The following is a 72089-nucleotide window of genomic DNA, read 5'->3' on the forward strand; positions in this document are numbered from 1 at the left end:
TCAACATCATGCTTGCTTGTAAGTAACCCATAAACCTTTCTTGTTACTGATGTCATTCATTATTTCTCTTGGAGTCATTTTCAGACTATCGTTCATTTGTTAGTGAATAACACTTAAAATCCGTTTGAAATATATTTTTTCACTACATGGTTGCTCAATGATCCACCACATGTATGTTCGCTTTCATACTTCTTCACTTGAAAGAATACTGCTCTACATACTTTTATGTAATGGATCTTTCAAGGTTAATCAACCATAGATTTGGGTTCTTTCTCGTGCATACAATAGTAACTTTGTTATTACAATTATTAATAAATTTTGATTTATAGTTATTCCTAATCACATGGTTTATAGTTTATAGTTATTCTTAATCACATGATCTTTCAATATCCTCTGCAGTGATCCTCTGATAATATACAACACTAATTATTCATGAAAGCTCGTCATTGCCTGCATGGCGAATATCTATATCCCTAATCGGCTCAGACAATTGCATGTTTAAGTTCAATATTTAAGATAATTGGATGTTTGCCAAATGATTGAGCTCAATAGATGGTGTTTAAGATAGATACACATCCTTTACAAGATTCTCATCATTATATTCATGAAATTTTTCTTATTTAACTTCGCAAGAAACAACTTCTTCTTTAGCTTTGTGAGTAACTAAGTAAACATTGTTATTAAATAACATCAATTTTACATTATCATCATCATCAAACACATCCATGTATATATGTTGGCTATCTATATTTGGACAACAACTATTACGGAGGATTATTGACTCTTTTGCATATTTGTTTTTACGAGACATCAAAGTTGTAAATTCCTTATAGCTATTATTTTTAGAGACCACTATAGACCTCCAAGTAGGGTGATCAATGCTATGGTAGTATAGTTTAACCCTTTCAAAGGTCATCATTATCTGCTTACACTAACCACACAATATATCATTCATTTAATAAAAATAGTATGTGAGAAAATACCATCAATATATATTTTATAAATTCAATTAATATAACTACCTACAACAATCACTTTGAAAACCAACTACCCATAATAACTATTAAACCCCTATTCAATGTGTGTGCACAATAAACCCTAACCTCATTACACCAACATAAAACACCGAATATTAACTAAAAGTCAAACAAATAAATATAAATAATTTACAATACAAATATATATATATATAACCCTTAAATATAGTAAACCCTAAATAATAAATTCAATGACAAATATTAAATAAAACACAGAGAAACATACAAAAAAATATTCATAATAACTAAACATAAATACATATGAAGTTATTAAATGCACATATCTATAAATAAAGAAAAAAAATTGAAATAAAATAAAATAATATGCATATATATTGTTCATATAGAACTCACCTTTCGACCTAACTGGGAAAGTTGATACGAAGGATACCGTAACATCATCAAAATGCATAATTTTTTTTTTTACGAGAAGCACCACAAAGGGGCAAGAAAATGCTGAAGGTTCTAGAGGAAGAAGGGTTACACTTCTTTTAAAAAACAAATGAGAAAAATAAACAAAATCAACAAAATAACTTTATATTTGATTCAACAAGCATGCAAATATAAGAAAATTTGCATGCTAAAAATTTACTCAGACTGCCCCATATTTGTGGATCTCTTTGAAGATCAATTACTTAAAGGAAATTTGCACGGTTCTATGTGAACTTCATACTATATATACAAATTTAGTAAAATATTTATGAAGTTATGACAAGTTTCAGTTATAGAAAGTTCACGAATTTAGTTATGTGAACATCATACTATATATGTGAATTTAGTAAAATATTTACAAAGTTACAACAAGTTTCAATTATAGGAATTTCATAAATTTAATTATACAAACTTTGTACTATATATGTTAATTTAATAAAATATTTGTGAAGTTACGATGTGTTTTAGTTATAAGAAGTTAACAGATTTGGTTATGTGAACTTTGTACTATATATGCAAATTTAGTGAAATATTTGTGAAGTTTAAAAAGGTTTCGGTTACAGTAAATTTGCATATTTGATTATATGTATTTTGTGAGGTACGAAAAAAAATGTGAATCTACCTTTTAGTGAGAATTTACAATAAGTAGAGAGTGTACCGATATATTGCACAAGAGGTTTGCTCATGCGAAGGGTAAAATGGTTCTAAAAAGGTCAGACATTTGTGAATTTGGACATGAGATAGATTTCAAAAATTATGAGGCATTTAAGAAAACATGTCATTTTTGTCATACAATACAATCATTTTTCATTTTTAAATCATGCAAATTTGAGCTTGAAGTCTTCGTATGCAACAACTCTAGCAATTAATCTATCATTTCTCAACTCCAAATTGTCAACAACAATGTAAATTGGAATAAACTTGTTGTTGGTTCCATTTGGTGCACGTTAGCGGTTAAGACTTTTTTTTTAGTAATAAAAACACCTATAGAGGATTTGCTTTCACCATCCAAGAAAGTCTTGAAATGCCACCCTTTAATTAAGCTCAAGGTTGAGGGTCCAGCCTTGTCTTAGGCCAACGTTCTAACTTCATGATAAAGGTAAGACCTTAGAAAAACGACCATTTATGCATAGAAAAGCCTACCAAAACATCTTGGTCAAACTCCTTTGTTGATAGTAAATAGCAGGAAAATGGTTTGACAAAGGACACTTTTTGGGTCACTTTTTTTGCAAGGTGGCCTACCTTTTTTTTCTTTCGGTCCGGTCAGGACCCTCTAAAAAACATACTCTCAAGTATGTTTTTCTTATTTGTTAAGAAACAAACTTTCTTTCAAAATGACTTGATGTAAAAAATGTAAATATTTTATTATCATTTTTTTTGACAGAAAAAGCCAGGGTTAGGTAGACCCCTACTAGTTATACAATCATACCATTTGGGGTTCGAACTTGCAACTTCCCAATACAAGGTGACATGCACTAACTGCTCCTGCTAGACAAATGGAGCCCCCATTCAAAGTTTAGTATAACATCAACTATTGATTTTTTTCTTTTACTTCTTTAAACTACAAATCTGATCATAAAAATTCTTAATCAAACACATGTTCTCTACTTATAAACGCATCTAATAGTTTAGATAAGCAAAAACTACTTAAAAGTATGAATTTTGGAGGGTCCTAAGGGGGCTAACAAAAGAAGGGGTAATCCATCCCGAGTTGGACTTATTGGTTCAACATGCTCATCGACACAATACAATTTGGTTAGAGGTGTCCATGAGTTGGGTTTGACAGAAACCGAACCAAAATAAATCAGATCAGATCTTTGTTTGGTGATAAAGAAGGATTCCAAATTTGAAACTAGATCGCACTCAAAGGTCCGATTGGTATATAAAGCCGATTATGGTTAGTGAAATTTCATACCCGACCTAAGTCTGACCTGAATTCTGATCAAAATCCTAATTTTTTCAATGTAAAAAATATTGTTATGGGGTATAGACCGAGTCTGGTTCATGTAATCTTAGTAGAACCCACATTATGATTTTCCTTATAGTGGGTCTAACTGAACCGGGTACCAGCACTTCTAAGAGAGATCCAAGCTTGAACCTATCTGGGTCTGAACCAGATCCGACATGTTGACACCCTAGCAGCAATATTCTAAGATTTCACGTGCTCACTTACCTTCATACTCGAGATGAATACACTATGAATATGATCAGATATGATTTCACGTGCTAGCTTATCTTCTTACTCGAAATGAGCACTATGAACATGATCAGCTTGACTCTTATCAATCTGGTGTCTGAAAAAAACAGTGTCCAACTTGGTCAAATGCCAGGTACAAACATTTTTTAAATTTTTTTTTTTTTGTTTTTCATGAAACTAACCTCACAAATGTGATCTAAATGTATTTCTTAGTGGGAATCGACTCTTGGATCGTTAGATTGCCATACATGGGTAGGTTTTTCTGATGCTTTAAAAAATCAATGGCCTACAATGTGCGGTACTTTCGCGAGTCATAAAATAGTATTTTTCATAAAAAAAACATGATTTAAAACTCGGTTCTCACTATTTTGAACATGTTAAATCCATTCATAAGGTCAGGATCAAAACAACCTGCACCATGGTGATCAAAAGCCATTTGTAGGTAATGATACATATATATATAAAAACCTGGATCAGACCCTTTTCTGCTGCTGATCCCGTGTGGATCAGCAGCTAATTTTTTTTTCCACCAAAAAGATGTTTTAGCATCATTCCACACTTTTAGCAGCAGTTGCAGCCGCCACTAAAGGTCTAAAACACAAAAAAAAGGTAATCGGATGTGCTGGGCACCTTCGACCCCCTGTTCATCGATTGGGCGTTCAGACATTTGGGATTTCCAATATATATCAGTTAAGGATCACAATTTGAAGATGAGGATGGTTTAGGAATGGCACCCCAATATCCAAAAGGGATCCAATCCTTTGACATAATATGGGTTTTCCATCCTATGTCGATCCCAGCGTCCAGTTGAAGCATATGGATGGCTAGGATTAGTTTACATTCATGTGAAAATGTGGACCAATCTTAACCGTTGATTGGATTGCTAAGAATAAATTAGGATGGAATCCATCCGTACTCCCCAAATCGTATGAGACAGCTTTAAACAACAACAACAACAACTACGCCTTCATCCCAAAACAATTGGGGTCAGCGATATGAACCAAAAAAGAAATTCATTTTGGGTCTTCCACATGAATCCTTTTCCTCCGATCATTTCTATCCAATGCCATGTCCTCTGTAAGGTTCAAAGCATTCATATCCTTTTCTATCATCTTCATCCAAGTCTTTCTAGGCTTACCCCAACCTCTTTTAACTAATATATTTTCCCATTTTTCCAACCTTCTAACCGGAGCATCATTAGGCCTTCACCAAGTATGTCCAAACAACCGTAAACGATTCATGAGACAGCTTTAATGCATAAAAAAAATAGCAAATAAAACATCCTAAACATGTTCCAAATGTTATTGCCCAAATAAGCAGCTTGATTTGCCCTCCGTGCCTATGTCACGGTGACATCCTACCTAGTACGGAGACACAATATAATGACACGACATTGTCCTATGCATACATTATTTGAACATAATTTAGTAATTTTAACTAATTTTTTTATACTTTTATAAAAATATATTATTATACATCAAATATAAAAATAATTCATTATTAAATAAAAATTAAGAAAATTGTGTCATTTAAAAAAAATCACCAACTCGTGTCATCAAATCGTGTCCTTGTCAAATAGGGCCCCACCCAGGAGACCCACCAGACCATTATCCTGGAAGGAACCCCCTCAGACTGGACCAACGAATCCTGCGATCAACGCGTCCCACGATACGGATATACTGCAATGATGATCGTCAACCATGGATCTTCTCCTAGGTGTACGGTCCACAATTATTCAACACATATATTCCCAGGCTTTTCCACGGTTGATAAGGGCATTTCGGTCATTTCGTTAGAGACAAGGACAATAATTGACAACGAAGGGAAGCGAAGGCGAAATATTATCAGTATGGCCGATACGAATCGTATCGGCATAAATTCGATACGGTTTACTCCTGAATCGGTTATTTTTAATAAATATAAAAACTAAAATTTAATTTTTTATATTATTTTAATGTTATTTTAATAGTTTTAACATGTATCACGTTATGATCGACATGTAAATTTTTTTATTATTTTTGGGCCGATACAGAACGATTCAGTTGATTATACATCTGAATTGGTGGCCAAACGATTCAAGGCCGATACTGACAACATCGCCGAGGAATTGAGGGGGAATCGGCCATCCAAAGTAGGTCAGCGGTAAGCTGCCGGGGGAGACCGGAGATAGCCGGTTGATTATCATCCCGCGGGGATCGGACGGTTGGTAGGCCACCGCTTGGGTCTTCCCCCCTGTTTTTAACCTTTTGCCCTTTTTTAACCAGGGTGGCGCTCTCTCTTTCCTTCCTCTCTCTCTCTCTCTGGAGCTCTGGAGCTCTAGCTCTGGCCATTACTGCGAGGTATTCTCTCTCTGTGAGTTTTGGGGTACGATCGTGGTAATTAGAAATTAATCTTTTTCTTTTTATAGGTTTTTGCATGGCAAAATAATGATTTAGTCCGTCTATTAGTGATGGAGAGGTGATTTTAGTTAGAGATCGATTCTTTTTTTTAAGATTATTGGAGAATTCTGCTTTTTGTATTTTGTTATTTGGTTTCCTGTGTATATTTTTACTTTTGACTATACTTGAGGGCTTGAACGATAAGATTGGAATTTGTGATGAATTTATGTTTGGTTTTATGTGGACTGGTAGTCATGATTAGTTCTTGATTTTTCTTTTTCTAGTTTTTTTTGGCGTATTTATGGGAGGACACCTGTTTGAATATGGGGAGATTGATAATCTGTGAATAGTTTCTATTATTTTGTTTGAATTTCTTGGTTTTTTTTAGTGGGATATTTGGGTTTTTAGATTGCCAGATGGTGCAGGCATTGGTTCATTAGTTAAAGTTTTGTGCATGTTTGTGCGTATCGATTTATCTGATTTTACTACAGATGCATGAAATTTTCCTGAAGATTGGTGTCAAAATGATAAATCTTGTGTAGAAATGGGCGTCGATCATCGATAGTTTGGTTTATAATCTGTGAATAGTTTTTATGATTTTGTTTGAATTTCTTGGTTTTTTAGTGGGAAATTTGGGTTTTCCGATTACCAGATGGTGCAGGCATTGGTTCATTAATTAAGGTTTTGTGCATGTTTGTGGGTATCGATTTATCTTGATTTTACTAAAGATTCATAAACTTTTCCTGAAGATTGGTGTCAAAATGATGGAAATCTAGATATTGGCGTCGATTATCAATAGTTTGGTTTCTGTCGTTTTTCATGTGCTTTATAGCTAGTTAATGGTGAAATAGGCTGTGACAAATGCGTTGCTCTGATATATGCTACTTTTTCTCCTTCTTGATTCCTTGTTAAAGCTGTGGGGAAGCCTGTGATCTATGACTTTGGGAGTGTATGGTCTCCGGCTTTGATCAGTGTAGATTGCATCCTCTGTTTCTCTTCTGTGAGTATCCAAATTTATGGACCCCCTCGAGGATTTGTCGGTTTTTCTCAACGGGTTTAGAGTAGATGAGCCTTTCCAAGATGTCCACCTAATTCTACCTGATCCACCTCCCCCGAGTTTCCCTGCTTCTCCTTGCCCTGATGTAGGTTCTGTTCCTGCCAATGGCGATTGTCCAGCAGACTGTGAATTGATGTCTGATGTGCTTCTGAACTATATAAGAGAGATGCTAATGGACGGGGACATGGAGGAGAAGAGTTGCATGTATCAAGAGGGTTCCGCCCTTCAAGCGGCTGAGAAACCCTTCTATGATATACTCGGCGAGAAGTATCCTTCATTACCTGATCGTCACCCACTTTACCATGGTAACACTTCTGAGAACCCAGAAGACGGCAGTGGTTACACAGGGGATAACAGTCATAACCAGCATGGGGGTAGCCATATCAATGGTAACAGCAACAGCGTGAGTGATTCTAATTGGATGCCTGATCATTTTGAATATCCCAACCAAATTGAGTTAGTCTCCCCTGATTCAACTTTGTCTATCAATTACTCGACCCAGTCATCCAACTCCCCTGGGGGTAGCAGAGTTGATCTTGTTGAAGGATACAGGGAGACATTGATAGAAAATTTTGGACTTCCTGATATCTTTGATGTGTCACATGTGTGGCAGTTTAGAAGAGGAATGGAGGAAGCAAGCAAGTTCCTTCCGAATGGTAACATATCATTCAACCTGCAAACAAACAGATTACCTCCAGACTTAAAGCAGGAAGTGAGGGAATTTCTTCCCAATGGCAACTTTGCAATTGCCATACAAAGCAATGTCTTGTCTCAAGAATCAAAACCTGGAAGAAAGTTTGTTCCTAATGGTACGTTGTTTGTTGACCCTGACACCGGTGGATCCCAGCAAGAGTTGAAGGAGGAGGTGACTAGCCGTCTTTCAAATGGTACTTTGGTTTTTAACTTAGAAAATGATGCATTGCCTAGAGATTTGATGCGGGAAGCAAGTAATGTTCTACCAAATGGTAACCTGGCCCTTGACCTAGAAAGCAAAGCATTGGTGCAAAATCTAAAGCTGTGTGATGATAACACAAATATCAAAGTAGAGAAAAGGGATGAAAGAGAATTCTCAGTTGTGAAATCCATGGAAGATAATGAACAGAATGGCTTGAGGAGACACAGGAATCCTCACAGGGAAGACACAGAGTTGGAAGCTGAAAGGAGTAACAAACACTCGGCTATCAGCTCTTCTTCAGAAACTGTTCGGTCGGAAATGTTTGACCAGGTCTTGCTATGTAGAAAAGGGAAGTGCCTTGAATCAGTAACTAATCTTCGAGAAGCTATGCAGAATAGCATGGGAAAAAATGCTCAAAATGGGCATTCAAAAGGACATAATGGCACAAAGTCTCGTGGTAAAAAGCAGGGTAAAAGGGAAGTTGTGGACTTGAGGGCTCTCCTCATTCACTGTGCTCAAGCTGTAGCTACAGATGATCATCGAAGTGCAACTGAACTCCTAAAGCAAATACGTCAGCACTCTTCACCTTATGGTGATGGTACACAGCGATTAGCACATTGCTTTGCAGAGAGCTTAGAAGCACGTTTATCTGGTACAGGGAGCCGGATCTATTATGCCCTCAAAACAAAAGGAAAGTCAGCTGCAAGCATCTTGAAAGCATACCAATTATATACAGCTGCTTGCCCTTTCAAGAGGCTCTCCCATTTCTTTTCAAACCAGACTACTTTGAATGTGGCTGAGAATGCAACCAGACTGCATATCATTGATTTTGGTATCCTGTATGGGTTTCAATGGCCAAGTTTCATCCAGCGTCTGTCAGGAAGACCTGGTGGTCCTCCAAGACTCCGTATTACAGGAATTGAGTTTCCCCAACCTGGGTTCAAACCTGCTGAAAGGATTGAGGAGACTGGACATCGGTTGTCAGAATATGCTCGCATGTTTAATGTCCCATTCAAGTACAAGGCAATAGCATCCAAGTGGGAGAATATTGAGATTGAGGACCTTGAATTGGATGAAGATGAAGTTCTGGTTGTTAACTGCTTGTATAGAATGCGGAATCTGTTCGATGAGACAGTAGTTGTAGATTGTCCAAGGAACATTGTGCTGAACAAGATCAGGAAGATGAACCCAAAAGTTTTTATTCTTGGCATAGTCAATGGAGCATATAGTGCTCCTTTCTTTATAACACGCTTTCGGGAGGCTCTGTTCCACTTCTCTGCATTATTTGATATGCTTGAGACAAACGCTCCTCGTGATCATCCAGAAAGGATACTGATAGAGAGAGAATTATTTGGTCGAGAGGTCTTGAATATTGTTGCGTGTGAGAGCTCAGACAGGATTGAGAGGCCAGAGGCCTACAAGCAGTGGCAGGTTCGAAATCGGCGAGCTGGATTCGTGCAACTTCCTTTGAACCAGGACATAATGAAGAAATCAAGAGACAAAATAAGGGATATATACCATAAAGATTTTGTGGTCGATGAAGACTGTCAGTGGATGCTGCAAGGCTGGAAGGGGAGGATACTTCAGGCTCTTTCAACTTGGGTGCCTGCAAATCGTAACTAGTGAGCCATTTTACGGACAATTGCTGCCTGCATTTGCTCCTGCACTCCTTTCATGCCTGGATTTTATATCCATATGATGGATCTGAATGCAAGAATTTTCGCATTGGGAACCTGCATATGAAATGAAAGAGATCCTTGGCTGTTGAAGTTACAGGCCTCTGCCGAAGGATAAGATGTAGACAAGTTTTGCAAATTCAGCTCTCCAGTTTCAGGATAGCGATCTGAAAGATGGCATGCAGATGCAAGGGGGCATCAGTGCCACCAGTTTCAAGAAAGCATGGCTGCTAAGGGAGGTACTTATGGTTTTGTTGGTTATTTATGTGTTTAGATAATTAGTTTTGCTATAGATGCATAATGTTATCTAATCTAGTCTATCCTTGCCTATGAGTCTATGACCATATTTAATTACTATAGTGCCGTAAAGGATGACGAATTTTGAGAAGAGTAACCTTGTAAATGAGGCCTATGAAGTCTTACATATCTTGTTATTGATAGTTGCAGATCTTCAATTTCTTTAGTGCTTGTTGGTGTTTCTGTATATTACATTCCTATATGAACTTCCAGTGGATAAAATCATAGTTATTTTATACAGGGATATGGCTGGTCAAAGGGAAAACCTGAGACGCCAAATATATGAGGCCCATGACCTTTTGAAGAGGCAGAGTCAATAGTGAAGCGATAGGATAACCTTAGAATGTCTGAACTTTCAGTTTGCACTTTACCTGTCGTCTTAAGAAAGTTTCTATGGTTCATGGTTTTAGTAGTTGCATTATTGGACTGCTTACGGCTCCACGTAAATGTCAAATTCACACACGGGGAACATATATATAGTTGATTGTAACTACAATCTAGTTGGAATCTCATCATCCAAGTTGTTTTGACTCTATGTAACCTGGTGGATGTGTTCAACATGGTCAATTTAGTTGGAATCCACCCTTGAATCTGTGTGAGAGAGATACCAACGGGGTCTCTGCTTATTTGGTAGGAGCAGCTAGTGCACGTCTCCTTGTGTTGGGACGTTGCAGGTTCAAAACCCAATGGTATAGTTTTATAACTGCTAGAGGTCTGCCTAACGTTTCAGAGAGAGAGAGGCGAAATGTTGTGGCCATCGTTGCAGGGTTAATTCTTGCCCATCCCTGAGGGGGGCTAGGACTACCTTATCTAGCGGTAGGAAGTGATGGTGCTTGACGTGAAGGGCATCTGTGATTTGTCCATTAAGTGGTCCTGCACCACCCTAAGATTTAAGCACCAAAACTAGATCACTTTATGAATACAAAGTGCTTGCTTTGGCCTGAGATTTGTTTTTGCAAGCATTGGACTCTAGCAGTACAAGACTACGATTTTTGGTGACATGGGTATTAACCATCTTTGTTGCATTACCGTTATACAGTAGGTTATTTACCAGGAAATAATGACAGACAGAGAAGGTTCCATTGTTTGAGGGCAAGATCTATGGTATTCAGAGAGAGCATTTCGAGGGGCCAATTTTTATTGGCCTTAATGTAAACTCTATGGTTGTGGTTTTTTTTAGAGTTTTTTGCAAATTGGTCCCCACGTTATATGGTAATGCAAAATAGTGGCTCATTTGCAAAATAGTCCCAGCCTTATGCCATTTTGTGAATCAGTCCTCACCTTTCTCACCGATATTACAAACTGGTCCTTTTGTCAACAGCCGTTAGTTTGACCATGGTTAACTGGTCACCGGAATGCCCTTCATCAAATAGTTAGTGTATTCACTTTTTGCAAATTAGTTCCTACATTATTCACATTTTGCAAATTGGTCCTCGTGTAAAGGCAAAACTGTTAATTTGTCTGCTCTTTAACAGTTACCATAAGGAAAGCTTTTTTTTTCTTGAAAGGTCAAGAAAGCTAACAGCTGTTAACCTGACTGATTTGCAAAGGTTAATAAAAAGGTAGGGACCAATTTGCAAAATTGCATAAGGCAGGAACTATTTTGCCACAAAACCTTTTCTTTTTAAATCCCATGTATGAAGTAGGGAAATGAAAACCAACAAAAATGGGCTGGTGCTAAATAAAACATGATAATGGATTTCAGATGTTTCTTTCAAAATTCTGACCCCATAGTTGTGTTCAACATGATTGGCGTACTCGAAATCGATACTGGGATCATGCATTTTGGATGAAAAAATGGTATTTACAGCCTCAAAATTTTATGGAAATTATAAGCCATTGATTTTTGGAAGCTTGTGAAAACCTATCGATGCATCAGAATCAAATGCTCCAGTAAGTGATTCCTATCATCATGTTTCATTTAGCACCATGCCCATTTTGAATGGTCATAATTCTAATGATGTTCCATATGAATTCAACAATTGGCCGCTCTTCTGTTGGATTTAATTGACAAGCCATACACACCGGCAACAAGTGACCATCTAATAGTCAGTAAAATATCTTTTCTGCTTTCTTCAATCTTGACCCTGTTACCTGAATCTTGCCTACCTCTGCTCATTACCTCCCAATTAGGTTTAACCAGAAATACCAACAATAGGAACTGTCTTGACCCAAACACTCATTGTTATACTGGACAATTAATGATTTCTAAACCAACATTCCTTTCATAGAGGGCCATGTTGCTGATGTCCCTAATCACGTTTTTTATCTTTTTCCATGAGGAAAAAAAAACATATTATGACATTATTAAAACATTGCCCATAGGGATGTCAATAGATCAGATATAATCGGACATCCAACCCAAATTCTAATAGGATTCTGTAGCCAAATTTGTATCCAATCAATAATCAGATCCAGATTCAGTGTCTAGTTTGCATCTGAGCCCTAATCCAATCATGTGTAAATATTGGATTTTAAACTAGTCAGATCTGGATTCAGTTTTGTCTGATCCCATCCTACTCCAGATCCTCTGAATCTGATTATGGGCTAAATCCGACCTGTTATGTGAGTTGAACCCACTTAGCTCAGAGGTTAGAGCATCCAATTTGTAATGCAATTGTCGTCGGTTCAAATGCCACCAAGTTGAGGACATCACAAGTCTGAAAGCAACTGGTGTATTCTTTGCATCGAGGCTGAAGCTGGGTGTAGTCACTGGTGGGCAAGAGAGTCCTGAGGTTTTATGCCAATGAACTCAGTGAGCGACGTGGTTTTTCACCATTATCCAAAACAACATTCCTAAAGCATTCAGGTGTGTGAAGTCTGCCCAAAAAGGACGTTGGTTTTAAATATTTAACTTTTTATTATTTGAGATCTGGTAACAAGCACCTTGAACCACTATCACATCCTAACATGCTTGGGCCAGAGCAGTCTCTTTGCTCCTTTTTTACTTGTATAAAAAAGCAGGAATGATTAATGTAGCCCTTAGGCTAAAAAGACAAAATATACCCTGAGGCAATATACAATGCCACCATGCAACAGCATCTAAAAATTCTACGAATCATAGTTTGACTAGATTTGGAGAAACATACTTTATAAGGTGTTAGGCATCGGCAGTTAGCAAATTACATAGAAAACTTATATTCAGTCAAGAAGTTTTTTCCCGTGGATGGGGAAACCACCCTCGGGATCAGAGACCTAGTTGCCTTGAATAAGCTTGCTGTATCTCCGGTCATTTTCCCAACGGTGTAAACCAGTGGCACACCCCTTGCTCCCAAGGAGTCGCCCGGCTCCGGCTGAGCAAGGGATAAGCAAGGGCTTATCCCTTGCTCTCGTTAATGCAAAGGGTTTGACACTTATGGGAATGAAGACCTGACCACCCGTCTAGTGGCCAAGGCCCCTTCCACTGAACCAAAACCCTTGGGGTTATTCAGTCAAGAAGCTACATAAGCAACTTACATAAAATGCAGTAGCTCCAATCAAGACATGTTTCTTCTCAAACCATAAGATTGTTCTTGCAAACAAAAGTAGAGACAACCAATCTCTATCACATAACAATAACTGAATTCAAGAAAGACTAATGTTGGGCCAGGAAATGAAGAAGCTCCAGTATGTGTTGGACCTGAATAGCACTTAAATACTTAATCTGCATTCTGCTCCTTGTGGATCCTCATTTTTTGTTCCCTTTATCACCATGTTACGGAAGGGAAGAAATTTATCAGTAACTCAAGCAAACAAATTGCGGCTATACTTCAGTTTTCATTTTCATAGGGACTGCACTCTGATTTCTTGTTGGAACTTGTCACAATGGAACAGAAGAAAGAGAACCAGCAAATGCCTACAGATAACTGCTCTAGGCTCAACTCAGCCTATGATTATCTTCGAGCAGCTTACAGCCGGAGAACAATGGCCCAACTATTTTAGTGTAAGTTATGGATTTGTAACAGACCATAGCTCTCATGTCTCTGACCAGAAAGCATAACACAAGGAACAGGATGTGATTGGGAACATGAACCACTCCAAGTGCATAAACCCAAAGCTATGAACATGAACCGCTTCAAGTGCAATAAACCCAAAACTATCCCTCCATGATAACATCAAAATGGAAATACTTCTAGATGAATGATCCCTTTCAGCCTTTAAAATAGCAATGAGTGTTCTTGAAGATAATTTAAGTATACCAAGACTGCAGTTAATGCATAATGATTGCATCTCCCTGTTGCTTCCCACCCTCTCTTAACATCCTCTAGCATAAACTCATCAGGAAAGAAATACAAGCAAGCACAAAAAAGCTACAAAAAATCATATAAATAAAATTAGACAATGAAATTGATGTAGGTTGGTCTGGACACATAGGTGCAGAAGGTTGTCCCAAAAAAATGGAGGAATTCTGACTGGATTTCCTCAAACAACCTACTCTGTTACTTCACATTTGAGAGTAAAGTGCACTTCACCTGTTGGCCACCATTTCCCAAAGCCGAATTTGTGACTATAAACAGGCATATTGCAATTTAACCTGTTGTTCCTCCCACTCTTACAAACACCATGGATCCAAAAGCAGCGTAACTGAAAGGAAACTCATGAACTTTTGAGAAATGGTCAAATAACTACGTAAAATACTTTCAAGATATGCATATAACAATACATTATGACATAAATAATGTACTAAAAACGCAAACATTTACGCCAGATGATGCCAGGTTTGTGTTGCTTAGAAACCAATACCAACCCTGGCATTTTCATTTTTACTCAACTGGCGTGCTGCTCTCACCAAACCATCTTGGTGGATCGAACCCTGATCCGCCTACAGAAGAATGTAAATAATTGGTGTTACAAATGGTAGATCAAGTGCTTTCATTGTTCAACAATGATTTTGAAGTGCTTGACTAAAATTTACCTTTAAGCATATGTTAGAAAGGGGGAAGCACTTTCATACCCGTCATAGAGCAAGTATGGTTTACCTTCTCTTTGACAGTAAACTTAAGGACTGTAAACCATTATGTTTACAGAGCAACAGCATACAGCGAGAACATGTGACCTTCTGTGAGCGTGTGTATGTGAGTAACATCAATGGCCTTTCATGGATGTTAACAAGTTAGCCATTTCTTTTTCCCCCCTCAAGTTTAAAAATGCCCTGTTAGCGTCTTTACATTAACCATCACTACCAAGGGTAAATTAAGAGTGGTTTTAATAGCTAAGACACTTTGTCGGTTGTTCTTTAGAGAAACAAGGCATCTTTTGTTGTGTAACTTGTGTTATATCTATAAATTTAAAAAGTACCTTTGGTGCATCCATTAAAGCATAACAGTATAGTACTTTCAAGTTTGAGGGGCAAAAAAGAACTGAGCTGGTTAACATCCATGAAAGGCCATGGGAGTTAATAGCACCATAGATGTATGCACATGTTCGTGTGTGGCTGTATTAGTGTATGCATCTACATGTGAATTAAGTGACTTATAGAAACAGAATATAACATGTTGAACACTAAGGCATGTGGTCATGGTATAGTGTAGGTTGTGGAAAATGAGATCAGGGAACTTTTCTTGATGAAAGATATTGCAGAATTCCATGGTGAGATTGCTCTTATGATGGAAAACAGCTTGATGCAGTTGACTCTTGGGAGAGAGCACTCTTGGACAAAAAACCAGCCAATGGCAAGATATTCTGATATATCTTCATGCATGAGAAAAAATGGTGACCAAGAAGGATGATGATGGTGAAACGGTGTGCATACTGATGATGATAATGACGGTGGTGGTGCAAGGTGATAATTCTCATCACTTGCAAATGATGGTATTAGCAGGAGATGAAGCTTATGATGATAATGCAAAATGACAATAATGGTGTTTATATCCTATCAGTGGTGATGAGGTGCTGCAAACTGGAAATAATGATATTCATGATGAGCTTAATTTGTTACAAGATATCCTTTACATATAAGTACATAACATTTAAATTAATATTTTGCAAACACTAACATGAAATTATGACTATAATGGATGCCTCTCCACCCCTGAACTTAGCATGTTACCAATATAGAACTGTTAGGTCTAAGCCAGTTTAACTGGGACTAGGGGAGATTTCCCATCACACAGACATGTCATTTACCAAGAGCATCCATTGCCTTATAGGTCACTGAACCAAGACTCTTAACACAGGAAGCTAGTGATAGATCCTTAACTATGTCACATGGATGCGGGTGCGCCACTTTCAAAAAACTTGAGTGTGGGGGTGCGGCAAAAATATAAAAAATTATATATATATATATATATATATATATATATATATATATATATATATATATATATATATATATATAAATATAAAGTTCAAAAGTTGGACATAAATGACCCTGGGTGCATTGACTGCACCCAGGGTCAGGTTGACCGCATTGGATGCGGGTGCAGGTGCGGCACCTAGTTGGAGAGTCCCTGTGACATAGATCCTTAATTGATGCGGCTACACCTCACTCAACTCACCCTACAGGCGAGCACATCTTCACATCCATTGTTAAATTCACCAGTCTGTATATTCCATGTTATCATGGCCTTATCCACAGCATGTGTCGCGCTTACATCCACAACTGCAATGGATGTCCTCAACAAGTTACATGCAAGAACAGTTGTTTATTTTATCTTTTAGCATTTGATACATGTGCCTTACTATGTCTTCACATTCTTATTGGTACTTCTTCAGATCATCAATTATGATGACAGCAACAATACAGTCACATATATTGAATAAAATAGAAATGCATAGCGGATGTTTTTTTGTGTACAAAAACACACCAACTAACAAGGGGATTTCCAATCACAACAGCCCCAAAGAATTCCATGTGAGGCTCTGACATTTTATTACAGTTTTCAATCTTCGCAATCTATATTCACAAGATAACAAAGAGTAAAATTTTGGAGAATGAATAGTAATTTTAATGCAAAAAATATACAAGATCAAACAGGAGCAAAATTTGGAGCATAAAACAATCTAACGGCCAAATCACACAACCAAGAAAAGCACCTTTTGAAATATTGAAGAAACAAACTAAACAGAAAGAAATGATAAGATATACCAAGAGGATTACAGCGGCAAAGGCGCCAGGCAGTCAATATTGTCCCCTTAATAACGCCATATTTCTTGTAAGCTTCCATTGAATACTCACTGCATGTTGGGACATATCTGCAGCTAGCGGGCAACAATGGTGAAATCTCCCCTATACCAACATAAATAACTAATGAGAAAAACCAAAAGTGAATAATAACTCAAATGAACAAAAAGAGGAAACCTACTCACTCTTATAAAACTTCAGAAGAGACAATGCAGCTTTCACCCCCAAATCTTCTTCTTGTCCATCTAATCATCAGAAAAGCATCTCTGAATAACCCACATAACAGGCATGCACACCCAGAAACCTACCAACACATGCAGACATTATATATATATATATATATAGAGAGAGAGAGAGAGAATAATGTTAACCGGAGTGTGAACTAGGCATTTTCGACACTTTTTTTTCAAATCCAACCATGCAAACATATTCGACAGGGTCCATTTGCTAGGAATCGATTGTTGGATCATGAATTTTCGATGAAAAATGTGACTTTTGGATGCTTGAATATTTACAAAAATTCTGAGTTGTTGATTTTGAAGCCTTAAAAGATCCTTCTTATGCATCATAATCGGATGATCTAAGAGTCGGTTTCTATAAAACCAAGCATCTAGATCACATCCGTATGGTGAAATTTTAAGAAAAAAATAAAACCATGAAAATCTCAATTCATTCTCCAGTTCACATATTTTCAGTTAACATATTCTAGTGGCCCTATATATATATATATATATATATATATATATATATATATATATATATATATATATATATATATATATTGAAGACATGGAACTATTGAGCTGGAAATCATAGATTCAAACTTTGTTGACTCAATCTGCCCACACCACATAGATGTGTTCAGCATTGTTTGTTTGCAAAGGATCAAACCTTAGAGTGGATTGTGTTATTTCGATCTAAAATATGATTGCCGTGAACTTCAGCGCATGTGGGGTCATTGATTTTTGAAGCCCTTAAAAAACCTTCTTACATGTTACAATCACATGATTCAAAATTCATTTTCTACTAAACAAACCTTATAGATCACATACATAAGGTCCAATCTACAAAAAAAAATTAAAAAATATGAAAAGAAAGTCATTTATACTCGACAGTTCTATGCCTTCAATAGCACCAAATATTTACCTATATATATATCATAGCCAAGGAATCTCAAGTTCAAATCCAACAAGCAATTGTCACCAAGCTTACATAGCAAAGAAAAATAATGACAAAAAGTTATGCCATTGCCCATATAAGATGCCATTAACTCCTTTCATTCTCTAAAAGACTATTTTAGCATCAAAATCCCATGAACTGAAATATCTCTAATAATAAGGATCTATGTCACATGTGTAAGTTTTCCTTCTTGTTCCTGTTTTGAGAAAGAGAGAGAGAGGGAGAGAGAGATCTATTTCGGCTGTCACGATTTCTGTAAAAGAAATCGTGACCTAAATGTATATTTAAGGTTACATTATACTATGGATCCGGGTCTGGTATATCCAGACCCGATAACAAAATACATTAACAAAATACATGATCTTCGGGTCGGATCCTGCAGATCCTGCACCTTTTTCACCCCCCCTCAAGTTGATCATGGTTTTGGACCATGAACAACTTGCTTTTAAGCATCCAAAAGCGATCCTTGGTTAACCCTTTGGTAAATATGTCTGCAACCTGTCTTTCAGTACTGACAAACTCAGGCTCAATCTCTTTTTCTTCAACCTTCTGTCTCACAAAGTGTTGGTCGATCTCAATGTGCTTGGCACGACTGTGATGTACTGGATTGAATGACATATCGATAGCACTTTGATTGTCACAGAGCAAGGTAGTGTGGGAGATCTTTTCTCCTACTTCAGTTAGAAGATGCCTAATCCATGTGACTTCGGCAGTGGCAGCAGCCATGGATCTATATTCAGCCTCAGTGCTTGATCTAGCGATAGCTTTTTGTTTTCTACTGCTCCAAGAGACTAAATTTCTTCCAATGAAGGCACAATATCCTGATGTAGATCTCCTTTCGTCGGGATCTCCTGCCCAATCTGCATCACAATATACAGTAATTTCGTGCTCGTTTTGGCTATAGGACTGTGGTAAGTATATAAATCCATCCCCAATAGTCCCTTTCAGATATCTAAGGATCCTCTTGACCGCTTCCATATGTCCAGTGCGTGGCGCATGCATAAATTGAGACACTTGATTGACTGAATAAACAATATCAGGTCTAGTGAATGTGAGGTATTGTAACATTCCTATTATGCTGCGATACCTGGTGGGGTCATCACACAGATCTCCATCATGAGCGCTAAGTTTTTGATGAAGTACACTCGGAGTTCCTAGAGGTTTGCAGTCTTTCATGCCTGCCTTGCTGAGAACATCTACAATGTACTTGTGTTGAGTGAGTGTCAATCCATGAGCCTGTTTATCAACTTCTACACCTAGGAAATAGCGTAGAATTCCAAGGTCTTTCATTTTGAACCTTTGACCTAATAAGTCTTTTATTTCTTGGATGTGTTCCGCAAAGTTTCCTGTGATGATAATATCATCGACATAAATTAATAATAAAGTGGTCACAGACTGGCTTTTAAAGATAAATAATGAGTGGTTCAGCATGGAATGTGAAAATCCATGTTTCTGAATCTCTGATGAGAAGCTATCAAACCAAGAGCGAGATGCTTGCTTCAGGCCGTAGATGGCTCTTTTTAGCCTGCATACATGGGTTTTACAATTTTGTTTTTGATATTCAGGGGGTTGTTCCATGTATACCTCCTCCTTCAAATCCCCATGTAAGAATGCATTTTTTACATCAAGTTGACTCAACTTCCATCCATGTTCAACAGCCAGGGAAATGATAATTCGAATCGTTCACATTCTTACAACCGGACTAAAAGTTTCATCATAGTCTTGCCCTGCTTCTTGAGTGAATCCTTTTGCTACAAGCCTTGCTTTATATCGTTCAATGGTTCCATCTGGCTTGTACTTTATTTTGTAGACTCATTTGCATCTGACAACATTTTTGTCAGGTGGTCTGGGAACAACTTCCCATGTTCCACATTCATGCAAGGCTTGCATTTCATCATTCATGGCTTCTACCCATTTCATAGAAGTTGTTGCCTGGTAATACAAGATGGGCTCTTCGTCCTTATTGATGGCAGTTAAAAACAGTTGAAAATCCAAGGAGAAGTTGTTATAACTAACCCACTTGTCAATAGGATGTCGTATGCGGTTTGATTTTCTGACTGCAAGGGTATGAGAAGGAGTAGAATTAGCGACTGAGGCATGATTTGAATGGCTTGATGTTGTCGGTCTCTGCCTGGAATAGACAATGCCTTTGTATCTGCCTGGTACTTCCTCTGCATTCTGTGACCTCGACGCCCCAGTGTTCTCAAATACCTCTTCTTGTTACACGCAATCTGAGGAACATGTTTCATTGAAGCCAGCAAAAAGTTCTGAGCTTAGCGAAGGATAGTAAATTTCTGGTGACATATTCGTTGTGTCAGCTCCGTGATCAAAATTTTGTTCATCAAATACAACATTTCTTGAGGTTCTGATACGTTTGTTGGTGGGATCATAACACCTATATCCTTTGTAGTCATCTGCATATCCCACAAATCTGCACTTTTGGGCCTTGTCTTGAAACTTGTTTCTCAGGGACTGATTAATGTGCACATAGCAAACACATCCAAAAACACGCAGATCATAATAACTAGGATAAGTTCCAAAAAGACAGTGATAAGGAGACTTATTTTCCAGAATAACCATAGGCAGTCTATTTATCACATGCACGGCAGAATGGAAAGCTTTTGTCCATAGGTTGATGGGAAGATTGCTGTCATGAAGCATACTCATGGCACTTTCAACGATATGCCTGTGTTTTCGTTCAGCAATTCCATTTTGTTGAGGGGTATGAGGACATGACACCCTTCTTCCTATTCTGTTATTTTGAAGAAAAGAGATAAAATCACGGGATGAGAATTTCCTACCTCCATCACATTGGAAAAATTGAATGGACTTAGAAAATTGATTTTTGACAAGGGAAAGAAAATTTTGAAACAAAGAGAAGACTTCCGACTTATTTTTTATGAAATATATCCAAGTGTATCGAGTATAGCTATCAACAAAGATTAGATAGTATTTGCTCCCAGATCCAGAGGCAACTGGGGCGGGTCCCCATACATCAGAACAGATTATCTCAAAAGGTTTTGAAGCTCTCTTATTAATGGAATGAAAAGGCAATACATGACTCTTGCATGAAAGACAACTGGAACATTTGTGACTATTCTCATCCCTATATAGACTTTCTTTTGGAATGAGATTATTAGATACAAGTTTCTCAATGAAATGACCTCCACAATGACCTAATCGACTATGCCATAAGAATGGCTTATTACATTCAGCAATACTAAAAACATTAGCAGAAGATGATGAACACGACTTTAATGAAGGCTTTGAATTCAGGTGGACAGGACGAACAACATGACAAAGAGCTTCTTCAAAGACATACATATTGCCTCGTCTCTTTCCTTCAGCGAATGTTTCCCTCGTGCGTAGGTCTTTGACCTGCACAGAGAAGGGAGTGAATTCAACTGAAGCATTATTATCATCAATAAGTTTGGAAACAGAGACAATATTTTTCTTAATATCAGGAGCATGAAGAACGTCAGAAAGAGTGAGAGTGGAATGTGACATGGGAATGACAGTTTTTCCAACATGAGAAATAGGATGGTGGGATCCATCTCCAGTGACAATCTTACTTTTTCCAAAATAGGGAATGAGATTAGAAATCTTACCTGCATCACCTGTTACATGAGTCGCTGCCCCTGAGTCGACAAACCAGGTGCCTTCATCACTCTGCTTCAATTTCAACTCTGACAAGGCAGATATCAGCAGATCTTTAATCTCTCAACTACTTGAGAACTTTTTTTTGTTTTCTGTCTGTGGACCCTTTCCTTTATTCTCTGGATTATGCCAACAATTCGCCTTGATATGCCCCTTTTTGTTACAAAGGAAGCAGGTAAGAATGGATCTTGACCCCTGAGCATGAGTTAACATATTTGGAGTGGGAAGCAGACCACGCCCTCCGTGTCCACTTCGCCCTTGTCCTCCTCGTCCTCGTCCTCTACCATAAGACACCCCTGTGGCAAAAACTTCCTGAGAATTTGTGTGGACGTGAGATTCCTCAAAGAACCCTTTCAGAGTCATCTCATACTGAATTAATTTTGCTCGCAACTCATCAAAGGTAGGAAGGACAGGGAGACACAATAGGGAAGTGACGATCATGTTGTAGTCGGATCCCAATCCACTCAGAGTCTGTTATACCATATCGTTGTCGCTCACCGCGCATCCTATAACTGCAAGTTGGTCTGTGATAGTCTTCATCTTGTTCAGATATTCCATGATGGTCATGGAATCTTTTCTCAACATCTGAAATTCCCTCTTGAGAAAAACCATTCTCGCCTGCGAAACATGTGAATATGTTTGAACCAATTTTTCTCAAAGTTGCAAAGCAGTACAGTTGTCGGGAATTGCAACAAGAACCTCTTGGGACAAGGTGGAAGTGATGTATGCAACCACTGACTGATCTTTCCTTTCTCAGTTGAGGTACTCAACATTCTTGACATACACAATTGAACTTACTCCTTTGTCGTCTTTTTCTTCTCTCGTAACAAATTCGATTGGGGCGGGAGAGGTTCCATCAAGGTGACCTAAGAGACCTTGACTCCTTATAAAAGGAATGATTTGTCTCTTCCAAATCAAGAAATTTGAGGTATTCAACTTTTCAGAAACGAGTTGATTGAGAAAGCTTGAAGAAAGATTCGATTGAGAAGAATAAGGATCCATTGAGAAATAAAATTCAACAAGAGTGTTCACGAAGTGCTCAGTCCCTTTTTTTTTTTTAAATAAACAAGAGACCGCAGGCTGTCAGATTCAGAAAAATATTGAGGCTAAACATTGAACTTTTCTTTACACTCTTGGAAAAATTTTGAGATTGACGTGATGAAAAGAAAATTTCACACGTTAAATATGTTTTCAGGTAAATGTAGAAGATGAAAGTCAGGGAAGAGGAACGTACAGCAAAAACTGGTATATCTGGATATGCAAAACAGATACAAAAGAGAAGATCGGACAAAGAGAACAAATCAAGTGATACCAAACAAAGGCGGATCTGAAATAGGTATCGATTTGGTGTTTCACGTGAATCGATTTCAGTGATTCACGTGAAAAAAGGAATCTACCCTTTTTGCACAGTCTGAATTCACGTAAAGAGGGTTTACGTGAATCTCAGATTACCACAAAGAGATCAAGCCCACGTGAGATGTGGGTCAGGTGTACAGAAAATTTCAGGAAGAAGGAGAAGAAATGAGCCACGTGAATCTCAAGCCCACGTGAGATGTGGGTCGAGTGCACAGAAAATTTCAGAGAACAGAAATAAAAATGAAAAGAAGGAGAAAGGAAGAAAAGTAGAAGGGGAGGAACGAAAAACCTCAAATCTCCGATCGTCGCACCTGTCGGAAACCTTCTTCAGCCCTCAGATGGATCTCTGCTCTGATACCATGTAAGTTTTCCTTCTTGTTCCTGTTTTGAGAAAGAGAAGAGAGAGAGAGAGAGATCTATTTCGGTTGTCACAATTTCTGTAAAAGAAATCGTGACCTAAATGTATATTTAAGGTTACATTATACTATGGATCCGGGTCTGGTATATCCAGACCCGATAACAAAATACATTAACAAAATACATGATCTTCGGGTCGGATCCTGCAGATCCTGCACCTTTTTCAACATGGACTCTTCTAAAGGGTCGCCGCACCCGCGTCGGTGCGGCACCCGGGTCGCGGTGATGCTATTTTAAAAATCAGGTGCCTTGGGTGCGGTCAACTGCACCCAGGGTTATGTGTCCAGAAATGGACTCGGTCAACTATGACCAGTTCATTTAGGTAAAAAAATTGTGTTTTAAGAGGGGGGGGTAGGGCACATTTGCACAAAACACAACCCCCCACCCACCCACCCCATTCTCGACCCTTCCTCCTGTTAAAATGTAAAACTGTACATATATGTATATATAATAATATTATATTATTATATATATATATATAAATACATTTTAATTTCTTTCTTTTCTGTATTTTTTTCCTTTATTTTTATTTTTTGTCTTTATGTCATCTAGTTCAGTTTGAACTAGAATGACTGTTGCTAGTCAAGTCCTGTCCAGACTTGACTAGCAATAGAGCTGTTGGACTGACACAGTCCAACAGCTCTTAATAGAGCTGTTGGACTGACACATTCCAACAGCTCTAAATAGAGCTGTTGGACTGTGCCCAACAGCTCTATTGAGTCCTCTTTCAGCTGTGTATATAAAGGGGTGCAGCCCCTCTTGTATTTTACTCCAATGCTTCTTAAGCAATTGGTTTTTCATATCAATAAAGAATACATTTTTATTTTGTTTCCAGTTATACCCTTTTTAAGGGTTATGCTTTAGTGTCATTCTTGACACTTGCTCTTGTTAATCAAAGCTCGTGTTTCGAAGATCCCCATTTCATTTCATGGTATCAGAGCCGCGGAAGTACTAAATCTTGAGGAAAAGCTGCCTCGGTTTCCGTGCCCGTTTGCAAAAGTGTTCGCCACTTGAAGAGAAGTGTTTTATCACTTCATCGTCTCCGGAAAGGTTCTTTAAAAATTGAAGATGATTCCGTTTTAGCCGTGTCTAGACCAGGGAATCATGTTCGATCATATAGGCCTCCTCACTTTAACCGACAAAATGGTGACTATGATAAGAAGAAAGTTATTTGTCATCACTGTCATGAACCGGGACACTACAGGCCACAATGTCCCAAACTTAAGGAGCTGAGAGAAAAAAGAGCTGCAATTGCTGGATCGGAGCCTAAAAATCAGGATGCACCAGTTTCCCTGGCCCAACTAATGGAGATCCTTCAGCCTCTCATCAAAGGTGCCTCTTCCTCATCTGAAGCTTCAACCGGCGCAGCAGCCTCATCTTTTTCTGATTTAGGTAAAATTTCTTGGCTTCTTGACTCTGGTGCATCTTTTCATATGACCCCAAATAATCAAAGTCTATCCAAATGTGTTAAAAATAAAACAAGTGTGTCAAAGGTCTTTACTGCTGATGGGACTTCTCTTGAAATAGAAGGAATAGGAGATTTTGAAAAAATTTATAAAACAAAAAAAATTTTTATTCCAGAAATTAGACATGTTCCCAAATTAAATTTAAATCTTTTATCTGTATCTCAAATTTCTGATTATGGGTGTAATATTTCTTTTTCTTCTCATGGTTGTTGGGTACAGGATCGCCAGTCAGGCAAGCTGATTGGGGAAGGCCATAGAGAAGGAGGACTCTATTACATGGATTTTTTGGAAATGCCGAAGAAAGCTTTTTGTTATAATATTCAAAAAATAGAGTTGGAACTGTGGCATAAGAGACTTGGTCACCCACATATAGCCAAAATCCAACATTTTCCAAATCTAGGGAAATTTTGTAACTCTGAATCATTTGATTGTAAAGATTGTATTCTCGGCAAAATGAAAAGATTACCATTTCAGAACAGAACCTTTTTCTCTTCAAGACCACTTGAATTAATACACTCGGATGTTTGGGGTCCTGCACCAGTAATTTCTAAAGGAGGATTTGTTTACTATGTTATTTTTGTCGATGATTTCTCCCGACATACGTGGATGTACTTTCTCAAACATAAGTCTGAAGTATTTTCATACTTTCAAACTTTTCATAATATGGTTAAAAACAAATTTCAAAATGATATTACTATTTTTCGCACAGATTCAGGGGGAGAGTTTTTATCCACAGATTTTCAAAATTATCTTAAATTGCATGGCATCACACATCAAAGATCTTGTCCTTATACACCTCAACAAAATGGACTGGCAGAACGAAAACATCGCCATATTATAGAAACCACTAGAACTTTATTAATAGCAAATCAAGTCCCTAAAGACTTTTGGGCAGAAGCTGCCTTAACTGCCACCTATCTCATTAATAGGATGCCATCTTCTTCGTTACAAAATATCACTCCCATTGAAAAACTTATGAACATTTCTCCAGACTACTCTAGATTAAGAATATTTGGGTGCAAATGTTTCATATTTACTGACAAAAATGATAAACTTTCCCCTCGTGCGATTCCCTGTGCCTTTTTAGGATATGCTGAAAACCAGAAAGGTTATAGATGTTTTGACTTCAAAAATAATAAACTATATGTGTCTAGAAATGTTTCCTTTCTTGAAAAGGAGAGCTTCTTTGATTTTAGAAAATTAAAAGACGTCACTGAGTACTCCTTTTTGCTAGATCTAACATCAACATCTGATGAATATGACCTTGATTGTAACTTTGATGATGATCCAAGAATTATTGATCTTAATGTTGAAAATGAAGAAGTTCATAGAGATACTAGTATTCAATATTCCAGGCGACAAGAGTCTAATACTCCATGTGCACTTGAGAAATATTCTAACATTCCAACTAGACAATCATCCCGAATCTCGAGGCCTCCAGAAAAGTTTGTATCATACGAGTCTTTCTCACCCACATATAGGGCAGTTATTGCATTAATTCACTCATATGAAGAACCATCCACATATTTTCAAGCAAAAAATGATATCAAATGGATAGAAGCCATGAAAGTTGAATTAGATGCACTTGAAAAGGCTTCTACATGGAATATTCAAGATCTTCCTCCAGGGAAGAAAACTATAGGATGTCGATGGGTTTATAAAATTAAAACCAAGAGTGATGGTACTCTTGAAAGATATAAAGCCCGTTTAGTAGCCAAAGGTTATGCCCAAGAATATGGGATTGATTATGAAGAAACCTTTGCTCCGGTGGCTCGTATGACTACTGTCCGAACCTTAATTGCCTTAGCTTCTATCAAAAAATGGTCTATTTTTCAAATGGATGTCAAAAATGCTTTTTTAAATGGAAAGCTAGTTGAAGAAGTATATATGGAACCCCCTCCTGGTCTAAGTATTCCTAAGGGTAAAGTCCTTCGCTTAGAAAAAGCTCTTTATGGACTTAAACAAGCACCAAAAGCTTGGTATGATAGGTTTAGTCGTGTTATGATTGATATTGGTTTTCAATTCTGTTTAACTGACACTGCTTTGTTTATTAAGAATTCTGATGCAGGGATCATTGTGCTTCTTCTCTATGTGGATGATATGATCATCACCGGAAGCGATAAACAGGGAGTTGAAACAATCAAAACACTTCTTAAATCTCATTTTGAAATGACTGATTTGGGCTTGTTAAGATATTTTTTAGGCATTGAAGTTGCTTATTCTCCTAGAGGATATTTATTATCTCAGACTAAATTTGCTTTTGATATTGTTTTCAGGTCTGGTATTACTGATGATAAGAAAGTTGACACTCCAGAAGTTGTTAATGTTAAAATGAAGATTGATGATGGAGAACTTCTTGCAGACCCTACTCCTTACAGACAGCTTGTCGGGGCACTTTCCTATCTATCCATTACCAGACCAGATATAGCACATGCTGTTCATACAGCAAGTCAATTTCAACATGCTCCTACTTCTGTTCATATGGGAGCAGTCATGCGTATTATCAGATACATCAAGTCCTCTCTTTCACGAGGACTTTTCTTATCTTCCTCCTCTTCTCTTGATTTAATTGCATATACTGATGTTGATTGGGGAGGTGATTCCAATAACAGACACTCAACCACTGGCTTTTGTGTCTTTTTAGGGGAATCATTAATCTCGTGGAGGTGTAAAAAGCAGCAGAAGGTATCTCTCTCATCCACCGAAGCTGAATACAGAGCCATGGCAACCACGACCATGGAAGTAGTTTGGCTCCGACGACTGCTTGCTGACATGGGAGTTGAAGCAACAAAGGCTTCACAAATGTGTTGTGACAACAAAAGTGCGATCTACATTGCCAGTAACAGAACATTCCACGAACGCACCAAACACATCGAAATGGATTGTCACTACGTCAGAGAGGAATATCTACACGGGATAATTGATCTGCCATATGTCACTTCAGAATATCAGTTAGCAGACCTCTTTACAAAGCCTCTCGCTGCTCCCCGATTTCACTTTCTCTTAGACAAACTTTCGCTCATTGTACCGTAAGTTTGAGGGGGAGTGTTAAAATGTAAAACTGTACATATATGTATATATAATAATATTATATTATTATATATATATATATATATAAATACATTTTAATTTCTTTCTTTTCTGTATTTTTTTCCTTTATTTTTATTTTTTGTCTTTATGTCATCTAGTTCAGTTTGAACTAGAATGACTGTTGCTAGTCAAGTCCTGTCCAGACTTGACTAGCAATAGAGCTGTTGGACTGACACAGTCCAACAGCTCTTAATAGAGCTGTTGGACTGACACATTCCAACAGCTCTAAATAGAGCTGTTGGACTGTGCCCAACAGCTCTATTGAGTCCTCTTTCAGCTGTGTATATAAAGGGGTGCAGCCCCTCTTGTATTTTACTCCAATGCTTCTTAAGCAATTGGTTTTTCATATCAATAAAGAATACATTTTTATTTTGTTTCCAGTTATACCATTTTTAAGGGTTATGCTTTAGTGTCATTCTTGACACTTGCTCTTGTTAATCAAAGCTCGTGTTTCGAAGATCCCCATTTCATTTCACCTCCTCCTACCAATGATAGTAGTGCAGCGGTCCTCCTCCTCCTACCGACACCCGCAACAACAGGTAATCCTCCTCCTCCTCCTCCTTCCTCCCTCCACCACCTCCTCCTCTCTCTTTCTTCCTCTTCCTTCTCTTCATGCTCCTCTCTCTCCTTCTTCCATCTCCTCCTACCCTCACTTTGCAAGGGTCGAACCCAACCTTGGGTTCGACTCTGATGGTTGCTGGGTTCTGTTGGGTTCGGCTCTGCTGAACCTATGGTTTGCTGGGTTCAGCACAACGTAAACCCAAGCCTGCGTTCGGCTCTGCTGAACCCAGACCCGCTAGTTTATGCTCATGGGTTCAGCAGAACCCAAGGATGCTTGGTTTCAGCTTTGTTGAACCCATGGTTGCTGGGTTCGATTCTCTTGAACCCATGGTTGCTGGGTTCGATTCTCTTGAATCCAGGCTTGTTGGGTTCGGCAGAACCTGAACCTAAACCTAGGTTTAGAAGAACTGAACCTAGGGTTGCTGGGTTCGACTTTGCTGAACCCAGTGTTGTTGGGCTCAAGCCTGGATTCAGCAGAGCCAAACCCAGCAACCATGGGTTCAGACTTCAGAAGAACCGAACCCAGGCTGGCTGGGTTCGGATCTACAAAACCCAAGCCTGGGTTCGGCAAAACCTAAACCCGGATATTTTGTTAGTATAATTTGCTTATTTTCTGCTTGACTTGTTCGCTTCTTTTCTGCTTGACTTGTTTGATTGGTATGCAATCTACTTGACTTGACTTGTATTTCGTTACTCGTAGTTAATTTGATTTATTGCATGAATTTATGCATGATGAATTGATGATATGCTAGTTGTTTTATGATATGATAATTATTTTTATTTCATTAGTAATGCTAACTTAAAACTGTTACAGTATATATATATACCCTCCCCGCAACCAAGTTTTTTTAAAGTGCCGCATCGCCGCACCCGCATCTGCATCCACACCCGCACCAACGTGACATACATAAGGAGCCATTTAGATTGAGGGTTGAGTAGGTAAATGTGAATTCTTAATGGAGGAAAAAAAAAGAAGTTATGGACTGACAAGTTTCAAGAATTATAATTACTATTTCTATGGATGGTATTTTGAATTACAATGTGGGAGTTCTGTGTTTGTCCTTGTTTTGGTGAATTCAGGAGAAAACAGTGGAACTGGAATTCTCTTTGAATGAGCACTCAACCCAAAATAAATAAAAGAATGTGGGAGTTCTGTGTTTGTCCTTGTTTTGGTGAATTCAGGAGAAAATAGTGGAACTGGAATTCTCTTTGAATGAGCACTCAACCCAAAATAAATAAAAGAATGTGGGGGACCAGTGAAAATTCTCATAGTTGGGAAATCGCGCCTCCATATCCAAACACATCTCATCTTACAGGTTCCAATAACGTTTTCCTGTTCCTTTACAGTAACTGATAATTTTTCCATAGGGGATACTAGGAGCAACCACCTGAGATCCAAGCAAATCCAGCTGCAATCACCCCAACCACTGAGCATGTTCACCCTACCCATGATTTATGGGATCAAATCTCATATGTAAAAGTTGTCATATTTGTTCCCTTCATTAGAAGTAATTGTAACTGTATATATAATTTTACCACGTGTAATGGAAGATACAAGGATGTGTTTTCCCGTTTTTTCTCTTGTTTAACATGGTATCAGAGAAGCTCTTGATCTATCGCCTTTCTTGCTGTGACCACTTTGTTTTGCTGGCTGCCAACTGCAGCCTTCACAACCAGTCTATATTGTAACGCCCCAAAATCCAGGACTTTGTAACTTTTTATGAAAAGTTTGAAAACTTTGAAATCAATCATTTATCAGAGTTTGAAATAGAAGTTCAGCGAAAAAATCTTGTTTGAAATAGCAAGTCAAGAGACCTTGGGCGCATTACAGCGCAAACTTTCTCTCGATTTGCAACTCAATATATTTATTGAAATAAAAAGAAAAAACGAAGTTTTTGATAAAACAGTTTTAATAATTTAGAGTTTAATCAAAAGAGAGATTTTCAAAGAAACTTTATATCAAATTTACCAAGATGTCCTCAGGAGCAAAACGTCAAGGAAAGAATATCATCTTGATCTCATTACGTCGTCATGTCATCGCAGTCAAAAACATCACCTGCCCATAAAATGGGTCAGTTTCACGAAAAATTGATAGGTATACAAGTGAGACAATATAGAACTGAATTAGGCAATTTAGAACCAGAGATGAGTTATATCAAGCATGTGCAGTAGACTATGCAAATGAATAAATATTTCTAACATGAACAATTGAGTATACCGACAAAATAAAGGTTTTCGATGTGAGCAGTTTATTATAAAATCAAGTGAGCTATCAACTATCACAAGGTAAGAGATCATTCTACATAAGACATACACATTTTCACGGCAAGCAAATACATTAATCATAAGGTTTAAGCAATTACACAAGCAGTTCTATTAATCAAAAATTGTAAGCAACTCATAGAACAAGCAACTACATTAGTCTTAGTTGTAAACAGTTAGTAGATTACGAACTGTAAGTCATTACATTGCAAATAATTCTACCAATCACAAGGTATAGGCAGTGTGCAGATTACAAACTATAAGCAATTGTGCAATTACGCAATTGCATTAGCCATAAGATGTGAACAGTTCATAGATTACGAGTTGTAAGCAGTCACATTAGTCATAAGAGACTCAAGCCAACAAGTGCTACATTACCACAAGCGGGAATAGTTTAACCAAGTAGTAAAGCAAGTCATATGCATCATATTGCAATTAGCAAAATGCTATTATCATAAGCACTTAACTAGTACAAGCAACTAGTTATTACTGGCAAAGAACTAGCGTAACGCTACAACAAGCGTGCATAATTCAACGAGTAGTATACTGAACTATTGAGTAAACAAGCAAGGCATGTCACAGCACGCACATCTCAAATAATGTGAATAGGTTAACTTATGTTTTGATATTAACTGGTCAGGCGGGTACGCGCAAGGCACGAAACGTAGAAACAGTCGAGAGCAGTCCGGGGGTTTATTGTGTTTTAGATAACCCGGATGGCTGACTGAGTCTGCTCCTACGGGGACGGCCAGTGACCAAGAGAGTAAATCCCCAAAGGCATAGGTGGCCCGTGGATGCATCAAAACTTCTGCAGAAGTTGCTCGAAAGCTATCTTTTGTAGCCCATTTCCCCTAACTCTGATGACTAGGGAAGCCGAGTCCTTTACCCGAAATAGTCATTAATGGCCTGTACATCAGAGTTTTGTACCATCTCGTCCTCTCTCTCGGCGGGAGTCAGCGAGTCGAATAGGCACGATGGGGGTTTCTTAACCGTCGCCCCATTCTATATGCTCTGATCTGTTAGACCCACTCGAGCAACTTGCCTGTGAAGGCGAAACCGTCACCATTAGGTGATTCATACAAGTCAGTGCACGTTCGAGGCAACTACACACCTTTCATCCTACTCATCGCAGTCTGCAACGTACCTGTTAAAAAGTACAACTATAGTGAGAGGGGTCAACTTATTGTGAGGGTGAAAACATCACCATTTTGTAGTCTCAAACACGGGCCATTGCACGTTCGAGGTAGACATAGACCTTTCATTCTACTCATCGTAGTACGCAACGTACCTGTTCAAAAGTACAACTACGATGAGAGGGGTATGGATTTCTCAAAGGGAATCCCCACAACATTGCTTTGCCAATAATACATGGTGTAGCCATTTAAGTTAAAACTTGTCATGCTCTGGTCCTTTAGAACCCTACGAGCCTCTTGCTTATTAGGTGAATATCAACATATATGATTTCAATAATGTGCCAAAACACATTTCGAGGTTACCACAAACCTCTCATTTGATCATCGTAACACCAACGTGACGTACCTGTCCAAAGGTACGACCATACATGTCAAAAGGTATGACTACGATAAGAAGGGAAACGATTTCTTAATAGAAATCCCAACACAAAAGTTTCACTAAGATTCAATACAAATCAGAAAATGCTCAGATGTCATATTCTCTTTGTTGGAGTGACGATACAATATTGCATGGTGCAAGATCGCCTCGAGTCTCTCATCGGATCATCATAGTACTACCATGCTGCGCATGTCTACAAGTACGCTACGATGAAGGGGTATAGGTTTCTTAGAAGAACCCCAACACAAAATCTCACAAAGATTCAAGGTATACCAAAGAGCTCATTCAACACGTTTTATCTTTTAAACCATAGTACAACATTGTGCCATTCACACATATGAGATCGCTATGGATCTCGCATCTCATTTTACCTCAATATCAACATACTGCACATTTTAAAGAAAATTGGATTTGCGTAAGGAATCCCTCTTTTAGAGAACTATAGTGCACTAACACAACTTCCATTGTTTTGAAAACGAGTGAAAACCGGATATAAATGAGGTTGCATTCATGTAAGTACATATTTACCATAAATGCGAGCCTACGCACATCATAGCATGACGACAAGTACAAAGCAACACTCGATTTGCGAAGCCGCACATCAAACGTAAAGTGCATAAGCAGTGCACGAGGTATGAGACTGTACCTCGGCCAAATAAATGTGTAGGTAATGCACAAGGTACAAAACCGTACCTCGACCAAATGTACATGCAAGCAAATAGGGCACAAGTAATGCACGAGGTACAAAATCGTACCTCGGCCAAATGAACGTGTAGGCAAGTAAATACGCAATGCAAAATAAACTAAGAATAAATCTAAGCATATCCAGCATGGCCATTTTAATTATTTCAGCTTAATTCGGTTCATCTACTGCCCCTTTTGTGCAACTTTCCCTTATCTTAGAAAGTTGCAAAGTTGCGATCATCTCTGAGCGTAGGTGATGATGGATCGGGTCACAGGGTGCGAGCGGGCTCCATCACGCAAGTTGCAAAAAAGTTCAATATGTTAGTATACTAGAAGGGAAATTGAAGAGGCAAGAAGGGGCAAGGTTCTGCCCCTGCCCTCAGGATCGAGGCAAGAGGAGGGTGCGGCAGCACCCTCCCCCACAGAGAAGGCAAAGAGAAGCAGTGGCTTATGGACCAATAAAAAAAAAAGACGGCAGAGGCAATAGGGGCCTTGCCCCAGCCAGCGTGACCAAGATGATGGCAGGGGCAAAGCCCCTGCCTAACAAACACAAAGAGGTAGGGCAACAGCCCTGTCTGTCTAAGGGTCCAAACAGCAGGGGTCCCGCCCCCGCCTGAGCAACTTTAAAGAGGCAGGGGCGGATCCCCTGCCTGACGGAGTTAGACGAAGGGGGAAAGGTGGCAAAGACAAGGGGAACCCCTGTCTGCCCCGGAGAAAGAAGGGCAGGGGCTATTTGCCTCTGCTTGCAGGCGGCAAAGGGTCTGGCAGGGGCATCGCCCCTGCCTATACCGGAAAATCGGGCGGCAGGGGGCGAGGCCCCTGCCTGACAAGAGGCAAGAAGGCAAGGCTTTTGCCACGCCTGCCTATCACAAAGAGAAGAGGCAGAGGGCTCAGCCCCTCCCCTACACACACATAGCAACAAGGAGGAGGCCCGGCCCCTCCCCAACACATAGAGGAAGAAGGGAGAGACAGAGAGTGTGAGAAAGAGGGGAATCCAATGGGTTACGTGAATGACTATGGCATTGGGGCTCCTACAACCTGAAATTAGAAGCAAAACAAGGGGGTCGACGATGATCGCCCTACGGGAGAGAAGTCGGATTTTGAAGATCTCAGAAGGGGCTGCCGGACTGGGCGATGGCAATGGGTCGCTGGCAGAAATCACCGTTAGGGCCTGCCTAAAAATGTTGCAGAGAGGGAAGCAGGTGGGAGTCGAGGCAAAGGGGGGCAGCAGCGGTGGCCGGCCGTGGCGCCACGGCTCCGACGATGCTGCGAGGACTGGTGGCAGGGGAAGGTCACCGGCACGGAATGGGAGATGGGTTGTGTGGCGCAGAGGAGAGAAGGAGAAAGAGAAAATAGAAGACTTACCTGTGAGAGGAGGCTGGCGTCATCGGTGCCACCGCACGTAGAGAAGGAGGAGGAGAGGTGGAAGAGGAGGAGGAGGAGAGAGGCGCCTTTGATGGGAGCCCTCCCTCCCATCACGCTCTTTTAAAGGGGGGTCGGGGAGGAGCCTATCAGGGAAACCCCGAAGGGTTTCCTGTTTCTTCGTGTGGAGAGGGAAATGCAGAGGCGGAGGAGTGCGGCGCACGGGGGGAGAAGAGGGTTTAAAAGAAACCCTCGCCCCTCTGTGTTTTAACCCTAACGGGCCCGGGTCAGGTCTGGATCTGACCCGGGTTCGATTTTTTTTTGTGGGTTTTGCATGTATTGTGCGATATGTTCATCATTTTCCTGGTTGCTGCAATAGGCACTCCTCCTATTAGTGTGAAGCATTGTCATCGATATCTGCGACATTTTGAAAATATCGTGAGACCGATATTTTAAGGCAGCTGATATTAAAGGCAATATGTCGTGATATTTTCAAAATATCGCCAAAAGACAAAATATCACAATATTTTTGGGGAAAAAACTCTTTGTTTATTTTAAGTTTGCTTTTATACCTATTTTTTGTTTCTTTTATATTTTAAAACATTTAAAACATGACACTTTATATATTTGGAAGAAAAATAATGCAAAAATTATTATTTTCTTTGTTTTTTTGTTGTTATTTATATTTTTCAATTTTTTAAACTCCCGAGATTTATCAACTTTTGAAAATCTCTTCGAGAAATACCCTCGCCGAGAAATTACCTTTAATGATACAGGTGACTAAGGTGTGAAGTAGTGTGTGCACAGTTTGTTCATAATTCTCTTGTTCTTGGATCTGGTGAATCAGATCATTTTCCATGGTATCTGAACATGGTTCTCCTTCATCCTCTCCTAGGATTTGATACAGCTAGCCCATACTGCCTCCCCATCATTCAAACAACCCAGGTACAATCTTGGTGTCTCAACCACTGACGGAAGAAAACTATGCTACATGGCATCATTCAATGCAGATGGCAATAAGTGCAAAGAACAAACTTGAGTTTGTTGACAGTTCACTTCTGAAACCAGAGCCATCATCACCTCATGTGATTACATAGGAGCATTGCAACAATATGGTCCTTTATTGAACTCTCAACTCTTTGCATAAAGACCTATTCTCTAGTGTAATCTATGAGGAATCTACGATGGACATTTGGAATGAGTTGCGTGAACTATTCTCACAATCTAATATGCCTCACATATTTCAAATACAGCATGTGATTGTCAATCATAAGCAATAGCAACCATCCATTTATGTTTGTTTCACCCGCCTGAAGGGACTTTGGAACGAATTGGCCTCCTACATCACATCTCCTACTTGCTTGTGTGGGAGCAATAAAGGGGGTACACAATCATCAACAAGAAGATCGGCCCATCCAATTTATCACCAGCCTTGATGAATCCTATAGCATGATGAGGAGTCAAATTTCACTTATGGATCCTATCCCAACCGTCTCTAAAGCTTACTCTCTACTTCTTCAAGAGGAGAGACAACAAGAGTTACATATCATACCACCCGTCCCAATGGACTCAGCTCTTGCAGCTCCAATATGATGTCTAAAGGTGCCATTCACAAAGGGAAGCACACACGCAGGACTCATTGTGAGCATTACAGAAAATTAGGCTACATCAAGGCCCATTGTTTTTAACTGAACCAGTTCACTCCTCGAACAACAGCCAATGTCCATGTCAATGCTGCTCCTATCAAATATGTTGAGTATCCTACCGCCCCACAACTACCTACAGTCTCTCAACCACATGTTGTTTCTCAATCATCTGTTGTTCCTCAGTTCACACCAAATCAGTACCAAAAATTATGTCCTTAATTTGTCCAGATAACCAGACCCTGTAAGCTCACCTAGCAGGCATTATCTCTTGCCTTTCTTCCATGGCTTGCAAAGCTTAGGCATTTTACTTATGCTTAGGCAGACTAGGCTGACTAGTCGGCACTTTTGACTACATAGACTGTAAATGGATTACAAAATCAAGCATCAATTGGACCATAGTTTTAAAACCCAATAACTCGTCCCTCGGCTCATCCATAATTGACTCGTGACTCGGCCGGGGCAACCTGATGACTCAGCCCGGATAACCCGATGACTCGGCCAGGTCATGTTAACTTTATTTTTTATATAAAATATGTAATTATATGCATATACTATGTATACCATAATCAGGTTGGGTTGCACATTACTGCCAATCCAGTATTTCATGAAGGCACAAAACACATTGAAATTGTTTGCCATGTGGCCGAGTGGATTCTCGCACACTTGATACCTTCCTTCTCACCAGCAATGTGCTGATAATGTTTACTAAAGCGCTTGGGAAAGATCAGTTTCTGAACCTCAAATGCAAGATGAGATTACTCGACCCACATGCTCCGCCTTGAGGGGGAGTATTAGGAAATATATGGTAATTATATGTGGTAATAGTTGTAAATTTATCTAATGTCCATAAATAGCTGTGATATATGTCACGTGATTTATGGGATCATATCTCATATGTAATAGTTGTCATATTTGTTCCCTCTCTTCATGGGAACTAAATGTAACTATATATAATATTACCACAGGTAATGGAAGATACAAGGACGTGTTAACACACCCAAAGGGTTATGAGCAGATTCAAACATCAACAAGGCGATAAAAACCCATTGGTTCTGGTTAAAGACACTTGATTCACTGTATTAAGTATTCAGTGCAGAAAAATTGTGCCAAAATTGTTTCCCTTTGGGTAAGGTGAATTGAAATTGCTTACCTGGTAAAGAATTATTCTTCACAGCTGAAAGTCGCCTTTGCCTCGGCTACCGTTCCAAAAAGCGGAAAAAAATGAAGAAATTAGACAAAATTAACAAAAGGAAACTAGGGTTTATCGGGCTGAATTAGTAGCAAATTTTAGGGTTTATAGTAGTGAAGATACATTAGGAATCTGAATTGATGAGAAGAAAAACGAAAAAGAATTCCTCGAAATTTTAAAGCAATAGAGAAAAAAAAGCAGGAATTTTTGAGCTAGGGTTTGTTGTGGGCACAAACAATCAGATTGTTTGAGATTCGAAGAGAAATTTGGAGTAAAAATCCCCCCGTTTGGCATAACGCAGAAAGGAAGGAACAGATTAGGATTTTGTGGTGAGAAGTAAGAAAGAAAAGGAATCCTGGGATATGGAATCGAGGAAAAATTACCTGACGAGCTCTGAGGAAAGGGAGGGCTGCGGTCTTCGGCGAAGAAATTCCCGTGCTTCGGATTCCACGGGAAGAACGAGGGAAACTGGAGGAAGGGCTCGACAACGCCGCGAGGGAAGAGGAATTTCCAGGGAAAAGAGACGAGGAGACGGCCACGGCCATTTGAAAAGGAGGAGGAGCGGCTCCAAAATAAACGCTCAATTTTCTAACACTTTTTGGAGGTTCTCTGAAAATCAAGGATCTGAGGTTCTCAAAACCCCAGGAAAGACATAGGGATTCTTCAACTTGCCCTCGTGTCGTGTCTGTTTATATATAATTTTAATAAAAAAATACACAAAAATGGCGTGTCTCGTATCCTATTACTCGTGTCCTTGTTGTTCAACACAAACTTAGCAACTTAAACGGCTCAGGTGCATGAAACTCTCATCTTAACGGGATGTGTCATAATTAGTAAGGATGCACAACGAACCAAGCTTGCTTGGGCTAGGCTCTTAGCTCGTCAAGGGCTTTAAATGGGTCGAGCTTCTACATTGGGTTGAGGCTCGAACGAGCAAATGAGTCGATCGAGCTCCATTGGCATGAGCCGGGCATTTTAGACCCGTAGATCCGCCTCGCTCCCACCCCTTTAGCCTAAATTTGAGTTAGGGTTTCTTTTTTTCCTCTCTTTCATCGCTCCGTTAACACCCTTCACCCCTCTCTTGATCCTTGGCCCTCTCACACCTAGCCTTCTCACCTACAGTGGAGGAGACAAAAAGAAAAGGAGGAAAAAGAAGAAGGCGAGGCAGCATTCGATAACCATGGTCCATGAAGATGACAATCAAATCACTCATCCAAGAGAAAGACAAAAGAGTGTGAAGCAAGTTAAAGGATGGTTTTTTCTTCTTCCCCTTTTGGAGAGAGAAAGATGCTTCATAATAGAGACCAAGCTAGGCTTGAGATGCTTTGTATAGATCGAACCCGGGCCAAGCCCAAGCATGCTCAGTTTGTTAAGCTCAAAACAAGCTTAAAGGGCGAGTTGAACCTGAACACAAGTGGTTCAGGTTTGGGCAGATCTTAAGTTGAGCTTATAAAAGTCGTATTTAGGCAAGCCGAGCTTGTACATGCCAAGCTGGGTTCAAGTGCATCTCTACTAGTCAGATCCAAATTCAGGTTAGGATGTAGATAAAGAAAACCTATACCATATCCAGATCCTAACAGCTATTTTCAGTAATAATCGAATCCCACCAGTTTCTCAACATTTTCTCTCTATTTTTTTCACTTTTAGGGATCAAGCCGCATGGATATAAAAAAACTATTAGTGGTCGGGTTTGGATCAGTCATCATTGTCACATAAGTAGGAACTTTAAGACCTTAAAAAATAGGGATCTACGATTTACCAATTTTCATGATTAAAAATACCTGTCTTTACCTTGAAAAACACTTGATCGGATGTATAAATTTTAATAAATAAATTATGCAAGTACATATGAGGTCACGTTGGGTAGATAAAGCTTGCAATTATTAGGAAATATGATACAAAAGAAAGTGTTTGAGCTGGCACACACGTGTCTCTCTCTCTCTCTCTCTCTCTATATATATATATATATATATAAATATAAATATATATATATATATATGCAGCAAAGAAGGTCATGCGCTATTTACAAGGAATAAAAGATTATATGTTGACCTACAAGAAAGTTGATCACCTAGAGGTCGTTGGATACTCTGATGCGGACTTAAGAGGGTGTGCTGACAGTAGAAAATTCACTATTGGATACATTTTTCTACTAGTGGGTGGTGTTGTCTCATGAAGAAGTGGAAAACAATCTATCACTGTTGCTCATAATATGAAGGCAGAATTTATGGCTCTATACGAAACTTCGTCATAGGCTATTTGGATAAGAAACTTCATTATAGGTCTTGGTATTATAGACTCTATTGAGAGACCACTAAAGATCTTTTGTGTTAATGAAGTAGTTGTGTCTTTTTCGAATAACAAGAACTCAACATCGTGTTGACACATGGAGTTAAAATATTTTGTTGTTATAGAAAGGATTGAGAATCATTTGATATATATTGATACAATTGAGACGAAGAAAATGATTGCGGATCTCCTTACTAAAGGGCTAGCACTGGGATTGTATTCTCAACATGTAAAGGGAATGAGTCTTTTTTATTCCTTCTGATGTATGACAATATATTAAATAATCACATTTTGTGTATATGTATTTGATTCTCTATGACTTTCTATATTGTTGATTTTGCATAAAGGATCTCTCATATGGGTTAGAAAGAATAGCAGACTAACAATATTAAAGGACCAATAGAATAGGTAAGAGGCCAACCTATTTATAAAGGTAATTTCAACATGCTTAAGCACTAAAAGTGAATTATAGTGTAGTACATGAAAATATGACATTTCATAAAGGAGTGTTCATCTACATGACTCATATGATTCATCTTTATGATAAAGGATAGCATGTGAACCCACATGAAAAACTAAATCGAGATAACGGTATAAACATCGATTTAGTGCACTTTTAGTGTCAATGGGTCAAGTGGGAGAATGTTGAACATATGGATCGGGTCCAACCCATTGGGTGACCCGGTTTGACATTAAAAGCATTGTAGAGTAGTTGGATGCATAATGGAGGACAATTAATGCTTAGTGGAGGAGGTTACACGAATGTGGAGTGTCCACATTCACTGAACCACCTCCCTTACCTCCACTATATAAAGAGGTGGTTGTGCAATGTATGATGAGAGACATTGCATATCCTTAGCCTAGCCCACGTCAAGTTTATTGGGTTCAGGGTCCTGCTCACCGTCGACCTAAGGCCTGGGCTCATCGTAGGTGTCGACCGGGTGAGAAGAACGTTGAATACCCTGCATGCGCTCTATGACAAATACAGGTACACTTTCTATGTTTATTTTACAGAAATCGCCAACAAATAACACTTGTCTAGCAGGAGCAGGTAGTGCACGTCACCTTGTGTTGGGATGTTGCAAGTTCGAACCCCAAATGGTATGGTTGTATAATTGTCATAATACGACTCTCTAAATGCAATTAATGCCACTGTGACATTGCTTTCGAACTATTGAAAATTAGGCAAATAATGCAATAAATAATTGAATAACAAAATGGAATTCCTCAAATTTAATATGCAGTATGATTTTTTTTCATAGTGCATATTAAATTTGTGGAGGAATGCTTGTCGTTTATTCTATTGCTACGTAGTGTGCCTATAATGACAACTTATTGTGCATTATGTAATACTAGGGACGCCAGACTGCTAAAAAAAACCCTTCCGTATTTAAGGTGGAGCAGGGTTGCATCTGTCAGCTAACTTAGCTTCATTGCGTCAATAATCAAATTGAGGAATTTTCAATACATCTTTCTCAGTGAAGCACATAATATATATATATATATATATATATATATATATATATATATATTGTTGTTCTTTTTAAGAATATGATCTATACAAGTGCACTACATTGTTTGTTTAGTAAGAATCAACTTTTGAATCATTTGATTATAACGTAGGCAGGCTTATGAAGCACTTTAAAAATCAATGGCTAAGAAATTAACTTTTAGCCGTATCCAAACCACTACCATCACTTAAGCTCTCAATGACCCTTCTTAAACACTATTTAATTAATGGGTGTTACCTTCAGGTGCATTCGACCTAGGGGTGTAGGGGTGTCAATGGGTCGGGTTTGGTTTGGACGCAGGTGGAACCAGACCTAGCCCCGATTTTCAGGTATGGTATCGGATCTGGATTTGGATCCATATCTAATCGGTTCCACCATAAAAAGAACCATACTCGGTCATGATAAGAACTACATGAACCTGAGCAGGGCCATACCCGATAAAACATTATTTTTTATCATTTTTATATTGAAAATTTATGGGTCTTAATTGGAACTTGGGTCAGGCCTGGGTCTGGTATAAAATTTCACAAACTACACTGGGTCTATCTATTAATTGGACCTTTGGGTCTGGACCCGGGTCTTAATCGAGTCTTCTTATTTATCACCATATCCAGACCCTATAGGGTTTGACCCGTTGACAACCTTACTTTGACGGAGAAGGGAGGATGTCAGATTAGGGATACACCATCTAAGGGTGTGTTTGAATCTTCTTTCAAAAAAAAAAAAAGGGTGTGTTTGAATCAGTCGAATCTTAAATCTGAGGGGGATGTAGTGAATTAGGAAGATTGTTACTGAAACCTACAGATTTCATACTCGAAGCCAAAGCTACACTAGATTATCTAAGAATATCTAAAAATGAACATGAAATTGAAAAGAAATACAAAAAATAATTTCAATCTCAACACAGTCCAAGAAACCCTCAATCAACAAAACTCGGATCACTTTGATGATAACCAGAGTGAATTTATCAAAATCTTTCATCGTAAGTTCATAAAAAGCATGTCATAATACAAAAAAAGTGCATAAATTCATAATCGCATGCTTAAATAATCATGGATAACTAAAAAAAACATGAAATACACCTTATATCAGGTTAATGTTGCCAAAAAGTATGAGATCAATGACAAAGACATGCATTTACGAGTTATATTCGAGATTGAGATCTTAAAATAACCTAAATGGATCCTTAAAGACCCTAAAATAGTAATAAAAAGCCTTGAACCAATCACAAAACCCTGAGTCGGTCTAGAAAACCACTAAATCGATTAAGAAAACCCCTGAACCAGTCATAGGAGGCCCAATTCCATCGGTAAACCATTGAACCGGTCTCTGAAAAGCCAGAACTGATCCCATAATGTATAAATCAGTCTTAGAAACCACTAAACTGATTTCAAGATGCCTGAATCAATTCCAAAATGTCTGAACTGGTTTCAGAAACCCCAAAACTGGTCTCAAGAACCCCTAAAATGATCCCAAATGGACCATATCGGTTCCTGAACCGGTTTTGTCCTTAATGGGTTAAATGGTCTGGTTCTGGATTTGATCTGACCCATGGTTATTGACTCAATCCACCTAGGGATAGTAATGAGTCCTAAACTGGGTCTCAACAGGTCGGGACAAGACCTAGTCCACCTGGAACCCCAATGGGTTCGGGTCCCGGACTGGGTTTGACAAGGTCAGACTCAGTCCTAGTCCAACTGAAACCTCAATGGGTCTAGGTCCTAGGCTCGATCAGGTTTCTCAACTGGTTCAGGTCTTAGAATGGGTTCGACTGGGTCAGACTCAGACCCGGTCTACCGAAACCCATAACAGATCTGAGTTCTAGATCGAGTTCGACCTGGTCGAACTCAGACTTGATCCGCCCAAAGCCCACAACGTGTTCGAGTCCTGGATCAAAACCAACATGGTCGGACTCAGACCCGATCCACTTGGAACCCATAACGAGTCTGGGTTATGGACCGGGTCTGACCTGGTCGGTCATGGATTTGGTTCACTCGAAACCCCTAACGGGTTCAGGTCCCAGACCGGATCACATTGAATCGAGTGCGAACCCGATCCACTGATCCCTCGAATGAGTCTGGGTCTGTACCGGGTCTTTTCGGGTCGAGTGTAGATTTGATCCACCTGGATGCACCAAAGGGTCTGAGAATGCTCTTCCCAAAATACAATCTGCAGGAAATCTTAAATGCCAACGAGGTCTGAACAAGAGTTGCTCAGAATTTAATTACGAACAACTTTTGTTTTGATGTCATTATTGACTTCTATATGGGTTCATCGAAAAACATAAATCAAAGAGCTAAACTATGCAAGGAGAGATTTCTGTCAAAATTCTGTATGGCCATCGGAAAACACACCAGAATCCCTCCACACAACTCTGATGATGCTCACATAAATAAAAAAAGATCCTCACACGTCAATGAACTCAGATTCACTGGCAGATCGTCGATCCTCCATTGGATATGTCCAAAATTTAAGGATGTACAATAAAGGCCGCCTCAGTAGTCATCAACAAACAATCAATTGAATGGTTGGCTGAAACAACTGTGATAGGTGGTGGGTCGCTTGTCAATGCTTCTTCCATCATCGTTTGACATCCCGAAACCAAACAGAAGTTCGACGAGAGAGAATAATGCCAACAAAAAATTTTGGGAAGCATCGCTGGCACACTCACACCTCAAAAATGCACAGTGGGCCCATAACTCAATGTTAGCATAAAATGGATCGTAGAAGAGCCACTTACCTGATGTGAACTTGGACGATCTGAATGATGCTTCAGTGGATGCGGTTGGAGGTCCCTATGCCCTCATGGTAGGCCTCATCAAGCTATCATGGATCTCTCTTATTTGTAGGGAGACTTGGTGGAGGTCCATAATGGGTACTAGTGGAGGTCCCTAATGGGCATGAATGAACAATTATGAGACTTCATTGTAACCTCCAAAACCCAAGAGCCACAGCCATATATGTTCCTTGACGTGCCCATGTTAATATGGGTCACATCCAGGTTTGATCCGGTCCAGTCCAAATTCAACAAAAACACATTTGCCCCCAATTGAGAAGGCCTAAGCTCTTGTGGGCACCATCGTGCCAATTTCATAGGAACCAGAAGAATAGTCACAAGTTGGTTGATTGATGGGGTTAGATGAAAGAGGGAAATCCATGTGTTTGGGAAAAAAATTCTATATAAATGATTCTTAAGTTTGGAAATGGTGAAAATTGTTGTTCCCGCCAAAAAGGTCTTTCCAGCCAATTTTCTCAGGCACAAGTACGACCAATAACTAGAAAACTAGAAAAATCAATGGGTGAGAATGATCCTATATGCAGAATGGGGCCTCTCTCTCTCATCCAGCTGTTGGAAAATGACATTTAATTATCTATTTCTTGTTTTGCAAAATAAGTCTTGGCTGCTCTCTGCTCCCTTCTTGAAGTCATTCAAGGCTTTTTAATCTCCAAAGTCTCTTTCTATCTTTTCTATTAACTCCAAATACACCCATAAGAAACCACAAGGACTGCAATTTGTAAATGTTACCAAGTTGACCGGGCCTCACAGGTTCAAAACTCACGGGTGGTACCCCTTGGATCATAAAAAAACCAAAAGAAATACACCCATAAGTTTGTATAATCGGAAGGACATCATTAATTGATTGTGAATTTTGGGTTTTATAAGCACCTCATGTTCGAGCTACCCTACCCCACAACCTGTACGTGGTTGCTTTACTTTTTGATCGTCAAAGCTGATCGTCCCGTCTCCCGTATGTTTGAGGTGCTTCTTCAAGGAAGAATTGTCCATGGAAATTTCCATGGACTGCATTAGTACATTATGCAGCTTAACACAGATTGTGCTAGATATCTATATCAATGTTGTCAAAATTGGTGATTCTAATCGAATGGCAGGGCGACCCCTCCCCTCCAAAATCAACCCATTTTGTCCCGAATTGTCTGAATCGAGCAAACTCAATTGATTTCTCATTAAACCGGTTCTGATTAATATATATATATATATATATATATATATATATATATATATATATATATATATATATATATATATATATATATATATATATATATATATTATCATGTGTAAAGCTTAACGTGTTTTATTTAATGGGTTGTGATGCTAGCTAGTTTAAGAATATTCTTTTAAAATATCATCTTTACACTACAAGGATGAGGATCAATAGCTGCACTCTTTTCCAGGGAAAAAAAATCTTGCCGTTATTGATAAAGCAATAATGGCAAGATTTTTGTTCATGCTATTAGCTTCATTAGTCACGACAAGCCATGAATCTCTCCGCTATTACTTTACTAAGTTCATAAATCTTGCTGCTATCAGCATCATCAATAACGGTGAGCTGAATATCCCCTGGAATGCCATGTCCTTGCACACATCTCATCGTCGTAAGTTTTATTTTATAACATTGACAATTACGTTGCCATTATAAAGTAATGTCAGTACGGTTAAAAACATGTTTCAAGGCGCAAAAAGCATGCCTCGCCTTGAAGCAATATGTATCTTCGTTGTTGGTCTTTAACGACAATATATAACAGTGAGATCTGGCTATCACCGTTATAGGTTTTTAGTATATAATGACGAAAATTATGTGGCCATTATAAAGTATTGTTAAAAACGTACATTAAGGCCCGACAGACCCTTTATATATTTTTTGTTCTCTCTCTATGCGATCTCAGACCTAACCCTAACCCTAATCGCCTCACAAGAGGCCTCTCACCCTCAATGTCAGCTCCCACTCTCCTTCGATGCACCTTCTCCTCCCCAAACCTAACCCTAACCCTAATTCCACCTCTCAGTTGAGTCTGTTGCATGCCTTTGTGTTCATTTTTAGGTCAATTATGAAATTTCTTCCTTTCTTTTGATTTTTATGTGTTCGTCTTGTGATTTGATCAATGCTTTTTCAGTTTCACTCTTTTTGCAATTTAATAAATTGTGTTAAAAAAATCTTTAGCATTATTGCAGATTAAGGTGATGAAGAAGCTTAACTGATTGTGTTGTGGAACCCCAGAAAAAATTTTCTTTTTTTATGTGTTTAATTGAAGAGAATGCATAAAAAATTGTTAGAATTTTTGTGGATTCAAAGGATCAAGAAGCCTGATTGATTTGTTAAGGAACTCTGGAAAAATGTGTTCCTTTGTTTTCTTGACAATCGAAGAGGATGCGAGGAACGGAATCAGGTGAAATGTGAATAGTCCAAATTGCAATTTTTTGTTGATGCTTAAGGATGTGATGTTGGACATTTTGGGTTACGGGTCCAACCCACAGTCTGACCCGGTTTGACACCCTTTTAGTGGGTCACGTAAGTGGCTGATTAATGGAGATAGTGGGTGGGAGTTACGTGAATGTGGAGAGACCACATTCACGTAACTGCCCAATTCCTCCATTATATAAAGGGTTAGGGGTTACAAAGTTGATGAGAGTTCGTAACATATCCCCTTCCCAAATTCAGTTCTGCATTCAGGCTTAGCAGAACAGGGTCCTGCTCACCGTCGACATTAGGCCTGGGCTCATTGTGGGCGTCGACCGGCTGAGGAGAACGCCAAACTACCTACACGGACAATGGCGAATCCAGGTACGCTCCCTGTCTTGTTGTTTTCACAGGGCATCGCCCAACATTGGGTTATGGGCCCACAACTACCACGCATTTCCGCTGCGTGTGGCTGCGTAGGCCGTTTTCAACGTTTTGGCGTCGGTGGAGTCGTCGTGAGGCGACAACCACCGATAAGCTACAGATTGTCGCCGTGGGGCGACAGTCTTCACCGGCTATTGTCACCGAAAAGGGCGACATCAATTCCCGGTTCAGGCAAAACCTGTGGCCGTTGGGCTGCAGGGAGGTTTTTGCCATCGCCGGGATCAACGCTGGAGCCGTCGCCTGATTATGTAACCGGCAGATGTCGAAAAGGGTTTGAAAAACCCCCTTTTCTCTCTGTTTTCCATTTCAGTTAACGGGAAGAGGGCTTTTGTCGAAAAGCAGCAAAGGAATCAGAGGCGGTCTTGCCGACGCCCAGACATACCCCACCTTATCGCCGGAGTGACCGCTAAACAGGCGGCGACAATAAAAAAAAAAAATTTAAACCCTTACCTGTCGCCGAAAAGGGGGTGGGTTTTTTACGGAGCTGTCACCGGATTGAAACATCGTCGTGGGGCGATATGCCGGATAGATTGACCGGCGGTCGCCGGCAATCTTGCCGGCGCTGCTGCTCCAGCCGTGCCTTTATATCTCCTCTGTTTCTTCAGGCATCGGACGACGCAGTCACCATCGTCGCCGTGGGGCGACGTCGTCTGAAAAGGGAGACTGTCGCCGGACCGGCGTCACCGTGGGGTGACGCAGGTCGCCGGCCATCGTGCGCCAGTCGCCATTACGGCGACATGAGTCGCCGTGGAACCGAACAAGGGGGAAAACCCCCTTTTCGGTTTCCCTAAAACTGAAACAGAAACCATCGGGTTTCTGTTTAGGTTTTAAAAAAAAGAAAAAAAGAGACCAAATCGGGTCCGATCCGGACCCATTAAGGACCGGGGTCCGTTTCGGACCGGGTCGACCCGGGTCCATGAAGGACCGGGTCGTACCCGGGGTCCATTTCGGACCGGGTCAAACCCGGGTCCATGAAGGACCGGGTCTTACCCGGGTCCGGTTTGGACCGGGTCATACCCGGGTCCATGTTGGACCGGGTCCATGAAGGACCGGGTCATACCCGGGTCCATTTAGGACCGGGTCGAACCTGATATTCGTTTTGGACCGGGTCCGACCCGGGTCTGTTTTGGACCGGGTCCGACCCGGGCCTGTTTCAGATCGGGTCTAACCCGGGTTCTGTTCGGGCCGGGTATGATCCGTATTAAGTATGGGTCGGGTCAGACCCGGATCCCATTTAAAACTGGGTTGGATCCATAAAAACAGGATCCAAACACTATTGAGACTGAATCGGATCAGGAACCTGATCCGACCCCTTCCGGAACCGAATCAGAGCCATTTTTGACCGGTTCTTTTCAGTTTCTCACCGGTTCCGAGATGCAGAGACCATGTTTTCATAAATATAAAGAATTACAGGGATTTTGGCATACGGTTATAGGGTTTTATGAACTTTTTGTTCATATTAAGTATCAGTTTATAAGGTTCAGAACCGGTTCCGACCCTTAGATGACCGGTTCGGGGCGGTTTCAGACCGGTTCATAGTATTTTTAGACCGGTTCCTACTTGTGGTCCTTGGGTTTTACCCATATGAGCATGCTTTTGTTATTTTTCATGCTTTATAAAGTATTTATTTTGAATAATGCATGACTTATGCATGTTAATTCATGTATTTAGCGTTGGTTAAGTTATGCATGATGATTTTAAGCATGAATTATGACTAAATTTATGACAATTAGTTTATGCATTTTTTATTGAAGTATGAACTGATATTATGCCATGAATATACATGCATTAAAATGTATGCATGGGTGTGCTCCATAATACGAATAGGTTTTTCGGTAAAAGATTTTGATTAACCGATTCAAGTAATCACCAAAGTGATCTGAGTCGTGTTAATTAAGGATTCTTTGAACTGTATTAAGATTCGTAATTATGATTGTGTATGAATTTATGAAACATTGATTCTACCCAAAGGCAGGTCGTTGTGTTCCAAAATTTATACAGGGTGTGATAGTAGATGTGCATTCCAACCCATGAAGCATGTTCGTACCCAAAGGTACAGTGCTGAATTGCCTCTGGATTCATGATCTACTAGTTTCACCAACTGTAGTCAATTCCTTGGGAATTGAAGAGACGAAGCAATTATGAGTATTATCGTTTTCACCAAAGTGAAACAATAATGGCTCAACTATGATTGTCTAAAAAAAGGTGAAAATAAAGGGTCTCACTTTTACCTTTTCAACACGAGTCTCGTCTGAGCAATAATAGTAATGTCTTTCTGTTCCATGATTTATCAGGTTCCTTCCATATCGATGGTTCTAGTAGTATCCCTATCTTAGACGGATCGAATTTTTCTGATTGGAAAGAAATTGTGTTATTCACTTTGGGCTATATGGATTTAGATCTGGCTCTTAGAATTGACGAACCTCCCACTCTTAATGAGCAGAGCACAGCCGATCAAAAGGCTGCCTCTGAGAAGTGGGAGCGCTCAAACAGACTTAGCCTGTTGCTTTTGCAATCTCGGGTGGCTAAGAACATTCGAGGCGCAATTCCTCACTGTAAGACTGTGAAGGAATTTCTGGGAGCCATTGAGGCTCAATTCGTCACTTCTAATAAGGCAAGGGCCAGTACCCTCATGTCCAAATTAGTGTCTATGAAATATGCTGGTGACAGTCACATTCGACAGCATATTTTGGAAATGAGGAATATTGCGACTCAACTGAATGACATGAAGTTCGCCATCTTTGACTCCTTTTTAGTCCATCTGATCTTAACCTCGTTACCTACTGAGTATGGACCCTTTAAAATCTTCTACAACACACATAATGATGAGTGGTCTTTTAATGACCTCTTGAGTAAGTGTGTTGAGGAAGAGGAGAGATTGAAGGGTGAGAGGGTGCCAAGTGTACATATGGCCTCTCATAAGGATAAACAGAGGTCGAGGCCAAAGAAAAGCTCCTTCAAAAAGAAGAATCAGAAGAGAGCCACTGGGGAGAGTTCAAACTCTCAGGCGAAAGCCAAATCCCAGTTAGGTGGTCCTTCTATAAAGTGTTTCTTCTGCAAAAAGAAAGGGCATAAGAAGGTGGACTGTTTGAAGTTCAAGAAATAGCTCGAAAATAAAGGTAATAAGTCATTCGTTTCTCATGAGTGCAATCTAATTCATGTTCCATTGCATAGTTGGTGGATTGATTATGGTGCCACGGTGCACATTGCCAACTCTTTGCAGGCATTTCTGAACAAAAGGGAACCAACAGAGCATGAAAGAAGCATCTTCTCAGGAAATAAGATGCGTTCACATGTCAAGAGCGTTGAGACCTGCAGAATTGTGTTGGAGTCAGGATTCATGTTGGATTTGGTCGATACATTTTATGTTCCATCTTATAGTTAGAGCCTAATTTCAATCTCAAAACTTGATAAGTTTGATTTTGTGTTTAAATTTGAAAAATCTAAACTTATTATTATAAAAAATTCAATGAATATAGGTTCTACATATATGTGTGATGGTTTGTATCAATTAAGAACCAAACTCCAAATTCAGGAATCTCACTCCATTGAGAACACAATGATTGGCAATAAACGTGGTCTAAAGGATGATCAATCCTATTTGCTTTGGCATCAAAGATTAGGACATATCTCGAAAGAGAGAGTCCAAAGACTCGTGAAAGAGGGAATCCTTGGATCCCTTGATTTTACGAATATAGAGCCATGTGTTGACTGCATAAAGGCTAAGCAGTCTAACACATACAAGAAAGATGCCAAACGCAGCAATGGAAAGTTAGAAATAGTGCATACGGATGTCTGCGGCCCTTTTTCACCGTGTTATACGGGTGAAAAGTATTTTGTCACCTTTATAGACGATTACTCACGGTATATGTATCTCTACTTATTATCTGAAAAATCTGAAGTCTTTCAAGTTTTTAAGGACTTCAAGAAAGAAGTTGAGAAACAAACCAGTGAAGTTATTAAGGTTGTCAGGTCAGATAGAGGTGACAAATATTATGGTCGTTTCACTGAGATGGGACAAAAGGAAGGTCCATTAGCGTAGTTTCTAAAAGAGGAAGGCATTGTACCTCAATATACCATGCCTGGTAGTGCTTATCAGAATAGTCTAGCCGAAAGGAGAAACCATACGCTTAAAGAAATGGTTCGAGCGATATTGAATCACTCAAACCTTCCTTTGACCTTGTGGGGTGAAGCTCTTAGGACTGCAGTGCATATTTTGAATAAGGTTCCTACGAAGGCTGTTCAAAAGACTCCTTACGAGTTATGGACAAGTAGAAAACCTTATTTGTCATATATGCACATATGGGGATGTCCAGCAGAAGCTAAATTGTATAACCCACATATAAAAGCTTTTGATCCTAGGACAACTAGTGGTTTCTTCATTGGTTATCTAGAAAGATCGAAAGACTTTAGGTTTTATTGTCCATCTCATACACCACAGATAGTGGAAACAGATAAAGCAAGATTTCTTGAAAATGGTTCTGTTGGGATAGATGCATCTCAAAATATTGATTTTGAGGAAATGCAGGATTCAGATTCTACACCTGCTGAGGATAATGACCCGATTTTCTCTATCATTGTTCCTTCGAGTAATGTAAGAGAAAGTCCAGTCAATGAATATCAATCCCAACTAGATCCGGTTGTTGATGAGGATATACAACAACAACAGGATACAAAGGCTCATTTTGAACCAGCTGTAGCACCTGTATGGAGGTCCACCAGAATTAGGAAATCTGCTATCCATCCAGACTATGTGGTGTATTTACAAGAGTCAAATGATTTCATAGACATTGATGAAGATCCCTTCACATTTGCAAAAGCCATTGAAAGTGAAAGATCAACACATTGGATCAATGCCATGAAAGAAGAGCTTGACTCTATGGCAAAGAACCAAGTGTGGGATCTTGTACCTCGACCTGATGGAGTTAGACCTGTTGGTTGTAAATGGGTTTACAAAACTAAAACAGACTCTAAAGGTCATGTGGAGAGGTACAAGGCTAGGCTTGTTGCAAAAGGTTTCACACAGATAGAGGGCATTGATTATAATGAGACTTTTTCTCCTGTCTCAACTAAAGAATCATTAAGAATAATCATGGCCCTCATAGCTCATTTTGATTTAGAGCTGCATCAGATGGATGTGAAAACCGCCTTCCTGAATGGGGATCTGGATGAGGAGGTATACATGCAACAACCTTCTGGTTTCAGTATAGATGACTCAAATAACTTAGTTTGTAAATTGAATAAGTTAATTTATGGACTTAAACAGGCCTCCCGCCAGTGGTATAAGAAGTTCAATCAGGTAATAATGAACTTTGGATTCACTGAAAACATTGTTGATCAGTGTATTTACATTAAGACTAGTGGGAGTAAGTTCATAATTTTGGTTTTATATATTGACGATATTCTTCTTGCAACTAATGATTTGAGTCTTTTACATGAAATAAAAGTTTTTCTTTCCTCTTATTTCGATATGAAAGACATGGGTGAGGCCACTTATGTCTTTGGAATCGAGATCCGTCGTAACAGAACTAAGGGTGTCCTTGGCCTATCTTAGAAATCCTATATCCTTAAGGTTTTTAAAAGATATGGGATGGAGAATTGTTCTCCTAGTTCGGCACCTATAGTGAAAGAGGATAAATTGAGCTTGAAGGACTGTCCTCAGGAAGATATAGCGAAGGCTCAGATGGATGCTATCCCATATGCTTCAGCAGTTGGGAGTTTACAGTATGCGCAGACCTGCACTCGACCTGATATAGCATTTGCTGTGGGAATGCTTGGTAGATATCAGTCAAATCCAGGCATTGCGCACTGGAAGGCAGCGAAGAAGATCATGCGCTATTTACAAGGAACGAAAGACTATATGTTGATCTACAGGAAAGCTGATCACCTAGAGGTCGTTGGATACTCTGATGCGGACTTAGGAGGGTGTATTGACAGTAGAAAATCCACTACTGGATACATTTTCCTTCTAGCGGATGGTGTTGTCTCATGGAGAAGCGGAAAGCAGTCTATCACTGCTGCTCATACCATGGAGGCAGAATTTATTGCTCTATACGAGACTTCGTCACAGGCCATTTAGATAAGAAACTTCATTATGGGTCTTGGTATAGTGGACTCTATTGAGAGACCACTAAAGATCTTTTGTGATAATGAAGCAGTCGTGTCCTTTTCAAATAACAACAAGAGCTCAACATCGTGTCGACACATGGAGTTAAAATATTTTATTGTTAAAGAAAGGACTGAGAATCATCTGGTATGTATTGATACAATTGGGACGAAGGAAATGACTGCGAATCCCCTTACTAAAGGGCTAGCACCGGGATTGTATTCCCAACATGTAAAGGGGATGGGTCTTTTTGATTCCTTCTGATGTATGACAATACATTAAGTAATCACATTTGTGTTTATGTTTTGATTCTCTAAGGTTTTGAGTTATTGTTGATTTTGCATAAAGAATCTCTCATATGGGTTAGAAAGAATAACATAATAACAATATTAAAGGACCAATAGAATAGGTGAGAGACCAACCTATTCATATAGATAATTTCTTTACATGCCTAAGCACTGAAGGTGAATTATAGTGTAGTACAAGAAAATATGACATTTCATAAAGGGGTGTTCATATCCTTGACTCATACGATTCATCCTTGTGATAAAGAGTGGCATGTGAACCCACATGAAGAATTAAATCGAGATAACGGTATACACCTCGATTTAGTACACTTTTGGTGTCAATGGGTCCAGTGGGAGAATGTTGGACATTTTGGGTTACGGGTCCAACCCACAGTCTGACCCGGTTTGACACCCTCTTAGTGGGTCACGTAAGTGGCTGATTAATGGAGATAGTGGGTGGGAGTTACGTGAATGTGGAGAGACCACATTCACGTAACTGCCCAATTCCTCCATTATATAAAGGGTTAGGGGTTACGAAGTTGATGAGAGTTCGTAACATATCCCCTGCCCAAATTCAGTTCTGTATTCAGGCTTAGCAGAACAGGGTCCTGCTCACCGTCGACATTAGGCCTAGGCTCATTGTGGGCGTCGACCGGCTGAGGAGAACGCCGAACTACCTACACGGACAATGGCGAATCCAGATACGCTCCCTGTCTTGTTGTTTTCATAGGGCATCGCCCAACATGTGATGCTTGCTTGTGGTAAGATTGATAGAGTTGCTGGAGATGATTTGCATGTTTCATTTTCTTTGACATCCTTCACCACATGAAATGTGTATTTGGTTTAGAGGTCTAATTGCATTTGTGAATAGCAATGAATTTGGAGTCTCGATATGCATCATTTTTTTGCCTTGCAGGTTCAACTGCAGGAGTCTCCTTTGAACGCCGAGGTAAAATCCTTGTTTTATATTGATTTTTGGGTTTTGTTTCATTTTGTATTTTTTTTTTGTTGTAAGGGCTCACATTTTCTTACATCGTGGGATGAAATTTTTTAGTTTTCTTCTCTTTTCAGATCCTCTGTACAAGGATTACCATTGTGATACGAAATTCACTCACTACCTACACAGCAACAGGCGTTGCGAGTCTCTTCTTCACCATTAGACTTGGATGTGATATGATTTTGTTTAAACCAGATATGGTTAGGCTCAAATCCAGACTAAAGTTAAATACGATTCTTAGTTGAACACTTATTTCTTTAGATACTTATTTGTACATCTATTCTACAATGCCTTATGAAACACTGAAAGTTTTATTTTCAGGATTATTGCTGTGCACTTTACTGATCCTTTTCATGTGAGCATGTGTTGCTTTTTGTTTTCTTATAGCAAAATACTACCAGCAGTCTCATTTTTTCCTAGGATTCATTAGTTCAGGACTTTGTGTTTTGCTAGTAATTTGAGTTTAAAGGCTTTTACATTAGTTTTGGCATTTAGTAATGTTTAAATTGAAAAGTGATTTTATTGTATGCTTTTGTCAAGGTAATGACTTAACATGAGGTTTGTTCTCAATGATTGAATGCTATCAGTTATATATATTTTCATGGAGTTCATTGAGGTCAGTCGACCTTGATAAGTTTACTTTTAACAACTCTAAAAATATCATCTTTGATATGAGAAGCTTAATTGTTCTCTTTGTATCATCCATTATTTTTTTTTCATGTTTATAACCTATAATGGCGAGATCCCTATCTTGTTGTTATAGCTTATAATGGTGAGTCAATTATCTCCGTTATATCCTATGACAACGATATAAGGATCTCGCCATTGTAGTGGCGAGCCATGGATCTCAGCATTATGTCCTATCTTGCCGTTAAAACAATTTAACCGTTAAAGATTGTCACACCGCTATTGATAAAACCAGTTTCGGCGAGATTCGTCGCTAGTGTTGGTTCACCCGTTAATGGTGAGCTATAAATGTCACCATTATTACTCAACAAAAGTCACTTTTTTTGGTGACTTGTCAACAAGAATCCTTGTCGTTATAGGGGTATAGTGACGAGAAATAGGGCAATAGCACTGAGATATCTCGCCAATTGACCTGTATCCTTGTAGTGTTATGAATAGTGTCTATATTGGCATCTATTATTTTGTTAATTTTCATTTTTTTTGCTTGTTTTTTTTTGTATTTTTCTGAAAATTTGAATGAAAATAATATTTAAATGTTCCAATTAAAAAACGATTTGATTCTTTGGTTTTTCTAGGAAACTGATTCACTAGGTGAATTGATTTTAACAACATTGATCTGTTATTCTAGAAAACATTAATGAGAGCACCAAACTATTAAGAAACTATAGAAACATGCATTGTGTTTAATGGAAACTCATTTTAAAGATTAGAAGGGACCATGAAACCAGTGTTGTGAGAGGCGTACGCCTCAGTACTTGAAGCGTACGCCTCACAGGCGAGGCACATGCTCAAGGTACTGAGGCGCACCCTCAGTACCTGAAGCGTTCTGGAATTGCTTTGAATACATAATTATCTAAAATAATTTCAAATATAACACTGTTTGGATTGTCCTCACTATGATTTCAGCTAAATGTTTGATGCAAGTTTCAATAGCATTAATATCTCCCGATTAATTGCGTGATGGTAAACCACTAAAAATCTTGCATTAGTATAACTAACTTAAATTTACATATACTTGTATATAAGTAAGAGATGTGCACAAAAGTGCATTGATGAAAAACTATAGTTTCATGATAGTTCTATTGCATGTATGCATTTGATATGTCCAAGAAAAAAATATTTATATGCATCACTAAATTTTTTTTTTTGTTTAGGCCGTTTTTGATGGGAAAAAATTCAAGGTTATAATTTAAAAAAATTGGGTGCTATTTATTTTTCAAGTCCTTCAAAAACCTTATATTTACTAAATCAACCATCAAACAAACTCATATATGTATATAACAAACTCATATATGTATATTTATATTAAAAAACCATTTACCAGTGCTATTTTATTAATATTATATATTTTATTATTTTGATCATGAAGCTTACGCTTCAACGCCTCGAGGCTTACGCCTCGCTTCATAACATGCTCAACGCCTCGCTTCGCCTCATCGCATTTAACAACCTTGCATGAAACCTCTTTCTACCAACATTTGGGTACATAAAACAACAGCACATTGTTATGTTTATTTTTTATGAAGTTTTGTTGATTCCAATTCCGATGTCTTTGGTAACATAATATACCAATTTATTATGTTGGTAGCTTTATATTTACGTATCAGTTTTTTCAGGAACTGAATGAATGTATATCAGGAGCTGATAATAAATTTTCTGAAATTGTGTCAATTGTGTGTTTTGACCCAATTGTGCTCAAAATTCTTTTGCACTCTCATAGGCCAATACCAATGCTTGTATCCATGAGTTGTTTCGTACCTAATTTCGGAAATTATAAGTCTTTATATAAAACGAGGGCAACTTTTTATGCTGATGCTTACAGATGGCTAGGGGTACTGTCCCGCAAGTCTAATGGGACACCTTTTAGGTGTTTTACCTAGGGGTGTCAATGGTCGGGACTCCCGTGAAACTAGACTTGGACTTGATTTTTGGGTATAGACATAGTATTGGGTCGACTTGAGTGTAAGTCTACTGTAAAAATCCATACCCGGACCCCATAAGAACTACATGAACGGGACCATTATACCGGATAAAATCATATTTTTTTTATCATTTTTATATTGAAAATTTGCAGGCCTTAATAAGAACTTGGGTCGGGTCTAATCAGGTCCACTAAAAAAATACCCGGATCTCATAAAAACTACATGAACCAGACCCGGTAAAATCACATTTTTTATCATTTTTACATTGAAAATTTGTGGGTCTTAATCAAAACTCAGGTCGGGTCCCGGCCTGGTATACAATTTCACAAACTATACCTGGGTCCATGTATTAATCAGACCTTCGGGTCTGGACTCGGGTCTTATTATTTATCACCATACCCGAACCCTATAGGGTTTGGTTTGGGTTGGGGAGTAAACTCAGACTGGTTGACACCCCTAGTTTTAACCCTCCTCCTGGAGAATTAAAAAATAAAAATTTAAAAGAAGCGGAACTTCTACCACAAAAACTTTACTTGTCTAGGGCACCTCCCATCATCGGTGTTCAGACATAACTGTTTTATACAGTCCTGTCCATGCAATCAAACAGGATTGTTTTGGGATGGGACAGCGGGACAGAAATGAGAGGGTAGCCGACAATAGGCACCGAATTCGCGACGTGAAGCTAAACAAACGGAATAAAATCACAATTTCAATCAATTAAAAATTTTCTTCTCTACAAACAAGCAGAAATAGAAGCAAAGCCACAAAATTATTATATAAATATGAAATCCATTTGTGGACACGCTTTGTAGAAAAAAAAAATCAAATCCATTTGGAGAGAGAGAGTGGACCGAGTCTCCAGTCAAAAGCCAGTTGTCTTTGGCCCCGACAAGCTGCCCAGCCCGGTCAGGTTCCCCAGCGGCGGAGTCGCCGGAATCTGCCACTCTCCGACACTTCCACCACCATCGCCGAGCTGAGAGGCCTGGGCCTCCTTCATCACCATGAGCAGAGCGGTGGCCTTCTCCTTGGCCCGCCCCTTCCCGTGCTGTGCCAGCCTCGTCACCGCCCGGACGACACCGGGCCTGACCCCGCCGGCGGCCGCGAACCGCCCGTTCCCCCTTCCCATCATCAACAGCATCAGCGCCAGCGCCTGCTCCTCCACCGCTCCGGCGGCGTCCGTCGCCTGCTCGACGACCTCCGTCACGACGGCGAGGGCATCGGAGCCGAGCAGCGCTCTCTGCCCCTCCTCCACCACCGCAAGGTTGTACAGTATCATGAAACACGGCCCCCGGATGCTCCCGACGTCCTCTCCCTCCGGCGATCCCCTCGCGCGCTGCAACAAGATCGGGACGGCGCCGTCCCGGATCATCTTCCCCTTGTTGGCGCGCTCGAGGGAGAGGTAGTACAGCGCCATGGCGGCGTCCTCGGCGGCGGCGCGGTCGACTGCGACGGCGCCGGACGAACCGAGGAGGCGGAGGAGCGGCGAGATCGCGCCGGCGATGGTGATGACGATCCGGTTCTCCTCCTCGATGGCGAGGCTGAAAAGCGCTGCAGCGGCGTGGCCCCTCGCCTCGCCGCAGCCGCTACGGAGCGCGTCTATCAGGAACTGGAGCGCCCCGGAGCGGACCAGCAGGACCTTGTTCTCCTTGTCCAGCGAGAGGTTGACGATCGCCGCGACCGAGTCGCTCTGCGTCCTCGGATCGGACGAGGCGGTCAGCGCGAGCAAGGCCGAGAGGATGCCCTCGTCTGACGCGAGGCTCGACCGGCGGCCGGGCTCCGCGCGGGTGAGCTGCCGGAGCTCCCGCGCGGCGGCCGCCTGCTCGTCCTCGATGGGACTACGGAGCCTCTGCGACAACCAAGACGGCAGTTCGTCCACGGTGTCCGCCGAGGCCGGCTCGTCGCGGAGGGCGGGTCGGGGGGAGAGCGGGAGAGGGAAGATTGGGGTGTTCTCGGAGCCGAAGGTGGTGGCAGAGTGGTAGACGCGTGGCTGGATGGCGGGGGCGGGAGTGACGGGCACGGGAGTGACGGGCACGGGAGGGGAGGGGAGGAGGTTGGCGACGAAGAGGCGCGCGTCCTGGATTGACGGCGGAGGAGGAACGGCGAGGCCGGAGGACTGGCAGAACCGTTGGATGGCGGAGCGGAGGGAGATGTTGGGGACGAGGGAAGAAGGGTGGTCGGCTGCCGAGAGGGGCTTGTCGGTGAGGTAGCAGTGGTTCTGGCCGGACTCGATCCAAGCGGAGATGCAATTGCGCTCGTACGATTGACCTGAGGAGAGGATCACGGGGTCGGACATCGGCAACGAGGAGATCGGGCAGAGGAATTCCGGCGGCCACGTGACCGCTGCCGGCGAAGGCGTCGACGACAGCCAGAGGTGCACCTGCAGGAACTTCTTCATGGCAGGTGTCAGAGAGAGAGAGAGAGAGGGTATGTCGGCCGCGGCCTCGCCGGGCGTCAACTTCTTGGAGGTGTAATGCGCGTCGTCGTTGACTTTTCAATATAACCCCAACGAGGGGAGGGACTCGACTTCCACAAGAAGGGTCGCTGTGAGAGAGTTACGTGGGATGCCCTCGTCTTCTATGGGAAGTACGCAATGCAGTTCTCCTTTCGCAAGCGGGTCGGATGTGGGTTTTAATTGTTGGGGTCGGTCCTCGTGATGGTGTGCGTCCGGTCCTTGATCTGGATCCATGGATGCATTCATTTTATATATCTCCTTTCGTATACGTAATATATACACCACATGAGTCTATTGTGGCGCTCGGCCACCACAACTTATCACCCTCATCTTCGTCAATTATGCGCCTTTCAAAATTGTAAATATTATGATATATAAGAGATGAATAAACATGCTTGGACGTAGGGCGGAAAATGGATCAGATATATATTTTTTTCTCAATCAACATTAAATGATTTCATGAATTCACACTTGATTTTAGTTAAAATTTTAGGGTTTTTTTTTTCAATTAGCATGCCTATGTCTATGAGGTATGTTTGTTAAGATTTAAGGATTTTATTTTATTTTTATGACATAAATTTTGAGTTATGGTTTTAAGGTTTTGTAGATACCTAAATTTTTCTAAAATGCCCAAATATTAACATTGTTGGAAAGTGTTTTTTCACGTCCTTAAGGAGAAACCCCAAAACCAAGTCATTTAAAACCCTAGTTTAGGAAAAAACCCAAAAAGTTAGGTATAACCCTTAGAATTTTAAGAATATCTCATAAAAACTACTCAAAATATGACAAAATCTTTAAATTTTAGGGATTGTCATATGGTAGGAGTGTAGTCCGGTATTGAGAACAACAAAGTGTCTCTGCCATCTAGTCTTGTTCTATCTCCGTTTGACTCGTTAACTATTGGGGATGACAAAAGGAATGACGTCTGCTATGAAACGACATAACTTCTTTGTTGTCCACTGCACTGAATGTGCGGATAAGACATTTGACTTATCCTTATCTTATTCCTAACAGATCTTACCCCATCCTATGCATTTTTTCAAACGAAGACTCCTCTTAGAAAAACTTTTATCTCAAGCAGAACTACTCTTGGATAGGTCTTATCTGCTATTTGGAATAGACATAGATTCACTTGGGTTGGATCTGAATCTAGAAATCTCATGACTCATATCACATCCAAAAACCTATAAATAGGACTCATCCCTTAGATCCTCGTCATCTGAAAATCTCATACCTAAATGTTAACCCCGGAGAAGAAGCCTACCCAAGTACAACCTACAGTCTGTCCTGACGTCATTGAAGAATACTCATACCTACATGGAAGTGCTAACAGACAAAAAAGAGCTTGAACGATAAAATAGACCCTTGAGTTCGAAAAGGTATTATTTAGATTCTTAATATGCTTATTTCAATTTCATATAATCTTTTGATTGGGTGCTTATACATGTTTTGTATTTATTTGCTTACCTGAATCCGCGGTGGTGCGATTCAAGTTACGGGGATAAAAAAATTTGTCTGGACTTTACGTTTTCTTCAGGCAAAGGATGGCCAGAGCTTGCAAACAACGTCTCCATATTTAAAAAAAGGGTTCTACATAATCTGGGTAAGTCAGATATCTTCCCCTCACAAATTTTTATCAATAGTTTTTGGCGATCACAGTGGGACCCCATACTTCTTTTTTTCGTAGATAGAATTGCATTATGGAGAAATTTTGAGCCATAACGAGCCCTAATTCTCTATTTTTCAGGGTTTCTGTCTTTGTTCGGATGACAAACCCTGTTTTGTCATTCGGTTGCTATCCGCTAACTTTCGGGCGTCCGACTTTCATCATCTTTAGACCCGTATGTTTTCAAAGCTGTTGTTTAGCAACGTCCCGTAGGCAACATCGTCTGGTAGGCAACACCGTTTATCCGAGAGCATTGTTAGGCTTCTGTGTTGCAGTCCGTACAGTCCATAGACAACATCATTTGTAGACAACACCATCCGCTTTGTCTACAACATTAGGCTTCTGTGTTACAGTCACTGACAGTGGTGTTCACTATTTCTGCAATCTTGACAACTTTCGTCATCTGACGGATTGGTCGTTCGGTAGGTTTTTGCCACCCAGACGACTCTGACATTTGGGCAGTATGGTGCAAATCATCCCTGCTTTTCTTTGCTTCTTTTTGTTAGATCTCTTGTTTAATTTTGATTTTGCCAATTTATCTCATGAATAGGTTGTTCTACATTAGATTCATGCATCAACATTAAGTTTAAGCTTATTATATTTTAGAAACCCTTGTTGAAGATTTGCATGTCAAATAGAACATAGAAAAATATAACCTGATCTCATTGTGTACTCTTCATTTTTTTTCTCCCTCTCTCTTAGGAAAGGAACCCTTCTATTTATTACGAATTTTGAAAAATACTTTGTCCTATAAGTTGAATCTTTGGATGCCCTATTAGTACCCTCAAGTTGTTAGCTTGGGTATATCGGTGGTAGTATTATTAGAGCTGGATCATCCGCACTAGTATCCTTAAGTTGTTAGCTTGGGTATCTCGGTGTAGATCTGAAAGAGAACTCTAAACCTTAGAACCCAAAGAGACCTCACATATCAATGGATACAACTTTCTAGGGTACTTATTATTTTAAAAATCTCTCGTTACTTATTGTGGGCCTATGTGGACCAATTGTTTGGGGTATAATGCATACTCGATCTAGAGCCCACAAATTCTAAATTCAATTCATCCTAGAGGAACCACCTTTGGATAATACCACGTACAGGATGCTACCCCATATGATGTAAAACATCATATTCGATGAGGATCCAGAAGAAATGACCCACAGAGACATTCCTGATGAGTCTATGGACGATCGAAAAAGGAAAAAGGTATCCTCATCACTCTCGTAAAGTCCCCTATGAGGCTATGAGACAAGTAGTTCAAACACGAATGAGTCTACCAAAAGACGAATCCCCAAGTCCTCATATTTCAATGCTTAGTATGAAGAATAACACCTTTATCAATCTCGTAAAGTCTCTCGTGTGGTTTATGAGATGGACAATTCTAACACAGGCGAGTTCACCAAAAAATGAACCCCTAGGACCTGAATTTTCAAAGCCCAATCCAAAGAAAGAGATGCTCTAACACATGCAAGACAAAATATGAAAAGGATTGACGAGAAAATGAGAGAGAAACAAGAAAGGTTGGGACAAGAACAAACACGAGCTCGAAAAGGAGTTAGAAGAGCCCATAAATTGGAATATGAAAGTAAACGGACCGACAAAAAGACTAGATGGACTCCAGAGCTGTAAGAGGACAAAGAGTACAATCAGTGGAGAGAGTCCTAAGTGTTTGATGTGGAAAGGAGAATCCACATATCTAGGCCGACATGTCAAGTCCAAACCATGTTGTTCGAATCAAACAAAAAGATCAAATCATTAGAAGATATGGTCTTAAGCCTAACCTTGAGAATGAGATACATGGATATAGATCAGAGAGAATACTCCATGAGTGACTTCCTGGCAGAGGGATACGATGATGAAAATGATGAAACAACTCCAAAATTCTTAAAGTTTAGTGAAAAGGGAGACCCAAGGAATCACTTGTCCTTATTTATGGGAAGTATGACCAAATATCGAAACAATAATAGGATGCTAATTAATTAGTTCTCCAAGATTTTGAAAGGAGAGACATTGGAAAGGTTTGCCACCCTAAACCTCTAGAACATAAGAGCATTCAAGCAGATCATAAATATGTTCATGGAACAGTTCAGATTTAATATTAAGGCCCTCCCTACCACAAGCCAACTTTATGACCTAAAGCAAAAGAAGGATAAAATCTAGGGCCAGTAGGAAGAAGGAGTTGATCTCAAAATCTCATACACTGGTCATCCCGATGGATAACTTTTTTCAACCTATACAAAGCTTGATTAGCATATCTTAGGTTGAAACGTATGCCGAACTCATCAAGAAATGTGCCTTTGAGCTAGGTATCAAGAGGAGAGTGTATGATGGGTTCTTGAAGAACAACAAAGATAACATCTACAGGAAGTCAGACTTATCTAAGGGTCAGGTCAACGTTGTCCAATGCTACCAGAAACAGGATAATAAGGGTTAGAAGGCGATCAACTAGAAAACTGCCACAAAGAAGGCAAACTCAAATAAAAATGAGTATGGTGAAAACCCAAAATGGACCAGAGAACAAAGGTTCATAAAGTTCAAACAATTCAGGTCACATATCCTTGATCTTCTCTTGTAAGATAGTCTAGTAAAATTGCCTGAAGTGTCAGATCCACCATAAATGAAAGGAAAAGATCCATCTAAGTAGTGTCTGTACCATAGAGCAGTGGGCCATGACACTGAAGAATGCTTCATTCTCAAGCACATCATATATGACCATATTAAAAGTGACGAGTTATTGATTGATGAAGAACTAGAGAACTAGGGCAACAATAACATAGGCAATTTTCAAGAGCAATTCCCCAATCACAACATTGAAGAGGAGGTCTAGGCCTGTGAACAAATGGAGATTTGTTTTCTAGAAGAGGCTGTAGAGTAGAGACCATCTGCTAACTCAGTAAGATGTATTCCCCAAGCCTTCAAGTGCAATGTCAGTTCTTATTAGCTACCTACTGTTTGTCAAGTCTGCTACTAAGGAGGGATGAAGGTACGAGGAAGATTTTTTTTATAAAAGAACAAAAAAACTTTTTAAAAAATCAGTCAAATAAACATAATTCATCTGGGCTCACTAGACAACAACATTCACACTAAGGTTCCTCTCCTAACGTTCATAACAAAAAATGACGACCTCCCTCTACAATCTCTATTGTCTAAATATCAGGAGCAAGCTGACATACCAACAATACTATCAAAAAAAGAATGACCTCGTCAACAAGCATAGTTAAGAGTGAGGCATAATCCAGTGTAGAACAAGTGTCAGTTAGAAACCTCTTCAAAAGGCCCAAGGTTATAAGAGAGTCTTTTCCAGCCGCACCTAGAATAAAAACCCAAGGTCTCAGCTACAAAGGGTCTCTAATGAAGAAGTGGCCAAAAGATCTCACATGAGTCCTAAATGACCATTTCAAAAAGGGACCAACCATCCTAAGCTCAATGAAAGGACCAGGCATGGCAGATAGCACAAGACTAACTCCCCCTACAAGGGCTCTGCCTAGGACAAGAAAAGCTATAAGGTAGCCTAGACTCTTCTATCTCTCATTCAACAAAAGAAAGACATCACCTTCAAAACAAGACAACCATAGGTAAGGATAGAGCCACAATGGTATAAAAAAAAGACCTATACAGATCGCCATCCCACGACCCTAGGTAAGCTCTCAAAACCTGGATTCTATAAAAGTCTTTTGAAAAGCAAAGAAAAAATCTAATAACCAAAAATTTCAAAAAATAGAAAAGTTTTGAAAATTTAAAAAAGAAATTCAAAAATATTTTTTCCTCTCAAGGTCCATATCTTTATTGCAGAAGCATATTATTCATGTTGACAAGACTAAGAAAGCTTTTGTCAAACCCTTCTTTTATCATTCTCAATGATGCCTTTCTATCAAAATCATGTGGGGGGCATGTAAGTCTGAACCTATTCAAAATCCATGAATAGGGCATCATAAAGCTATTTCAAAGTACAAATCTCTTAGGCAAGAAGGAACCTTTAGCAGTCAAACATCTGATTTCAATTGGCTCGACCTTGTTCAACAAAACCCAAGTGATTTTAAAAGCCCGGTTTACCTCTGAACACTGGTCTGACCTTGTTCGAGAGACCCACAATGGTCTCCATATCCCACTTGTCTCGGACGCTGACCTGATCTCGTTCGGCAGGACCCATAACGGTCTCCACACCCTAACTTTCCTTGAACTAGTTTGACCTCATTCGGTAAGACCCAAAACGATCTTGACAGTCCAATTCACCTTGGCTCCAATAGTCAAAGGAAGATTATAGAGTTTCATCATGATGCTAGGCATATAATTGAAAGATCATTAAAGATCAGAGATCTTGTCTCAAAATGGATCAAACTCTCATCAAAATGGTCATTTTCTCAAGTAAGACTCTACACCTGAGAGCCTACTACATAAGACATTCAAATCTTAGGGAAAGACAAGATAGAAATACAGTGAAGCTAAGGTATTTTAATCCAATAATTCTAGTCTATGATCATATAAGGATAAATTATAGGAGCATGAAATCATTATCAGTGCATTTACGCTAACACCTACTCTGAGTCTATGGCGAGGTGGCAAGCTCTAGTCAAGAGACTGCCTTAGGGCTAGATGTTAGAATATAAAAATGAGAGCTAGGAGAAAGTCAATACTTACTTCTAGACCTATGACAAGGTGGCAGGTTCTAGTCATATGACATTTGGAAGCATAGGTTGGATAACTAGGGGCATTTATCTTAGACTTAGAAGCCATGAGACCCATAGTTACCAGGCCTTAGGTCAAAGGATGGCAAATGTTAGGAATAAGCCCCTTCTGAGCTAAAAACAAAGACTCTCCGAGAAACTTACCTAGGAGCAAGAGGTGAAATTAAACATATTTACATCAAACCCTAATCCTTCAAAGTTCAAGCCTTGGTGTGGACCATTAGACCTAACAAGAATTTCTTGAGACCTAATCTCATGTACCTATAACTAGTCACTTAAAAATCAAGGCAGAATTAGAGGAAAAATCCTAGTGAAGCTGAGTGTCGCTATCTTAGACCAACTTGAGAGGAGAAAAATCTAAAGTGTAGGAATCTCAAGTGCAAGAATTAACTTATTCAAAAGGTTCTAATTTTTGAAGAAAGAACAAAAATCTATGAACTTATATAATCAATCATTCATAGTTGTCATAGGCTACCTACTATATGACACTGCATATCATAAAAAGTCATTACATGCATCAAAAAATTAAGTCATAGGGATCTTGAGTCTAAGAAGTACACTGAAAGATTTGTCATCTCTTCGGTGCTACCTGATTGAAGTATGCCTGACATCCTTCACTAGGGGCAAAAACACTTACGTCTAAATCGATCATCTTAGGAAGGGTATCTTCGCCCTAAGACCTTACTAGAAAAACTCCATTATATCCATGAACCCACAAAAGGTATAAAACTCATTATGTTTGCCCCCATAAATTCTCAAAAAAAAAAAAATTATTGAAAGACATCAAAAATCAAAATGACTGTAAAAGGCATGAAGGGAAGCCACACTCCCCATATGCTATCCTTGCCAGAAGCCCAACATTTCCTCTCTATTACAAATAAAGTGATTTTCAAACTGGCCCGACCTCGTTCAGTGAGACCAATCACAATCATGGCAATCTAGTTTTTCATAAAAAACACTAGCCCAACTTCGTTTGATGGGACCCAAATGATCCCCAAAACCCAATGGTTTTTAAAAACTGGCACCAACCTCGTTCGCCGAGACTAAGCACGGTCTTGACAATCCAATTGTGTTTCAAAATTTGGGTATGTCTATTTCTTTGTTTTAAATCAAATCATGACGATTAATAAAAAATTAAGGCATCTATAGACACCAAAATTTTTTACGATGCCCAAATGGTAACATTATTGGAAAGTGCTTTTTTAGGTCTTTAGGCAAAAACCCCAAAACTGAGTCATTTTCAACCCTAGTTTAGAAGAAACCCCAAAAAGTTAGGTATAACCCTTAGAATTTTAGGAATATCCCATTAAAAATATTTAAAATACCCAAAATATAACAAAATCTTTAAATTTTAGAGATTGTCATTCGATAGGATTGACATCCATTAGGAGTGCCATATGAAAGGAGTGTCATTCGGTATTGGGGACGACAAATTGTCTCTATCATTCAATCTTGTCCCATCCCCGTTTGACCTGTTATGTATTGGGGATGGCAAAAGGAAATGACGTCCACTATGGGACGACATAACTTCTTTGTCGTACACTATACCGAATGTTTGGATAAGGCATTTGACTTATCCTTATCTTATTCCTAACTGATCCTACCCCATTTTATGCATTTTTCCAGATGAGAACTTCTCTTGGATGAACCTTCATCCCAAGTAAAACTCCTCTTGGATATGTTTTGATAGACTTAAATCCATTTGGGTTGGATCTGAATGTAGAAATCTCATGACTCGTATCTCTTTCAAAAACCTATAAATAGGACCCTTGACTTAGAGCTTGGTCATTTGAAGATCCCATACCTAAGTGCTGGCCCTAATAAATAAGCCTACCCAAGTCCTGTTTGCACTCTGTCCCGACGCCATTGAAGAACACTCATACCTACGTAGAAGTGCTAACAAACAAAAAGGAGCTTGAATGCTAAAACATACCATAAGTATGAAAAAAGTATTTTTTAGATCCCTAATCTACTTATTTCAATTTCATAGAATCTTTTGATTGGGTACTTATACATGCTTTGTATTTGTTTGCATACTTAAATTTGAGGTAGTGTGATTCGAGTTACAGAGATCGAAAAACATGTTTTGACTTTACCTTTCCTTTAGGCAAAGGACGGTCAAAGCTTGCAAATGCTATTCCTATATTAAAAAAAAGGACTTTAAGTAATCTGAGTAAGTCAGTTATCTTCCCCTTACAAAATTTTTTCTCCAATTTTTTTTTGTATTTTTATTACAATTAGGCATGAATTCATGAATAATGAATGTTTGATTTTTGTAGAACATTAAACTTTTTTATCAATCAACATAAATGCATAATTTATGATATAAGAATTAGGGTTTTGATTTGGTTTTTTATATTGGCATGAATGTTTAATTATGATTTTAAGGTTTCTATGTGCTTTGCTTTTTCAATTAATATTAAGCATGAATCCATTAATAATGAATGCTTGCTTTTGGTGAGAATATTAAGGCTTTTTTGTTTAATCATTTAGCATAAATGCTCACTCTCTCTATGGTTTTCGCCTCAACCCACTTGACTAGGTAGATACTAGGCATGTGTTTGTGCCCACCCTAGTTTAGATTATTCGCTCTGACCTTGTATCTTAGATAATATCTTTTTGATGAAAAATATGTTTTTTGAAGCTTAAAAGATCAAAATTATTGGTTCTTAGATCTATGTAGATCACGTGTGTAATATCATATTCTAGAAAAAAAACAAAGATGTATTGTGGGGTTGCACTATGAAATAGGGGTGTCAATGGGTCAGGTTTGATTCATACTCAGGTGGAACCACACTTTATCCCAATTTTTGGGTATGGTATCAGGTCTGAAATTGGGTCTAATCAGACCCACCAAAAGAGAAACCATACACAGACCCGATAAGAACTACATGAACCAGACCTAGGCCATACCTGATAACATGGTTTTAAAACCCATTAACTCGTCACTCAGCTTGGTGTGCCACGAGCAATGATTAGTGACAGTGGTAAGCAGTTTAGGAATATACAGATTGCTTCTCTTCTGAGTAAATATTCTCTACATCACAAGTTCACCACCTTCTATCATCCTCAGACCAGTGGACAAGTGGAGGTTTTAAATAGGAAAATCAAGAGGATTCTAGAGAAGACAGTCCGCCCAAACCGCAAGGATTGGTCACAACACTTGGATGATGCTTTATGGGCATATAGAACTGCATTCAAGACCGTTATTGGCATGTCACCGTATTGATTAGTCTTTGGAAAAGCATGCCACTTCCCTGTTGAATTGGAACATAGGGCTTATTGGGCAATTAAAAAGTTTAATTTTGATATTGCCCAGGCTGGCAAAGAGCATTTTTTGTAAATCAATGAATTAGAAGAACCCCAGAATGATGCATACGAGAATTGCCAAGATATACAAGGCTCACACTAAGGCATTTCATGATAAATACATTGTCAGGAAAGTGTTTGAGCCAAGGTAGAAAGTTTGGTTATTCAATTCGTGTTTGCATCTTTTCCTAGGGAAATTGAGGTCACTATGGGATGGACCATACATTGTGAGAGAGGTATTTGCACATGAAGCAGTGACTCTGTTTGACCCACGCACCAGAGGTACATTCAAGATCAATGGGCAGAGATGTAAGCCCCACATTTTTGATGGCTCACAGGTAGAAGAATGTGAGGTCTGGGACCTCGCAAAGGAGTAGGATTTGAGTAGAAATTGTCATATGTACATAGTAGGAATAGAATTTTATTTTTCATTATTTGTCTTAATTTTTTTGCTTTTATTTTTACTTTGGTCATTCTGCCATGCATATATGCTTTAATATTTGATGCTTCAGTGTATAAGTTGCAAGTTACCAAACACAGGGCACTGCTACAGGAGCATATCATTTGCCAGACCAGCAGAAAATTATGCATTCAGATATGCATAGTGGTGGTGCAAAGTTAAGGCAACTATCAACTCAAGAGGCCCTGCATATAAACAGGTTATCTTTCTTTTCTCCCATTATTTATTTATTTTATGTTCTTGAGTGTGCATCTGCATTTGCATGTTTGCATTTTTGTATGCCACTAGGGACAGAGTCATTCAAGCATGGGGGGAGGGTATGAAATGCACACCCATTTTTTTTCTATTCAGGTAGCTGTTTGTGATAAAACTCATAAAATTAGGCTTTTAAGAAACAAGTTTTAAGCATATACGAATGCTTTTACATAATCTAACATTTTAGAAAATTTTAAGCCCCATGTGAAAAATATTTTTCTGAAACTAATCTAAAAAGAGTGGTTATTTATGTGAATTTCAAAGAAAAGATCATATTTGAATGTTAGAGTTTGCTTTGAATCATAAATATGAATATGCACAATTTATTTTTGAACTACTAAGCAAATGAAAAATATAAAATAATAAGAGCTCAAAAGAAAAAGAGCATATGTTTAGTTGTTGATGTCTTCGTATTCCCTAGTAGATGGGCTTAGACACAAGTTGAAGTGTTTGAGCCCCCATAATGAAAAGGATAACAAAGGAAATCAGTTCTTTGTCTAGTCGATATCTATGGCCTATTTGGTTTGAGCAAGTAGAGTCTGAAGGGTGTTTACACCTAGTACCCTAAAGCCATCTGGTTTGAGAGCCACCGACTTGAAAGCCCGTTACATGGACTTCATAGAAAGCCTGATAGATATAGACATTGCACATGATAAGAAGAAGACTATACGTAAACTATGAAAATGAAAAGTCTAGTGACTCGAGCAATTAAGTCTGAGGGATACATGGTATCTGGTGCCCTAAGGTCATCTGGCCTGAGAGTTACTGACCTAAAGCTTGCTACACGGGTCACAAAAATTGAAAATTTGAAATAGTGCTCAAGTGAAAATTGAAAGAGAAAAAAATATAAAAATTGAAATTCAAAAGAAAAAGAATGAGAGCTTAATGAAAAATTCATTGCTTAGAAGTAATTGTAAAAAACTATGCAGAAAATATACTAGTGATGATAAATTAGCAATAACATGAGTATACTTGATTTTCTGAGGAAAAAGCATGGATGATTACAACTTTTAGAAAAGTGAAAGGAAAAAGTTTTTACTGTCGAGGCATGTAAATTCTAAATATGTCATGAGAATGTAATTACATGAAATAATTGTTAAAACTAATTTCTTAATTGCCTAATACTTTTTGAAAAAAAAAGAATTGTCATTTATGCATGACAGAGATGTTTGTGGGTAGCATCACTGCAAACCCTCACGATACCTTACTTGTCCACTAAGGTAACCCAAATGTTTAAAGGGCTTGTTGCATGTTTCAAATGCAATCGTGATTCCTACGAAAGTGTGTTAGGAATTGTATAATATTTGTTTCATTGCATGTATTGTTTATTTCTAGTTCTTAGTATATTAGTTTTTCTTTATTAGTTTGCTCAAGGACTAGCAAACATTCAAGCATAGGGGTATTTGATGATGCATGAAATGCATATCATTTTCATACATTTTTATGTATTTTAAAGAATAAGAACCCATGTATATTTATATTTAGGTGCAAAGAAACCACGGTTCAAATTTCACTCAAATTTGAGCTAAACCAAAGGAATTAGAGCATTTTCAGGGTAATTGGAGCAAACACAAAGGTAAATAAGATCCATATCTGGTCCAAAAGTAAAATATTGGATCATGGACTAGATTCGAAACCAAAATATCTATAAACCCACGTGATCCAAGGAGCAATTCATGATTTTTTTCTAAAAAAGCCCTCCTTATCAAGCACTTAGGTAGTTAGTTGTAATTAGTAAATAGTTTTAACATGAAGTTAGAATTTATTTTGTCTTTAGTTAGCTTTTAGAATTAGAAAATATTTTAGTGACTTAAATAGATTTAAACCCTAAGTGTTTGACATTTTTTGTGTCTTGGAGAAGCCACCACTCTCTCTTTCTCACACTCTCTTTTTTTCTACGAATTTTCTTCTTCTTTCCTCTTTTCTAAAAATCGTGTTTGCTCTTTTTCTTCTTTTATTTTCTTTCGTTTGTTTCTTCTTGTATGTGTGCTGCAATTTGTTTTGCAGGTGTTGCAGATTTTTTCGGAGAGCTTCCAACTCGGATTCGACATGCCGTCTACCACCACCGAGGATCGGTCGTGTTCTCTCTTCAACTGATCCTCCTGCTTCTCTTCCACCACTAACCTCCCTCTCCGTAGCTCGGCTCTCAGACACTTGCAACAATGTAAGATATTGTGCAGACCACTAAAACATGAAAAGGTTCTGCTCCATACATATTAACCAATCGTGTTCTCCCCCAACTCATCGGACGAACCAAGAGGTTCAAATGCATAAGGAGGAGAGCGGGTAGTGAAGATCGATTATGTGG

The 72089-nt window shown here is 39.3% G+C and overlaps 2 protein-coding genes and 1 pseudogene across 3 annotated transcripts; 1 reads left to right on the forward strand and 2 right to left on the reverse strand.

Moving 5' to 3' along the window:
* The first annotated feature begins 5928 nt into the window (after positions 1-5928).
* On the forward strand, positions 5929-10127 carry LOC149821346 (scarecrow-like protein 9 pseudogene; annotated as a pseudogene). The gene is made up of 2 exons (XR_016426406.1): positions 5929-6005; positions 6959-10127. The product of XR_016426406.1 is annotated as a scarecrow-like protein 9 pseudogene (transcript).
* Positions 10128-14096: 3969 nt separating this feature from the next.
* On the reverse strand, positions 14097-38156 carry LOC149821347 (membrane protein insertion efficiency factor). The gene is made up of 5 exons (XM_089982150.1): positions 37896-38156; positions 37474-37519; positions 17257-17316; positions 17036-17176; positions 14097-14770 (listed from the first exon to the last, which is right to left on the reverse strand). Exons 1-5 carry the CDS (start codon positions 38055-38057, stop codon positions 14712-14714), a joined length of 468 nt encoding a protein of 155 aa, XP_089838276.1. The 5' UTR covers positions 38058-38156; the 3' UTR covers positions 14097-14711.
* A 19499-nt stretch (positions 38157-57655) lies between these two features.
* LOC149821348 (U-box domain-containing protein 39-like) lies at positions 57656-59780 on the reverse strand. Its single transcript, XM_089982375.1, has one exon. The coding sequence runs from the start codon at positions 59349-59351 to the stop codon at positions 57819-57821; it is 1533 nt and encodes a 510-aa protein (XP_089838501.1). The 5' UTR covers positions 59352-59780; the 3' UTR covers positions 57656-57818.
* Between the last annotated feature and the right edge of the window lie 12309 nt (positions 59781-72089).

Source organism: Nuphar pumila, chromosome 12 (genome assembly GCF_984573655.1).
Source record: "Nuphar pumila chromosome 12, dmNupPumi1.hap1.1, whole genome shotgun sequence".
NCBI classification, from domain to species: domain Eukaryota; kingdom Viridiplantae; phylum Streptophyta; class Magnoliopsida; order Nymphaeales; family Nymphaeaceae; genus Nuphar; species Nuphar pumila.

Coding starts and splice junctions, on each gene's coding strand:
- LOC149821347 (XM_089982150.1), bottom strand. CDS start 38,057: ATGGCCGTGGCCGTCTCCTCGTCTCTTTTCCCTGGAAATTCCTCTTCC. Junction 37,520..37,895: donor CTTTCCTCAGAGCTCGTCAG/GTAATTTTTCCT, acceptor TTGGAACGGTAG/CCGAGGCAAAGGCGACTTTC. Junction 17,177..17,256: donor TCTTCTGAAGTTTTATAAGA/GTGAGTAGGTTT, acceptor ATGTTGGTATAG/GGGAGATTTCACCATTGTTG.
- LOC149821348 (XM_089982375.1), bottom strand. CDS start 59,351: ATGAAGAAGTTCCTGCAGGTGCACCTCTGGCTGTCGTCGACGCCTTCG.